At 38.2% G+C, this 60,948-nt stretch overlaps 3 protein-coding genes across 3 annotated transcripts in view; all 3 read right to left on the bottom strand.

Moving 5' to 3' along the window:
• Positions 1-4,984: 4,984 nt before the first annotated feature.
• dusp7 (dual specificity phosphatase 7) lies at positions 4,985-16,085 on the bottom strand. Its single transcript, XM_053652797.1, has 3 exons — positions 14,798-16,085; positions 11,335-11,763; positions 4,985-7,436 (listed from the first exon to the last, which is right to left on the bottom strand). Exons 1-3 carry the CDS (start codon positions 15,156-15,158, stop codon positions 7,126-7,128), a joined length of 1,101 nt encoding a protein of 366 aa, XP_053508772.1. The 5' UTR covers positions 15,159-16,085; the 3' UTR covers positions 4,985-7,125.
• Positions 16,086-22,502: 6,417 nt separating this feature from the next.
• poc1a (POC1 centriolar protein A) lies at positions 22,503-44,311 on the bottom strand. The gene is made up of 11 exons (XM_053652796.1): positions 43,711-44,311; positions 43,506-43,590; positions 42,930-43,101; positions 42,340-42,519; positions 41,408-41,515; positions 40,428-40,543; positions 39,805-39,938; positions 36,067-36,135; positions 35,814-35,891; positions 27,538-27,750; positions 22,503-22,995 (listed from the first exon to the last, which is right to left on the bottom strand). Exons 1-11 carry the CDS (start codon positions 43,723-43,725, stop codon positions 22,879-22,881), a joined length of 1,287 nt encoding a protein of 428 aa, XP_053508771.1. The 5' UTR covers positions 43,726-44,311; the 3' UTR covers positions 22,503-22,878.
• A 13,487-nt stretch (positions 44,312-57,798) lies between these two features.
• The window catches only part of alas1 (aminolevulinate, delta-, synthase 1), a 10,426-nt gene continuing 7,276 nt past the window's right edge, over positions 57,799-60,948 (bottom strand). The window contains exons 7-11 of the mRNA XM_053653298.1: positions 60,721-60,900; positions 60,453-60,617; positions 58,601-58,869; positions 58,298-58,460; positions 57,799-58,099 (exon numbers count right to left, since the gene is read on the bottom strand). Coding sequence (XP_053509273.1) covers positions 57,939-58,099; positions 58,298-58,460; positions 58,601-58,869; positions 60,453-60,617; positions 60,721-60,900 — 938 coding nt within the window. The 3' untranslated portion in view covers positions 57,799-57,938. The remainder of the gene's footprint in view (positions 58,100-58,297; positions 58,461-58,600; positions 58,870-60,452; positions 60,618-60,720; positions 60,901-60,948) is intronic.

The following is a 60,948-nucleotide window of genomic DNA, read 5'->3' as shown; positions in this document are numbered from 1 at the left end:
TGTGTGTATGTGTGAGCATGTGTGTGAGAGAGTGTGTGAGTGTGTGTGTGTGTGTGTGTGTGTATGTGTGTGTGTGAGAGAGTGTGTGAGTGTGAGGGTGTGTGAGAGAGAGTGTGTGAGTGTGTGTGTGTGAGGGTGTGTGTGTGTGTGTGTGTGTGTGAGTGTGACAGTGTGTCTGTGTGTCTGTGTGTCTGTGAGTGTGTGAGTGTGTGTGAGTGTGTGTGTGTGTGTGTGTGTGTGTGTGTGTAGGTCAGAGAAGGACAGATTTGCAATCACCTATTAAAGTTTAACTAACCACCCGATACACAGAAGAGCTGAGAGTTCACCACACACACACACACACACACACACACACACACACACACACACACACACACATACACCCACACACAGAGAGAGAGAGAGTGAGAAGCTAAGGTGGACATCTACACACTGCCAGTCAGAGTTTGTTGACACTTTTATAATAATAATAATAATAATAATAATAATAATAATTAATGTATAACGGAGAGATTAACAGTATGAAATAAAACACATGGGATTATGCAGTGAGACAGAAAGATTTTTAAATAAATCCAAAATGGTTTATGTTTTAAATTCCTGAAGCTTTCAACTCTCACCATATTCCCAAATAACACCTCACTGGTTCTCCTGACAAACTCCATCTACAATCTCCTCTAACAAAAACCTACTTACAATATATATAAAATATATAAACATTTATCCTTTATTTAAATGATCTGCTTCAGTTGCTTAAATTAACTGGGATTTTATGATTATTTCCTTCTTTTAGACAAGAGGATGGAATTATACTGTGATATCTCAGAGTTCAGAGGTCATTCTCATCCATTTTAATCTAATCTCTTTTACATCAGATTTACTGCAGATTATATTAAATCATTTCAAAGTTATGAATTTCTGAACATATAATTGTTAACGATTTGAGTTATTTAATTCTGATTTCATGTTTTACTCATAATTACGTTAAAGGTTTTTCACTTATTTCAATGTTTGAGTGATTTTGTTAGTGTCTCTGTTTTATTAAGATTAAATCCAGATTTCAGGTTTATTTGACGTTTTTGGCTGAATTTAGATTTCTGTCAGCTGTAGGGAGGAAGTGGCACTCGATTGTGTCATTGCACTTCCTGTCATGACAGAATTGAGAATCGAAATTGCACTGAATCATTACTTAAGAAGAGACCATCATTTCATTTCTTAAGCATGCAGACACTGTGCTGTGATTGGCTGAGGGCTGCAAGATGAGAATGCACTTGTGTGTGTGTGTGTGTGTGTGTGTGTGTTACCTTGTTGGTGTTATCGTGTTTCAGGGCGTTGGTTCACTTAGCCACGTCATGAGCTGAGAGAAACTTTAGAGAAGAACAACAAACGCCCTGAAATAATCTCATAATATTCCACTGTGATTATCTTAAAGTCACAGTACACCTAAACACACACACACGTTTAATTTTTTTCTACATAAAGTGTATCATGAAATAACAAAATGGGTCTTTATTAAAAATTAAATACACAAAACTGTATTAAAATCCAAATCATTTCCAGCGCACATGCTCCACCCTCAGACTTAAGGCCACGCCCCCTTCCCTGAGTCAGACACCAAACATGTCTCGGCTGATCGACTTTACTTCATGGCCAAGTTTTTACTAAAATTAGTTTACATTTTTCTTTCTCAATACCTCTCTATAAAACGCATTTGTGGGTGGGGCTACGCATGAGCCCAGTTCATCATTTGACTAAATAAACTCCACAGCACTGGACCAATCACATCTGATATGCAAATTATTACATGGTGTTAAATTATTCCTCATGTCCACCTCTGAATAATGTGAGCTAGTTCACACACAGTTAGCTAACATTTATCTAATGTTACAGATATGAAGCTATTACGGATGGGTGTGCTTCCTAATTTGCATAATCATGCATATTCATAGATCCTGATTTAGGAGTGTGAATGGGTAGAGAAGCTTTGAGGTCATTTTTAGGAAAGTAAACATTTAATACTTCTTTTTGTCTCTGTCTCTTTCACACACACACACACACATACACAATTTTTCTGCGTTATCACGTCTGTGTTCCACACATCTGAAAATAACCACAAGTGTCACATAGAAAAGAAAAAAAGAGTACAGTGTGTGAACGTGAGTCAGAGACACAGACAGTCCAAGTCCCCTGTCCCATCATCCTCCTGCACACACACACACACACACACACATCAGAAATTAAAGGAACAATTCACACACATTTTAACACACACAGCACTCTGGTGTGTATTATAGTTAAATGATGTGTGTGTGTGTGTGTGTGTGTGTGTGTGTGTGTGTTCATTAATTTATATTATGCCAAATGATTCAAGCCACTAAAATGTGAATAAATCACAAATTTGGATCTCTTCGTTATGTACTCGATATGTAATCGTTTCAAATAAATTTTCACACCATGTCACATTGATACACAGAATAAAATGAATCTTTGGCTTAATGATGAATTCTGACCTCCAGACCCTGTCTAATTAAATTAATTACAAATAAATATGTCTGACTTCTTAACGTTAAGGCATTTAAACTCTACAGCGCAGTGGATTAATCCGCAAAATAAAAGGAGAATATTTTGGTGTAATTCTGTCCCGATATCTAACTCTGTATCTACACGCTGTTATTGCCACTCACTTTCAATCAAACATCACTTTGTTGTTATTTGTGTAATTAACAGATGCATTAATGAGAGAGATGAAAATAAATGTAATTAAACATTTATGCACTGCTCAGGACATTCGGCCTAACGAAGCTCCCGTGTGAATTTACAAACCTGCCTCTGACTGTGCGAGTGTGTGTTCAGCGTCGATTTTTTCTCCACAAGAAAGCACAAAACGTGGATGAGAAAAAGGAAACAGATCCGAGTGAGTAGTCGGATGTGGTGTGATCACACGCTTCAGAAACCATCTGTATCTCAAAACCAACCACAAAGCCTCAGGAAACCCGAGCAGGAGGAGGAGATGAAGCTCAAAGCATCGGGTTAGGAGCAGACTTACTCCTCAACAAACACCAAACAAAAAATAACTCGGGTTAACGTTATTATCTTTATATTATATAATATACTCAGTATCTCAGGATGTTATTATCATCATGTTTATACAACATGTTAGGATGTGAGAGAAGGAAGGGAAATTACACACTTCCTGTGTATTCCTACAAAGAACTTATAGCTAGCATGCTAGTTATCTTTAGGTCAGTTATTAATTAAAAGCACTAGCGAGTTCAATAAAAAGCTAGCCATCGATAAACCAGTACGTAACGCTGGTAAAGCACTGCATCAAGCTCCTTTTGAAAAAAGAGCAAACACTCTCACAAGTTAACGATTGGTGGATCGAGTGTAACTTAAGCCCCGCCCATTTTTTCCCTCCCTCTACTTGAATTTGTTTGCTTCCGTGTTAGTACATCCATGTTAGTTTCCTTCCATGTTAGTACATGATGAGGATGCTAACTCAGCTCACAGAAGGTTATTGCTAGCTATTTAATTACTGAAAACTTGGCAAAAGAATAAATCTGGATATCGTTATAGTTTCTTCATTCGTTTTTTTTTTGCTGTTGGTTTTGTTCCATTCAAAAAAACAGAGAAAGAAAGTGGACGAAATTAACCAAAAAAATAATTCAATATTTATTTGCCGTATAAACATGTCTCGTGTTGGTTTCCATACAACTGTACAACACATACGGACAATTTCATATCCTTCATAAATCAGAACGAAAAAAAAAAATTCAAATTGCCCCATTACCAAGCCCACTTTATACACATTATATAGATTGCATCTTTAAAAAAAAATGTATACAGCACATATAAAACAGCTAATCATCAGGTATAGTGAAGCTGTAACACGACGCAGACGCATTGTCAAAAAATCCCTGAAAAAGTCCTCAGTGAGGTAAAATACACACCTTTGTTATTTACTCGTTTTTCTGTTCCTCTCTCGAAACTCAAAACCGACTCGTCCTCGTTCCGTAGCTACAATAAATTTTTTACGCAGAAATTGAAAGCTTCTGCGACGCTTCTGGCAAAAATACAGATGAAAAATATTTACTGTTACAGAGACACGAACATTCCTCCACAAAGAAGCAGCTTGAAATCAAGGATTTAGATTTAAATAATTAAACAATAAACACAAAGTTCGTACAGGAATCAGTTTCAATCCTTACGGTGGCGTAAGACTCGAGTCGGGGCGAGGCGGGGGCTAGGAAAATATCATAAACCGGTGCAATTCTCACGTTTTATTTTAAAATAAAAATTACTTGATTTAAACACATTTGCTTATTATTTAAATTAAAAGTTTTAGTGCTAGCTTTTGGTATTAGCATGTCTACTATAATGCTGGCTAATGAGTTAGCCACAAAATAACATTGCATTAAACAGGCTAAAACATTACATACATTTATACAATGCTAGTTGGTTTGTTAGCATTTGTACTGTAATGTTAATTAACGTGTAACATTAAACAGGCTAAAGCATTACGTATACAGTATTAGTTTGTGTGCTAGCATGTTTATTATATGCTAGTTTCTATATAAGTTAAGTAGCAGTACAGTAAACAGGCTAAAACATTAGCATGTGTATTAGAAAAGTATTTAGTGTCTTAGCATGTTTACACACAATGCTAAAGCTTTTTTTTTTATTAATACTAGGGAAAAAGGCAACAGTCATTTTTATGATCCTTTGGCACATTTTGCATTGTTGTGTTAAATTTTGAGAACAGAAAGGAAGCAGGAGCTGAGTGTGTGCTAATACTGACTCGATTAACTTTATTTCAGACCTCAGACGGTTGCTGTAATTTTATTTAGTGTTGTTTAGCTGTTTTTATTTCTAGTCTTGGCTATTTTTTTCTCCCTTGTTGGTTAATCTTTTTTTATTTAGAATCATTCTCTCATTATTATTGATCATTACAATAGAATGTCTGCTAGGCCATTACTGATTAGGATTACTGATTTTTTTTTTTTTTGTATGAGGAATCACACCGGTTTTAAATAAAATAATTAAAAAAAAAATCCCACTTCAGCCTGTCTCGAGTCTCAAACCTCATTTTTCCTTATTGTTATTGGCCACCAACTTCCTAACAGATAAAAAGTCGTTTCAAGCATGAGAAATAGTCCTCCTCGTTAATTATTCATGAGGAGACAGTTGCATATCTGCATAAAATATAGATTTATATATTCATATTTATATATAGATATATTAGATATATTGAAATACATTGAAAAAAGGCCACAGGAATATCAATATTGAGATTTGTGGGGTTTAGAAACAGAACCAGATGCAATCGAATACTAAACAAAAAATAATAATAAATCAGTTATTAGCAATGATGACGTGATGAATTTATATTGTGTGATGTCTGGTCATGTGCTGATATTTCGGTGAGTTTTCATATTGCAATATTGTGATATGTTCCTGTTAGCAAAAATCAAGTCAACTCATAACAATCTAATTTGGTAATTCATGCTAGAAATTTTGGTCATGTTTTGTGCTACAGTAGCTTAGTGTAATTGAATAACTTTTGATGAGTGCAAATAACTTTTGCTCAAAACTGTAGCTAAAAGATGCTAACTTATTCATGTTCGTATTCCTCAGACTGAGCAACAATCTTGTCCAATGCTGTGGTTTTTAAACTCTCAGTGAACAGAATTATGGGGTTCCCTTTTCAGAAAAGACAGAAGTCTGAACGTGGATGTATTTTGGTGCATCCACAATAACAAAACATGTTTAAATATTGTGATATATCTCATAACCGATTATCAGCACATGCCAAGGTTAACTTCGGGAAGTAAAGTTCCCTCAGTTCTGAAGCAGGATTGAGAAATTCACTGTACGTTTTAGTGTGAAATTGTGAAATACTTGTACAAAAGAGGAATTAAAAACCCGAGGTGTTTTTTTTTTCCAACTGTATAAAATACTGCAAAGTTGGTTTGGATAATATTGCAGAAGTAACAAATACAACCTCGACTGACCCGTTAGAGACCATTAGCTGTCATTATTACTACATATTGATTCCTTTAAAAATGAACACTTTTATTTTAATAAGTTTATGACGATTTCTAAAGTGAGATACAAATAAGTACTGAACAGTCAGAATAAGAAAGAATTAAAAAAAGGTTATATAAGGCCGGTTAAAGCGATCCTATGAACTCGTACATGTCCCTTTGACTCCGATCGAATGTTTCTTCCTGCAGAAACGCTCTCGCTACACACTTTCTGTCGTCCCATTAACGCAGGAGCGACAAGAGTAGTTAAAAAAACGATCCTAAACACTCGTTTACCAGCAACGTCACACACTCAAATACGTCAGGTTCTGATACTGTATATTAACGAGAGCCAAGGCCTGAGCGTGAGTCAATAAAGAAATTAACACGTTCATTAGGAAGAAAGTGAGGAAGTTCGTTAAGAGCCATTTGTTAACAACCTTAACAACCTCGAAATGTCTCTTTTTATTTGTGTACCAGTTTCAAGTGCCATAAGAGTAAAATGCTTCCTCTGTGCAAAGCGCATTAGGTCAAAACATAGGAACAAAACAAGGAATTTCCCATGAACAAACAGACACGTCGTTATTGTTGGTCAGATACAATCAGGAATTTTTAGAAACTGTAGCTGTTGGTCGAGATGTATGGCATTTTAATCTTGTTTTGTGTTTGTCTTTGTTTTTTTGTTGTTTTTTTTTAATCCCAAACCCTACATTTAGTAGAGCGAATTTTCTTTCTCAAGATCCTGTTTTTTTTGTTGTTTTTTTAAAAATTAAATTAAAAAATAAGAAATTCCAGATTGGCACCCATCATTCCAGGACAGGAAGTTTGTTGTTGTAAAAACTTGATGACAAATCAGTTTCTGTTGTTTTTGTCTGGTTTCATTTGGTCTCTTGTTTCCTCTTTATTTTAATAAAAAAAAAAAAAAAAAAGAGAACAGTCCATTTCAGAAAGGCGAGAAAAGCTGCCGTGACGGCCCAAACTGTGTTTCCGTGGTTCTGCTTTCACAATCAATTTTCCGGGCAATTTTTACGATTCAACGCTGCCCGAATTGCGTTTTTCTAAAGTTTCTCCTGGAGGCAAAAATGTTTATTTTGGCGTGTTTTCACGTTGACTCGAGCGTATCGAGCTGGAACACGTTGTGATTGGTGGGCGTAGTGAAGAACAGCTGATCCTTGGGCGATCGGTTGTCGCAGGTCGGGCTGTTTAAACCCAGCGTCCGCTCGAAGTCCAGCAGCTGCCCCATGAAGTTAAAGTTGGGCGAGATGTTGGATTTTTTGCGCTTCACGAAATCATAAGCATCATTTAGACTCAGGTTGAGTTTTTGCATGAGATACGCCACCGTCACCGTGACTGAGCGACTAATTCCCGCCAGGCAGTGCACCAAGATACCACACTTCTTAGAGCGTGCTTCATCTGGAACAGGAACAAAAGCGACACAAAAGAGTTAAAGAAGTCTTTTTTTAAACTCTAATAAAATAACAAAATCTTTTGTTTCCATTAAACTGGTGGTTACACCCCTAGAAAAAATACATCACAACACAATCAAACCTCAAGTAAGCTGTGAAGCAGGAAACCACATTTTTAGAAAGCGCTGGAAAAGAAAATCAAACACCAATAAAAGGCTGAATATGATTAATAATTAAACATAAATCAGGAACAAGGACGATGACCATCAAATATATAAAAAATAATGAATTGTAAAATTGACTGTATTATAGCTGTTATATTCTCAGTAATAACAAAGTACACAGTAAAAAAGGACGGATTTATAATAAGGAAGTGACCCAGGATACAGAAATTCTTAGAATGATTTTACACTATAATAAAGAACATAGTTATATAAAGGTTTTTTAAAAATTACATGTATAATTTTTTTTTAAATAATTATATCTTACAATTTTACATTTAACTGAACATTATATTCTTAAAACATCTTAAAAGCATTTTTTTGATGCTTCGTCTAAAAGGCTTACATGTATAATTTTTAAACGTTTTACATTTTACACATGAATCACGTCAGAAGCGACTTTATAAATGAACGACTGAGAGGGTAATTATAACCTGCAGAACTGAACAGAATTTATGATACACTTATTATAATCTTCTCCTGGTTTATAAAGGAACAGGAAATGTCTTAATATGATAACGAGTTACAGCGTTAACACTGTAGGAGTCTGAGTGTACACACAAATACACACACACACACACACACACACACACACACACACATACACACATTCTTACACACAGGAACAAATTAAACAACCTTCAAACACAAAACCATTCTATTTATTACAAGCTATAATGTCTACATGTTAAATTATTAGGTGGTTTTAAGGCGCTTTTTGTTTTTAGAGGATCGGGATTAGGAGATAGGGAGTAGGGTTTGGGAAGTAGGGGATAGGGATAGGGAATAGGGGATAGGAAATGGGGAGTAGGGAAAAAGCAATATGGCTTCATTTCAGACTCTGGGCTTAAACCAGTTAGAGAAAATTAATGTAAACACACACACACACACACACACACAGAGATTGAGGTTACAAATATCATTTTTCAAAAATAATAGTGGTCATGGAGTGTGTGTGTGTGTGTATAACGGGATGTTCTGGTGTGTTAGTGTGTGGTTCCTCTCTTTATTCAGAACCACAGGGTGATATTAACCTACGACCTCACTTCCTGTTTTTGTTTACTGTGTTTCAGACTGACCACAATACCTGTGGCATTTACAATTCAGAAGGTTATGTAAAAAAAAATATCAGTCTCGAAGCTATTTCCTGTCTGAGTTGCTGACCTGGTTCACCACTTCCTGTTCCCTGCAAACTGCATTGCATTATGGGTACTTGGTATTTGAGTTGCTCAACAGATTTGTTTCAGAATTATTCATGAGCCACTAGATCTTCAGGAGACACAGAATTGACCACAGTTCCCACCCCCAGTGCCACTGTAACCAATCAGACCACAGTTCCCGCCCCCAGTGCCACTGTAACCAATCAGACCACAGTTCCTGCCCCAGTGCCACTGTAACCAATCAGACCACAGTTCCCACCCCCAGTACCACTGTAACCAATCAGATCACAGTTTCCACCCCCATTGCCACTGTAACCAATCAGACCACAGTTCCTGCCTCCAGTCCAATCAGACCACACCCTATGCTAATCACCATAATTATGCTAACAATTACTTTAATACTTTTAACAGTATGGGTTCATTTAGTTGAATATTCTAGCTAATGAAGGTCTCTGTTAGCCTGTTAGCGAGGTTTAAATGTCAGCATGTCGGCGGTGTGTAGCGATAATAACTGTGTGTGAATGTAAAGGCCAGACTGTCTCTTACTGAATAAAGCTCCTGAAAGTGTAATTGTAGATGAAAGTGTGGCTCTGAGCGGAAGGAAATGAGTGAAGTGGCATTTCCTGAAAAACACAGCGCACAAAAAAAGCGCAGAGTCACAGATGTGCGGTTCATCGCCATGGAGACGCTACATGTACACTTCTTAATTGGACGAAGGGCATGAAGTAGCTAAATTATTTTCCTCTAATCAACTATCCACATTTACACACTCAGTGTCTCAGTGCTAATCTGCTACAAAGAAAAATCCCAAGTGTGTACCATTTACTGGAAAAAACCCAAAACAATACAATCAAATAAAAACTTAGGCAACAATTTCCACCAAAAATCATTAACGTCGATTAGAAGGAGAAAAAAATCCCCCAACCTCCTACCCCCTCAAAAACATGAACACAAACAAACAAACAAACAAACAAAAATCCTCAGACATGTAGCAAAAATAATTTCTATAAAAATCATGTTTATTGTTTAAGATGTTTAACTAGTTTAATTTAAAGAAAAAAAACGCAAAGGAAAAAAAATTACCATTAAAAATTCAATTAAAAAATAATAAAAAATGAATGAACAAGCAAACAAAAAAACAAAACAAATGTGGAGCATTTACTGAAAAACTCACTTAAAAAGATAATAATTAAAACAAAGATTTTTAAATTGTATAACTTGAAGAAAATATTTTTTAGAAAATAAATGTTTAAAATAAAATAAAAAACACAAAAAATTAATAATCCAGAAGACAACATTTTCCATACCTATAATTTCCTTAAAGTTTTTTACTTTTACCAAACTACAGATTTCTCGAAATCCTCGCTTTTACTCTTGGTTCAGATCTTTAATTAAAATCCGAGGCGGTGGATAAACACACGCAGGTTTTTATGCTCAGATAATCTTATAATCTGTATAATCTTTAGTTTGATCTTTTTTTTAATCTCTGGTAAAGCCTCGTGTATCTTTTTTTTCCTGTTTGATGCGAGCGATCAGGTGATCGACGCCGATGTTAATCAATAACTCCACTTCCTGTGGCTGGAAATTTTCAACTGCAGTTTAATGAGGTCACAATTTTCGACACGGCTTTTCGTCCCAAAGAACTCAAACTAAACACGTGTTTATGTTTAAAAGTACACGTATTAGCTCTTTAGCTAGAATTTATTTATTTCCTGCCTTTGTCTATTAATTTAAATCGCAAAATGTAATAACAATAAAATTAATCTACAGACCCGCTGTGTTATATGAAGAAATATTTACATAATTGTACAAAATAATGATAAAATCCTCCAAAATTTACCCCTGAAAACATTCTCATCAGACAAATGTAGAATAAAAATGATCCAATTTCCAAACATGCTTTAAAAATATATTATGAAAATATTATCATCAATATTTCTATTAATAAACACTATCGCAAATCTGAAGTTTAAAAAAAACATTAGCGATATCCAAATGTTAAAAACAACTAATCAGAATATTTCCTACAATTCTAATTAAACTGAACCATTAAAATGACTTCAAAAGTACAACCAAAACCACTTTAATGCAGGAATTATAATAATAAATATAATCATCTCCCTATAACAAAAACATTCCTAAACACACCAAAACTTCACCATGAGAAAATCACACATTTTTAACCACTAAACAATTTTGTATTTAAAAAGTACTTTCATCTCACTATAAAGTAAACAGAATCCTGTGATGAAATGTGATTTAATGTTAAAAACATTCTTAGTGACAACGTAAATATTCCACACCAACAACTTTCTATTATTAGAACAAATAAATAAATAAATACATTTCCTCACCACAAAAACACAGCAGTGATTCATTACTAGTCATACTGCACACTTAAAAAATTAATAACAGTTTCTTATTTATCTCAAGAAAGGGAAAATCACCAAATTTTTCTCATTCTTTAGTGAGAAGATAAATAAAGAATTAGGAGAAACATTAGGTGAAGGTAAAACATTCTTACCGATGAAGGAGATGGCCTCGGGGAAGAACTGCGACAGGTTCTGGCTCCAGTGATCCGAGATGGGAATCTGTTTGTACTTGAATTCTCCATCGTGCTCGAACATGTTGGGCAGGTTGGGTGTCACGTTCAGAATGTACTTGATGTTGTATTTGCCGAGGATGTCCAGGTTGGTGGAGTCTTTAGCGCAGCCTAAGTACAGATAGGGCAAGATTTGGACTGGGAACGCAGGCTGGTTGCTAGGTAACGGGCTGCCGTCCGACTCTGTGGCGCTGCTCGGCTCACGGTCCGATTCTCCATCCGAGCCGTCGGAGCTGATCTTTAATCCGCTCAGACCCAGAACCGAGACGGGAGGAGAGCTGCTCGGGCACGATGAGTCCAGGTTGGTCTCGCAGTGCTCTGGGTACTCCGTCTGAAACTTATTAAACCCTCCTGAAACAAACAAACAAACAGCGATATTAAAAACGTTTTCAACAAACAAACAAGAAACAACTTCAAATATTTTACATTTGATCAATTGTACGTTAGTTTGATTTCAAGGAACAGGTGTGTAGCAAAAATGCTCAAAAATCACCCCCCACCATACAAAACAAACAAACAAACAAACAAACAAACAAACAACAAAAAAACAACTAACCAAAACAAACCCCCACTGAAACAACAACAATTTCATATTTTGTACAAGTAATTCATAATAAAGCTTTCTCTAAAGTCTCTATTTGAGAATCTATTTTGGTGTTAATTAAAAATACAAGAACTAAAATAAGTCGGTTTATGCAAAAACTATTAAAATATTTCATTATTAAACTATAAAAACCTCACAATATTCTAATATACAGCTGATGTAAATGACACGTACAGTAAAAAACATGAATGACATGAGTTTGGTAAAAAATAAACACATAATGCTGATTTATATCACGAAACAGAAATAAAGAAAAAGTGGAAAATAAACGAAGACTCGATTTTCCAACCAATGTGCTAAAATAATATAAATATAAATATAAATGGCATCATAGCATTTGCTACGATGTTATATTACATATACTCACATGCGGCGCATATTTATATTTCATACCTGGAATTAAATAAAAATAAGCTATAAATGTATAAATGATAAAGAAAGGGAAAGTTTTGGTGAGAAGTTAAACATCATGGAGACGTAAAGTTTAACACTCGATGTTAATGTTTATTGTATAAAATCCTCATGAAACAGTCACGAGGCTAATTCCGTAAACGAAACTACTGGCTAGAACTGTGTAGCTGACGCTACAGATGCTAATGCTAACAGCTTATAGCTAATAGAGCACAGTTCTCATATTATGATGTAGCGTAAAAAAACAAACCGGTGAGACGACTCTGCATCACATTTACACTTTCCCCTGAAACTCATTCAAACCTCAAACAGGAAGAAATACAAACAGGCTCCAAAACCAACTCTCTGCTAACACGCTAACATGCGAACATGCTAACACGCTAACACACAACATGTTTACATTCGTCTACAACATGTTAAATGATCTTGAAACAAAGTAAAATAACAAAATAGTTTAATTAAGAAGAAGGAAGATATTTAACAGGTTTATGTTTTATACAGATTAAACATGGCTGTAATTATCACTCGCTCGCTCACAGAACACTCGCTAAACACTCGCTAAACGCTCGCTAAACACACATTAAATGCTCACTAAACACTCGCTAAACGCTTATTAACAGTTTATATTAATTTATTTAATCAGTTAACAACATCAACACTACACAAACTACACACTCACACTACACACGTTATAACAGTTAATAACATGTTAAATGCAGTTTATTGAGATTTATATAGAATTTATTACATTAAAATATTGTCATGCTTTTGTGAATAAACACACAGATCACGTCTTACAGGTCCATACACGTGTGTGTAATATCGTTTAAAAGTGTGTGGAAATCCCTGAGCTTCACTTTCTCTTCCTCCTTCATTCATGAAATACGATCCCTCTCTCTCTCCCCTCCCCCCCCTCTCTCTCCCTTCGTCATTCTCTCTCTCTCGATCTGTCTCTCCCTCTGTCTCTCTCTCCCTGTCGTTCTCTCGCTCTCTCTCTCTCTCTCTCTCTCTCTCTCTTAACTGAACGAGGACAACATGGCGGCTCGGGTTTGAGGAAATTCATTGAAAAAAAAAAACAGTGCTGTGTTTCTGACTCCATTAAAAAAAAAATTCCTCGCGTCTCAGACATGTAATAAAATTCCAGGTCAGAAATCTCTTCAGCAAACACGACCCGAACATTCACAAAAACTGTCTGAAAATACACGAGCTGTTAAAACAGAGAGGTTTAAAAGTTAAGGGTGATGAAGGTCGAGTGAGGAGAGAGAAGTCAGGATCAGAGTCATCCAGCTGGTGTAAAATATGTATATAATGTACACAATAAAAGTCCTGTTTTACACGTCTGTTATTCCCGATCCCGAGCTTTAGGGCAGGTTTAGGAAACAAAAAGTCAGAGTATCACAGATAGGAAACATAAATCAGTGACAGTCCATTTAAGCTTTTACATTTGTAATGTTTTCAAACTGTAAGATAGAAAAGAGCCTGTATTATTATTATTATTATTATTATTATTATTATTATTATGGGACAGGCTGAAGTCCCAGATACACACAGGAAGTGATTTAAACATTAGGAAATGTTAATAAAAAAAATCTGAAGGTAATCATGTAAAGTACAGTAAGTAAATATAATTAATAAAGCGAAAGTAAAGCAGCGAGAGTCGAGGTGATGAAGACTGAAGCAAACATACAGATTAAAACTCGGTCTGAACGGAGTGAAGCTTTTACTCAGTAAACTCCAGTGTTGGATTAACACCTACAGTGTTTACTCGTGTCCAGCACGACACAAATGAACACTGAAACACTGAATACACAGCACTCGAGGTGTTACATTTTGAAATCCGGCTTCTGGAACATCTCAGCTCGGTCCTGGAGACGTGCTGGATAGAGTCCATCTCCTCTTTGTGATCTTTTATTTTAGTTTTTTAATTCTGTAAAGTTCTCTGAATTGTCCTTGTGTGTGTGTGTGTGTGTGTGTGTGTGTGTGTGTGTGTGTGTGTGTGAAACGTGTTTTTCATAAATAAACTCACCGTAACACACTACTGTACCCTGCGTGTCCTGTTCAGGGTTTAATTTGCTTTACTTAAAGTGGAATTTTAACAGAGTCAGTAAACACGGCTGGTTTTCTCTAGAGAATGTGAAGATGTCTGTTTTGGATCACGGCCTTGAGAATAAAACTGTCTCTGTCTCATCACCTCTATGCGTTACACGCACACACCTGACTCTTCAGGTACGAGACCTGATGTGTGTGTGTGAGTTGAGTGAGAGAGAGAGAGAGAGAGAGAGAGAGAGATTAAATGAAGGTCGGTCATTCTGGGTCTTATGCTCTGTGTGTGTGTGTGTGTGTGTGTGTGTGTGTGTGTGTTGCTCTTACCCTCCAGGTAGTAGGCCTTACAGCCGTCTTCCCGGAGTCTGTGCATGAGGAGCCCGATCACCGAGCCCGCACTCCCCACACCAGCCGCCCCGCTCTCCCCGCTCTCATCATACAGCAGCACGGTGTCGCTCTTGCAGCGGCGGATGAAGCGCTCCTTGTCCGCGTCGTTGGGGATGACGGAGCGGATGGGCAGATTGCCTTTGCGCAGGCGGCGGAGCATGAGGCCCGGGATGGCGAGGTGGATGGCGGACTCGATGTGAGAGGACTCGTAAAGCTCGTGAGAGCGGCAGTCGAGCAGGAGTAGAGAGTTGAGTCCGGACTCCAGCTCGTCCTGCAGCCATGCCGCACTTTTCCCCCACATCAGGGCTGCTGCTGGGGCATCGGGGTGGTGGTGGTGGTGGTGATGTAGGTGATGTTGGAGGGAACCGAATTCTAATCACGGGGGGTAAAGAAACCAACATGCGCCCTGAGAAGCTCCGGGCACGCGCTCTTCAAAACCAAACAAAATTTCCCAAACAGATCAAAGCATCCGAGTAGTTCAATCACCACAAAGTAGCGCTCTCTCTCTCTCTCTCTCTCTCTCTCTCTCTCACACACACACACACACACACACACTCTCTCTCTCTATCTATCACACACTCGCTCACTCACCAACACACACACCGAGCGCGCGAGATCACGAAAATCCTAATCACACTACACTTTTCCTCCAGCTCGACGCGCGTTCACGTTAATCTCCACGAGAGAAGAAAGCACATCCGGTCAGTGCGCGAGCTCGCCGTGTTTTCACACGTTTTAGTGAAGAAGCTCGCCGTGTTCCTTTTCCTCTCCGCTTCTCAGTTCTTTCTTTTCTTTTCCTTTTTTTTCCTTTTTTTTTTCTTCACAGCCCCGCACTTTGACAGGCTGTAATAAGCAGCAGGAGGAGGAGGAAGAGGAGGAGGAGGAAGAGGAGGAGCGCTTCGGCTTAAAGATGCAGTGCACTCACTTTCCTCACCATTCACTAACACTCTAACACACACACTAAAACACACTCGAACACACACTAACACTCCAACACACTTTCTAACACACACACACACACACACACACACACACACACTGCAGAGAGAGATATTTCTGAATGCGTGAAGAGAAGATCTTTCAGCCTTCTACAGCCGTCATCGAGGAACACGAACACACACACACACACACACACACACACACACACACAGAGAGAGAGAGAGTTTATCCGGTTTATTTTTTGCTTTAATACACACACTGAAGCTGAACATCTGATTTTAATTCTTTACGTTTCCTTTCACGTGTCTCATATTTTCCAGTGTGTGTGTGTGTGAAGCTGGTGTGAAGCTGATCTCAGCTCATTTCCCAAAGAACAAAAATTTAACAGAAATATAAAATAACATTTTATTTTTTAAAAAAAGAAATCTTTCTTAGTGATGGAGAGAATTTCTTATTCGCTTATCTCTAACGTCTGTTTTTAATAGAATAAAATATTCGCTAAATTCACAAACACATTTCAGCCAAAACTCTTTCAGTGACATTTAATTTCATTTTACACTAATTAAATAATTGTTTTTTGTTTGACAGAAATGCAAATTAATTTTAAAAATGTAACATTAGAACATTAATTTTATAATTGTTATAATAATATTATGCAACTAATAAAATTAACTCATATTTATAATCTCATATTATATATATATATATATATATATATATATATATATATATATATATATATATATATATATATAGTAAAGATACGTCACAATATGAGGAGGCAACTGGACGCTGATTTTTTTAAACTAATTTTTGTTTTTATTTTTTTAAATCAGTTAAAAACTTGGCTGCGTGTTTTGCTGCTAAATATTGTGATAATATACAGTAACTGGAAATGATCTCTCACACTGTCGGGTCAAAATATTTTAGATAAAATAATACATTTATATAAAATGATCAGTTCCTTCAGAGAAAACACTTTCCGAAAATAAAAATAAAATGATGTTAATTTGTATATACTTTACTTTCAGTTTCAGTTTTGATCAGAGAGGTGTTTACACCTGCACAGGGCTTTAATATTCAGCTTTAAAAGTCAGGGTTGTATCTGTGCTTCAGTCTCGGAGTGTGTGTGAGTGTATGTGAGTGTGTGTGAGTGAGTGAGCGTGAGTGAGTGTGTGTGTGTGTGTGTATGAGTTTGTGTGAGAGAGTGTGCATGTGTGTGTGAGTGTATGTGAGTGAGTGAGTGTGTATGTGTGTGTGAGAGTGAGTGTGTGTGTGTGTATGAGTGTGTGTGAGAGAGAGTGTGCGTGTGTGTGTGAGTGTATGTGAGTGAGTGAGCGTGTATGTGAGTGTGTGAGAGTGAGTGTGTGTGTGTGTATGTGTATGAGTGTGTGTGAGAGAGTGTGCGTGTGTGTGTGAGTGCATGTGCGAGAGTGTGTGTGTGTATGTGAGAGTGTGTGTGAGCGTGTGAGAAAGTGTGTGAGAGTAGTGTGTGTGTGAGAGTGTGTGCGTGCGTGTGTGTTTTCTTCACCAGTGTCTGGACTGTGAAAGTTGCAGCTATAAATGTGAATAAAGAAGAAGGAAGTTGTGATTTCACTGCAGCTGTCCATGCTGTACACAAAGGCCTTTTATTCGTCCGGATGAATTACAGATCCTCCAAACTGTCAGCCATTGTGTCTCCGTCTCTTATCTTCATATAAAGGCCCTTCATCTTCAACAACACATCGGTTCCACGCTCCGAAACTCGGAGAACCACATAAAATGCATTCAAGACCAACTCATATTTCTTCCATTTTTAAACCTCTGTGGAATTTTATAATTAATAAACAACACAAATATAAATCAGCACTGATGTTCCACATAGAACACGCGCTACAGTCGTCGCACTGCAGTCGTCACGCGACGTTCCACATAGAACACGTGCTACAGTCGTCACACGACGTTCCACATAGAACACGCGCTACAGTCATCACGCGACATTCCACATAGGACATGCGCTACAGTCGTCACGCGACGTTCCACATAGAACACGCGCTACAGTCATCACGCGACATTCCACATAGGACATGCGCTACAGTCGTCACGCGACGTTCCACATAGAACACGCGCTACAGTCGTTGCGCTACAGTCGTCACGCGACGTTCCACATAGAACATGCACTACAGTCGTTGCGCTACAGTCGTCACGCGACGTTCCACATAGAACATGCACTACAGTCGTCACGCGACGTTCCACATAGAACACGCGCTACAGTCATCACGTGACGTTCCATTTAAGGGGAAATTCAAAGGTCGCGGTTCAACAGTGACGAGAAACTGACAAGAACATACACACGTAACAATAATTAAAGAAAAAAGTCAACTGGTCTTAGAAAAGGTCATTTGTTTTTTGCAGGTTCCCCTTTAAAGGTTCTATTTAAAAAAGAGTAACAGAGGGTTTCCTATAGACCAAGCTAGAACCATAGAACTGGGTTCTTTGTTCCAGAGAGTTCCAGAAAGAACCCTTTCAGAAAAGGTTCCAAGTCCAGTAGAGTCCCTTTAAAGAAAAGTTCCACTCAGTACCTTATTTGCATACAAGGATCTAAAAAAGTTAAAACCATCAGATATTTATACAGGCCTAAAAGGCAGTTCTAAAGGAAGTGACGTAACATGTGGGTTCTAGCTGTCATGAGTTCCAGAGATTGTGAGGAAACAACAGGAACCCATCAGTGTGCACTTCTAAGGTATTTTTAAGAAGAGCAGGAGAGAAACGTCCTGTCTTTCAGAGGCTTCTTCACACAGCGTTCTACAGAGAACCATCAAACATCTAAAGAACCCTTGAGGAACTCAGTTTTCTGTTTATGTGATGATCTAATGTGTAATGTGAACAAATCTGAATGAACATGCCACGCCCCTGGACCACACCCATAACTCCACCCTTGGGGTTTATATATTTATATATGGGGGGGTGTGTGTGTGTGTGTGTGTGTTTATGTTATGTATGCACACACTGTGTGTCCCCATATCTGTAAGGTTTGTGTGTGTGTGTGTGTATGTGTATGATGTCATCATCACATGGTAGATGGAAGATGTTTAAATTTAATTTCCTGTTGGACTGAAGTGTCACGAAAAGTCAATATCTTTATCACACACCTAAACTCTCTAGAGTGTGTGTGTACACACCCCTCACAAGGTAAATGTGCTCATATTACACACACACACACACACACACACACAGAGTAAAGCAAATGATTGTAACTCAAACAACCCAGAGATGAATCCTGTGACCCGTTTAGATGTTTAGTGAAATTACTAAAAATTATTTCTCAGATCAGATTTCTGTGACTTTTTATCTGCATCATCTATTCCGATTGTTTATTATAATTACGTATACTGATTTTTATATTGATTATTTAGATAAGTATTTAGTCCGATGATTTATACTGATTCACTTGGATTAACAATACCGATTATTTATTGCAATTATTTACACTGATTTATTCTGATAATTTCTGTGTAAATCTGAACTGTCGGATTGTAAAAACGACCTGAAGTGAACAATGTGTAATTAAAATACCACCGCATGGACGTTAGCTTAGCAATACGTGGAATAACATTAGCTAGTTAAACACGGCACTGTTTTGTTCCTGTTCGTATTTGTGTCACATCTCACGATAGAGTCAGCAGACAATCAAAGCTATTCTCGCATCAGATTCCAGCATGATTAGCATGTCAAGTGACGTGGCATCTGGGAAACATGACTCAAATGATGTGTTTAGGGATTAAAGTCTTTATGAACTGAAAATGGCAACGCCCGCAATCCGTTCATCCTCATCGACACTGTGTCAGTCTCTAACCTGAATCCATTATACAAACTAAACCCAGCAGTATGTAACGCTGCATGACAACGCAGTGAGGAAATCAGAACCAGTGTTATAATAGTCATAATTAGACCTCAGTGTAAAGAGGGAAAGTGATGTTTTACATGAGTCTGAGAGATTTCTCAGAACATCTCCACTTTTAAACTTTTCTCAAACACTCGTTACTGTAGCAGGAATTAATCACATAGTTAATATTTTCGCTTTAATAAAGATTTGTCCTTGCTTGAACTTCCCCTTTAACAGGTCAGAGGAACCGGCTCGACCGGAACACAAGCCTTTAATCAGATTTAATTACAGCTCGACTCGTCATGCGAGTCACATTCTCAAAGAAGCAAAAGATAAAAAAACCAAAACAAAAGAGGAAACTGGCTTCCCACTCGTTACGTCATTTACACATTTGTAAAGAAAAGCTGACGCCCGTTTAGGTCATGAAGGAAGATGCTTATTAAATGTTAGCGAGCCTCATAATGGAGCTTAAAATTTACTCTACGGGCGGTGGCCATCTTTTCTTTTTAAACATACCTTACCTTTTTAGGTCATCCCCCCCCACCCCACCCAAATTTTCAGATATATTTAAGAACACACACACACGTGTATGTATGTGTATACAGCCTGTTTATGTATAGCAGGTGCTGTTGTAACGAGATAATCAATGTTAGTCACTTCACCTGTCAGTGGTTTTAATGTTATGGCTGATCGGCCATAATATTAAAACCACTGACAGGTGAAGTGAATAACGTTGATTATCTCGTTACAGCAGCACCTGTCGAGGGATATATTTATTAGGCAGTAAGTGAACAGTCAGTTCTGGAAGTTGACGTGTTGGAAACAGGAAAAATGGGCAAGTGTAAGGATCTGAGTGACTTTAACATGGGCCAGATTGTGATGTCTAGATGTCTGGATCAGAGCTTCTCCAGAACAGCAGGTGTTGTGGGGTGTTCCTGGTGTGTAGTGGTTAGTATCTACCAAAAGTGCTCCAAGGAAGGACGACTAGAGAACTGGAGACAGGGTCATGGGCACCCAAGGCTCAGTGATGCACATGGGGAGAGAATGCTAGCCCGTCTTGTCCGATCCCACAGAAGATCTACTGCAGCACAAACTGCTGAAAAAGTTCATGCTGGTTCTGATAGAAAGGAGTCAGAACACACAGAGCATCACAGCTTGCGATTTGTGTTTCTTTAATATTACTATGCTTTAAACATGCCAACGCCATTTAAGAAACTATATTAACTGGTGCTTGGCTTTCGCACATGCTGCTTCTCCTTCATCTCGTAGGATATGATGCACACACACAGGTGAATTTTATTTCCCTCCAGAATGTTTCGTTTTAGCGGCAAGACAACGGATTTGTGAGGAACGCTAAAAAAAAAAAAGGTGGAACGCTAGTTGCGCCACCCATTGATCAACGTTACTATGGCAACCAGTAGTAGGAAGACCTACTGGCGACTTGCAGCGATAAAACCGCTGTGTGTGAACGTACCTTAATGCAGGACAGGGAGCAGGACAGGGAGCAGGACAGGGGTATGAGTGAAGTTCATCAGCAGTAAACACTTCCCCTTTAAATCTGCAGCATCATTAAAGGGACATTTTTCTTTCTTTTTTTCTTCCGGGAGTGAAACTGGAAGAGGGAAGTGAGTGAAAACAGAAAAAGCCATGAATGGTTCCCACAATGAAACACACACACACACACACACACACACAAAACCCAGAGAGACAGAGAGAGAAAAGAATAAAATGGAGAGAAATGATGCAAAAACACACAAAAAGGGTTAAATAAAGGTCAATTGAATTCCTTCTTCAAATAAGGGTCATAATTTAGCGACAAGCAGCTCTGACAGTTTAGGGAGTGTGTGTGTGTGTGTGTAATATATATATATATATATATATATATATATATATATATATATATATATATATATATATATATAATTTCTGTGTTATATTTACTTGTTTTGACTGACACACACAAATCAATAAAGGACTCTGCCACGTGCAGAGAGAAAGTGAAGCTGTTAAATTTTTAGCTCTTTTATAAAATAAATAATAAACAGTCTGATTGGACTCTGCGTCACAGAGAGCTGGAGTGAGAGCGAGTCTGAATTTAACGACACGACGCTGAGCAGAAACAAAGACACAGAACAAATTCAGGAGGGAAAAATGAAAAATGTATCCAGATGTTATCGCTATAAGAGGCCAAAGAGAGGAGGAAAAAAAAAACCCTCAGTTCTTCTCGGCCTCGTGGGCCACATGTGCAGCTCGCACTAGCTCTGTTTTATTAAACCAAGACACAAAAACAGATTAAATGTGAGACGTTTCTTCATTTATCAGCAGTTTTGATTCAGTACTAAACCCTGAAGTGTGTCTGATCCTCTGTACGATGATCAAATTAACAACTTTAATAGCTTTTTTAAAAATAATTTTTGTTTATTCGTTGCCATCTCGCTAGCAGAAGACGTTATCAGAATGTTTAATAACCTATTTAACGTCTTTAATAAGTTTTGGCTAATACGTTCACGCAACCTTCTAAAAATGTGTTCAGGGTTAGCTTCACAACGTTATTAGAACGTTACTCACATTCTACTGCCTTAAGAAACACACACACAGTAACACTCGGAAAATGTTTGTCGTTGTTCCTAATAATATTCTTACAACTAAAAACGTTGCGGTAACACTGTAGGAACGTTTAAATACCTGCTATGCTAAACGATTACAGACACTGTGATGTTACTAACGTTACAGCAGAAAATTTGTAAAATTTTCTAGCATTTAGGGTGCGCTAATTATTGTGTACTGGTTGTTAAATTTAGAACAAATTAGCTCAACATTAGCTACATTCTTAGCTACGTTACTAGCTAACAGTTTATTAATGACAAAAACCTGCGCAGGAAAATTATCATTCACTATCATTACTGCAGTTTATATACATTTCCTGAAATAAGAGTTTCCAGACTTATAAAATTTTAATGTAAAAAAACACACACACAGCACAGAGTTCACACACAAAACTGTAAAACAGATAAAAATATAAATGCTGTGATAAAACACAACTGGTATAGAAGTCACTGCTGCCACCATACACCATACACACGTAAACATCTCACTGCTAGCGGCTAATGATCTGAAGAAGGTTCTGTATTGAAGAATGTTTTTTTCCTCACTGTATTAAAAAAGTAGTTGCAGGTTCAGTAAAGGTGAGAAAGAGGAAAACGAGGTAACTGAGCTGTTAGAGATCAGACTGATTTCTGCTTTGGAGCTGCAGACTGATTCTGTGCTGGTTCTCCACACATTCCTTCAGTTTGTCCTCCGTCAGAGTCAGTCTCTGTTCCAATATGGCCACCGTCTACAGACACAGAAAGAGAGACACACGCAGGGGGACAGGTAGAGAAAGAGAAGAGAGATGAGTGTTAGCTGACTGTTGTTTCTGGGTTTTCTTCACAGCTCTCACAATGTTTCAGTCATCAGCTGCTGTTGTTTTCCGCGGCCGACTCGTTCTGTGTCTTTCGGATTTCTTTCTTTTTCAGGACATTCCAGATTGTTGTATTGGTTATACCCAGTGTTTATTTAATGCCTCTGATTGATTCTCCCTCTATTCTCAGATTCAAAATAGCTTGCTTTTCTGCCATAGACATCTCTCTGATCTTAATGTTGGTTTATCCTTTTTAACAACAAATGCAGTCTTCACAGGTGAAACTGAAGGATAAATCCAAAAGCAGATGTTCAGAGCTATTTACTATTTGAATGATCAATCTAACAGGACACACCTGTCAATCACATGTTCCAGTATTTCTGATCACTTGAAAGAAAAAAAAAAGATTGGGTTCAAACAAAAGGTTCTAAGTTGATCAACACATCTGGATGTAAACATGAGGAAATGAAAGCTGAAATTCTGATCTATCCATCATCTCATTCTTCTTTTGATCTTAAATCCAAATGTCTTCGACGTATAGTGAAAACAATAAAATTGGCCTTGCTGTTCTATAATACTTTCGAGGGGACTGTATAAGAATGATTATAACTTGTAAATGAGGATTGAATAAAGACTAAAATGAGGTGTTTTTACTCGTGTTTGGGGAGAACGTGAATAAAGAGATGTGATAAAATAGAAACAGTGTTTTTAGTTAATAAACAACACGGCGAGTGTTTTCCAAATCACAGACTCGCATCGTTAACAGTTAACAACATCAGAAACTTGTAAAAGCTTTGTCATGATAGGGAAAGTTTAACAGGCAGAGCACCGTACTGAGCTTCATTTACACGGCTGAACTCAGATGGCTGAACTGACCTGTGGAATGGAGAAGTTCATGCTGCTGCGGTTGCCAGATGTTTTGTATGTAAAGAGACTCAAGTGATGATTCTTAACACGAGAACTGAGATATTTTACATTTAGTGGTGGAATCACGACCCACCATCACCAAAGATATTCCACAGTGTGTCCGGAAGGTCAGGAAGCAACGGAAGTAAAACTACATCTACTTTATTTTGTATTTATTATTTACAGCATGCGTTCTACAGGCTCACATTTTACGCATTTTCTCAGCCTCTGTATGAAGTTTTTACGGATTTTGCTCAACATATTTGCTCAAACACTCTCTTTCTGTTTATTACTGAGTTCTTATACAAAATGTTGTTCTTCACTGCTTACTAGAATAATGTGGGTTTAATCCAAAAGCTCAAAATAACAACTCAAAAACAAGTCAGTTAATAATAATAATAATAATAATAATAATAATAAAAATGTCAGCATGTGTTCTGTCGAAGGAATGTTCAGGAATAAAAAGACAGACACAATATTATTGTAGACATTTAAACAATGTTCATGAAGCAAATCTGTCCTGAGGGATCTGTGGAATTTATTTTACACTTTAAACCCAACACAAGGCTACAAAAACCTTTGAGGAAAAACCCATCGTCTTTCTCACATGATTCGTTTTTATTTAGCTGACATTGTGTAAGAGCTCAAGATCTGAATAATGTTTAAATGAGACTCAGTTTAGTTCAACTCTGAGGTCTGAATACAAACGTGTGCAATTTCTGTAGTTAACGCAGCCTGCTAGTGTCTGATAGAGTTGTAGAGCGGAGTTAAAAAAAAAAAAAAAAACAACTAAGAAGACTAGAAATACAAAACTAATTCCTGCAAATTATAAACCAGCCTGAATAACCTCAGCAGCAGATTGTTGTCGTTTTTTTTTTTAAACCAGGGTATGTATAAAATCGATTAACAGCACTTTATTTCTATTTCTGACTGCGAGATATTTTTGACCTTGAAGCCGTATGAAAGGCTCAATAACCTCGTCTCCTGTTTCACACCAAAGGGAATTAATCAGGTTTTACATTTCCTTCATGCAGCAGTGTGATTTTCTGATCAATAAACCACAGAGAGAGAGAGAGAGAGAGAGAGAGAGAGAGATCAGACGGATGCAGGAGGACAGAACGACACATCGGATTTAAAATATAAAAGTAATTGTGGTCTACATTTCTTTATCATTTATGTAGATTTTATAGGGGAGATAATCCTGAAGATTTCTGCTCTCAGACTTTAACAAAAATAACCCTGTATTTGAGAACTTAGCTTAAAATTATCTTTAAACAAAAAAAAAGAAAAAAAGTTGTGACTACTTAAACGTGAAAACTAATTCCACTGGTGAATATTTTAGATATCTTTTTTATAATTATAGAAAGCTGTAGCTATTAGTGTTTATAATCTTTATGAACTCTATTTTGTGTGTGTGTGTGTGTGCCTCCTCATATTCTTGTAAATTACTCATCACTCCCCTCCAGCTGCGGGGGTTTTTGTTGTTATTGTTCATTTATACGTTGCTCTGTACATCAGTAAAAGCACCTCGACCTTGTCCAAAAAGGAAGCCGGTTAAAAAAAAAAACCTAAGTGTAAAATAAAGGTCATAACCTTGAAAAAGGAAGTGTAGAGTTTATAATAAGCCGTGTTATGGGAGGTTTTAGGGAACAGACACTGGAATCAGAAACACCGTGTTTAAAAAAAAAACTCGAGATAATTTTAAACTTTCTGTTTCTAATGAAAGAAGAAAAAGGATCTGATGATGTAGAGGCACTAACAAGGAAACGCTAACAGACAGCATTTAGTGTACGTTGGTGGACTCTCCGTGGGTGTACTCCGAGTGGGGTTACTGTACTCCGAGTGGGGTTATTTCACTCAGAGTGGGGTTACTGTACTCCGAGTGGGGTTACAGTACGGGGTTACTGTACACCGAGTGGGGTTATTTCACTCAGAGTGGGATTACTGTATACAGAGTGGGGTTACTGTACTCCGAGTGGGGTTACAGTACGGAGTTACTGTACACTGAGTGGGGTTACTGTACACCGAGTGGGGTTACAGTACGGGATTATTGTACTCCGAGTGAGGTTACTGTACTCCGAGTGGGGTTACTTTCCTCAGAGTGGGGTTACAGTACGGGGTTACTGTACACCGATTGGGGTTACTGTACGGGGTTACTGTACACCAAGTGGGGATATTGTACTCCGAGTGGGGTTACAGTACGGGGTTACAGTACTCCAAGTGGGGATACAGTACGGGGTTACCGTACACCGAGTGGGGTTACTGTACACCGAGTGGGGTTACAGTACAGGGTTACTGTACACCGAGTGGGGTTACTGTACTCCGAGTGGGGTTACAGTACGGGGTTACTGTACACCGAGTGGGGTTACAGTACAGGGTTACTATACACCGAGTGGGGTTACTGTACTCTGAGTGGGGTTACAGTACAGGGTTACTGTACATCGAGTGGAGTTACAGTATGGGGTTACTGTACACCAAGTGGGGTTACTGTACTCCGAGTGGGGTTACTGTACACCGAGTGGGGTTACTGTACTCAGAATGGGGTTACAGTACGGGGTTACTGTACTCCAAGTGGGGTTACAGTACGGGGTTATTGTACTCCGAGTGGGGTTACTGTACTCCAAGTGGGGTTACTTTCCTCAGAGTGGGGTTACAGTATAGGGTTACTGTACACCAAGTGGGGTTACTGTACTCCGAGTGGGGTTACAGTACGGGGTTACTGTACTCCAAGTGGGGTTACAGTACGGGGTTACCGTACTCCGAGTGGGGTTACTTTACACCGAGTGGGGTTACTGTACTCCGAGTGGGGTTAATGTACTCAGAATGGGGTTACAGTACGGGGTTAGCGTACTCCGAGTGGGGTTACAGTACGGGGTTAGTGTACTCCGAGTGGGGTTACATTACTCCGAGTGGGGTTACTGTACACCGAGTGGGGTTACAGTACGGGGTTACCGTACTCCGAGTGGGGTTACAGTACGGGGTTAGCATACTCCGAGTGGGGTTACAGTACGGGGTTAGCGTACTCCGAGTGGGGTTACATTACTCCGAGTGGGGTTACTGTACACCGAGTGGGGTTACAGTACGGGGTTAGCGTACTCCGAGTGGGGTTGCATTACTCTGAGTGGGGTTACAGTACGGGTTATTGTACTCCGAGTGGGGTTAGAGTACTCCGAGCTCCACTTGGCTCAGGAACCACATTAATAATTATGTCATGTTCCTCAGAGTCGCAGCTTCACTTCGAGTTTAGAGTTTAATCTCCCCGCTGAGGTTCTCCGTTCCACCCAGCATTAATAATTCAGTAGCACTCAGTGAAGTGTACACTTCTGTGAAGGTCACTACAGGCCTCTCACATTAGTACAATAAGGTTTTAGACAATAAGACCAGTTCATCCTGTAAACCCACTGCATTCAGTCCTGCAAACACCACTTCACTTCTAAATGTCCGGAATAAACGTCAAAACATAAACACAAATAAAATGATATCGAACTGAATTTAGCATGATTGTGTGTTTACATTTGAACATGATAACTGAAGTGTAAACATTTTTACACTGTGTGTGTGTATATGTACCTGTGTGAGGACGTCGAGCTGACCCACTATGTGCTGCAGTGTTGTGGTAAGCGTAGGAGAGATGGGCGTGTCTGACACAGACTGATCAGAGTGATCTGATTGGTCCGGATCAGGGTGGGTGGAGACATGGCGAGCTTCTGGTCTGTGAGACGAGTGAATGCTTAGACTGGAGCTGCAGTGAGACACGTCTGGTCTGTGAGAGACGTCCGGAGCCTGAGGAACAGACACGCACACACAAACACTGAGACGCACTGTTAACGTCTGTGAGAGTGAGCGAAGACAAAACGTAAACACAATAATAACATCGCTTCTATAAGATATGATTTGTGTCACTGTACAAAACAGTCACAAAGTCACATGATCCACAGCTTTCGCCTTTATTTCGGCGAGAGAGTGAGGTTTGGGGATCAGGTGTGTTTCAGAGGGGAAACTGTCTCCAGGTGAAAGATGGTGACGTGTGTGAGCCTCATCTGACAGAAAAATAAACACAGACAGACACAGAGAGACAGACAGAAAAATAAACACAGATAGACACAGAGAGACAGACAGAAAAATAAACACAGACACAGAGACAGACAGAAAAAATAAACACAGATAGACACAGAGAGACAGACAGAAAAATAAACACAGAGACACAGAGAGACAGACAGAAAAATAAACACAGATAGACAGAGAGAGACAGACAGAAAAATAAACACAGACACAGAGACAGACAGAAAAATAAACACAGACAGACACAGAGAGACAGACAGAAAAATAAACACAGACAGACACAGAGAGACAGACAGAAAAATAAACACAGATAGACAGAGAGAGACAGACAGAAAAATAAACACAGACAGACACAGAGAGACAGACAGAAAAATAAACACAGATAGACAGAGAGAGACAGACAGAAAAATAAACACAGACAGACACAGAGAGACAGATAGAAAAATAAACACAGATAGACAGAGAGAGACAGACAGAAAAATAAACACAGATAGACAGACAGATATGGATGAGCACACAGATATACAAATAAATATGACCGGTAGAGAAAGAGTAAACTGACCAACAGACAAGACAGATAGGAAGACAGAAAGATTGACCAACAGATGGCAGAATGGCAGACAGTTATGAGACAGATAGAAAGCTTCATAAATAAAGAGAAAGACAGATAAAACACAGAGAGACAGACATAATGAAAAGCAGAGAGAGAATAACAAAAACTGTCGCCATCTCTCAGTTTTACTCTGTATCCATCTGTCTGTCTCTCATTCCATCTGTCTGTCTCTCATTCCATCTGTCTGTCTGACTCTACATTCTCAGGTCTGGCCGATGTCTGAAGAGGTAATGCCCGTGTGTGTGTGTGTGTTGTAAATCCATCTGCTGCTCATTAGTCATGATGTTATAGTGGTGTGTGTGTGTGTGTGTGTGTATGTGTTATAAATGTATGTAATAAACATAAGGCCTTGTGCTGCTTCTCAGGACTTGAATTTGAGTTGAGGAACTGAACACACCTATACTCATTAATTTATTTTTTTTTTAAAGTTGTGTGAGCTAAATGTGTTAACAGAGATAACACACACACACGCATGCATACGCATGCACACACGGTTTGGTCTGTAGTACTGACCCAGAGAGCCAGCAGTGTGGAAAATAAACAGAAGGACAGCTGTCCTGCCATAAAGTTCCTCCTGCAAACATCTGGCCTACAGGTGCAGCTCAAGATGCTTCTGCTCCAGGCAGGTAAATATTTACCTCCTCTACTGCACCCTAAACTCCCTAACCACCCCCTCATCCCCTGCGGCTTTCTACATAAACATGATGATAAAGCAGCACAACAAAGCTGCTTTTAAATGAAGCGCTGTAAACACACAACCTGGAAACATCAAATGTGACTATAAATGGACAAAAAGTACTCTGTATTGTTCTTTAATGATGTGTTTTGGTAAGTTGCAGTGGTGTAAAAGGAATAAAACACTTTGGGGACGTGCTGTTAAGAGCTGGGTGTGGTAACTAACTCGCGCAGGACACACACAAATGGCTCTCTGGAATTGTGAGGTGTGTTTCAACATCCCAAATATAATGGGATAGTAAACAGAGCAAAATAACGACACGGTGTTTAATCAGTCCGCAGCTCAGACGTGTGTATTGTTCACGTGTTAACACTCGCCATCACACCTCGTTCCACTCCATAAACACTGCCTCCTCCTGTTTACCTTTCAATCAGCGCCGGAGAAATTAACGCTAGCTCAAGTCATCCTGATAAATCCTCATAAACTAAAGACAATCGCTGTAAAATTCCACAAATCTTTATTCTCATCTTCTGTTTATTTAAATGCATGAAAACATTTTTTAAAACTTCTCGGATAAACGACTTAAAAAAAAATAAAAAGAGTATACGAATGTGCTGAGGACGAGTGTTTGAAAACGGCAGGATTATCTGTTTTTGAGTGGAGGATTTATATGTAGCTCAGCGCTGACACACACACACACACAGACACTTTAACACCCTTCTGATGAATCACCTGCACTGGAAAAACCAACAGTGGAAAATTTCCTGAGGCTCCAATGAAACTGTGACAGAGAACTCAATACTCACTTCCTACACACACACACACACACAGAAAGCCTAAAGCACAGGAAATGGGTTTGTATTGCGAGTGTAGTTGACAATATGACTGTATTATTAAAGGTGTCATTACATGTATAATAAAATGAACACGTGAGTATTTTGTTTTGTTTTTATAACATGAATATATTTACATAAATGCATATTTATGAAATTATTTTTAAAAACCAAGCTTATTGGGGGGAAAAGTTTTCCTATGTGCTATTTTAGAAATGTTTTAATTCACTGTGTAAAGCATGTTTACACTGCTGCGCTGAACACCGTGCGTGTGTGTGTGTATGTGTGTGTTGAGATGTACTGTAGGTGCATTATAATTCGAGAGTGACTAGTGATTTGGCTCCGCCTCCTGTCTGTCTGCACACGTGAGAGAGACAGATGTGCATCATGAAAAAACCCATGTCATTCTCCATCACTCAGCTCATTTAAATCTAAATGCACTATTTTACTTCTTTATATCTATATAATATTGTATGTAAATATATAAATACGTTTATAGTTAATTTAACCAGAGTTTTAAAAAATAAATAAAATATAACATGTTCACATGAAGCAAAAAAAAAGGGAAAAAAAGAGACAAAAAACACAGAAGAAATGTAAACTCCTCTGTCCTGAAGATGTCTGAAAACTTAAAGTTATAGCTTCACCTCTGACTGTTACACAGCAGTGACACTGGAGACTCCTTCCATAAACGTTACATAAAGTCCCTGTGAATGAGCCGTTACTATAGAAACCAAAACGTATTAGAAGGTATTAGAATTATTATAAACCTGCTCTGCTATTATAGAAAACTAATCACCAACTTCTAACCAATCACAATCCAGAACTCAGCAGCGGTGTGTGATGTGTGTGGTGTAATGAGTAACGTTAAAATATTTCCATTGTTTAATGAAATGATTTGTATCTTTGCTTATGGTTTATTTTCAGAAACACTATCAGCTAATTGTTAAACGTAACCGTCGGAACGCATTTTAACAGCTTATCTGGAATAATGGGATAGCCTTAACTGAAAAGGCCACGCCCACGTACTAAAAAAAAAAAGCAGAACAATACTGTAAATGTGTTTAACTACACCGAGTTAATTATAATTACACAAACACATCATTAGAGTGACGCTAAACATGATCCGAGTCCACTTTAATACCAAAGTGCATCGCGTGAGTGACGTTAGCATTTAATCATCTCTCTCGGAGCGTCTCGGCCACGCCCACTTCACTGAAAAGAGACATGTAAACACGCTAACCAGATAAACCAGTTACATCAGGAGAGTAACACACACACACACACACACACACACACACACACACACACACACAATATTTAGCTGTGACTTAGTATTTAGTTTCTAGCAAAAAATACTGAATAACATTTAAATGAAAAATAATTCTAACAGAATATAAAGATATAAAGAGCTGTAGGACAAATTCTGTAAGGATGTAGATTAAGTATGATATGATTTTTAAAAAACATAAATTTACTTTTTTTTTTTTTTACTATTTTATGATGTTATATTTAAATACGGTTGTGTTACTGATGTGGTCGTGTACAACACTGAGAAGTGAAAATACACCAACGGCAAAAAAATTTAAACCGCATAAAATTTTAAAGTACATTTTATTTACTTATTAATACAATTATTTTGAATTAATTTACTAATAAAATTATTGCAAAATAAATCTCAGATGCTATTAAATATCAAATAATAATAATAATAATAATAATAATAATAATAATAATAAATATTGATGTGCAATATTGAAGTCTAGGGTGGATTTTACCTTATACATTGTGATTTTAAATTATTGAAGCATAAAATACCATCTTTCAACTTTTAAACAAAATAATTATAGTGTTAAATAAAAAAATCTGACAAAAAGAGCGAGAGAAACTTAACTGCAAGTTCTCATTTAATACTGCACGAATCACACAATTATACAAACATCTGGTGATAAATGTTTAAGCAGAGAATAAAACTAAATAACAGGAAAGTGTTCATATAAAATTAAATATGAATAAACATTAATACTTATTATATTTTAATACTAAGAATGTTATTTATATCAAATTGTATTTGTTTTCTATTTAAAACAAATCAGTGTACAATTGAATATGAATAACTCTGAATACGTTATATTAGTGTAATATTTATTTTATATTTAATATCATCTAGGAATAATATGCAAATCTTAATTAGAAGAATTACATTTAATTACTGGGAATTAAATAACAATATTAATATGTATTATATGAAAGTAATAATGATATTTTATCTGAAATATAACTATTAGTTATAAAAGTAAAATATAAGCTCAGTAATGTGTCTCACGTTAGAAAAGTCATTCTACACACACACAGCTAACACTCCAGTCTTCTTATACTTAATATACCCACCTGTAATAGTAGTAGTAATAATAATAATAATAATAATAATAATAATAATATCATCATCACTCCCTGTGTGTCTGAAATAAAACCTTCTTCAGCTGCCTCTGGGAGAACCCTTAAAGGTTCTGTGTAGAACCCTACACCAGACACATCCTCATCACTCTACAGCCGTAAGTAGGGGTTAGTCGCTAAATTTCATCTTATACTTTATTATTATTTTATTTCATTTGTTGCTTTTTAATTTTTAGTAATATTCTTCCTCCACATTAAACTTAATTACAAATATTATATTATTAATATGTCCAAGTGTTTTATTCCTCTTTCACCACAGCAATTTACCAACGACTACAATTTTGACTCATTAAAGAAAATGTCATACTTTTTATGCATTTATAGTTACAGCCATACATGTTCCAATAAACTCCTTAAAGAAAACTTCACCATATCTATAATTTTATAAAGTCCTTGTGAACGAGCCGTTACTATAGAAACAATAATGTATTAGAGCGAATGCATTAATATAAACCTGCGCTACTGTCCAAGCTGCTGTTATAGAGAACTATTCACCACCTTCTGACCAATCACAGTCCAGAACTCACCAGCAGCATGTGCAATTCATTCATGTGTTTTTAATCCACTGTACAAAATAAAAATGATGAGAAACAAAACTCATCATGTTGAAGTGAATCTCTGCTGTGAATCTCACACACACACACACACACACACACACACACAGCAGTGTAACTCGGCGTGTTGTTCCCTCTGAAGGTGAATATGAATCACAGCAGTTAATAAATCCCTCTCTCTGGAGAAAAGGACCAAAGGACACACGGGTTATTTATTACACCCGCCCTGACACCGGAGATTTCTTCTCCTTCTTCAACTGCAGATGGCTTCTCTTTCATCAGATAAAGCTCAGAAAGAGCCACATGATCTTCTCAACCAACCATGTACATGCTAAAATTTATTTAACAAATATTTCTGGAGATAAAGTTATGAAACGTCCCTAAACAGGAAGAGAACCGGGGGACTTTTAATCTCCATGCACTAATTCATTCAACTTCTTATGTATCATTAGAGACAAACAATTGTTATTATTATAGCACCTGTGATAATGATAATGAATCTTTACTGATTACATATACATTAGAACACAGTGAAATTCTTTTCTTCACATACCCCAGCCTGTCAGGAAGCTGGGGTCAGACTGCAGGGTCAGCCCTGATACGGAGCAGAGAGGGTTAAGGGCCATGCTCAAGGGCCCAACAGTGACAGTTGCAGTGCTGTGGCAGTGCTGGGGCTTGAACCCCCGACTTTCCGATCAGTAACCCAGAGCCTTAACCGCTAAGCCGCTACTGTGTGAGGAGTTAATATGCAGTGTGGTGTGTGCAATGCTAAACTGGTAGCCATAATCTAGGCCATGGTAGCATGGTAATCTAGCATGGTAATCTAGCATGGTAGCATTAAGGATGAATAATGGGGGTGAAGAGTGGAAGAAGCGGACTTCACCCTGAATACGTCTCTGCTGTGGACATTTTATTATTATTTTAAAATGACTACTGGATTAAAACCAGTACTGGGTCATGTGATTAGACACTGTGGAGGAAGAAAAGGGGTGAAAAAGGTATGAGGCGAGGGAGGGGAAGAAGGTAAAACATCAGGAATGTGTGGAACGCCACGTCTATGTGAGATAACGAGCTACACACTCAGGCTTTATTCAGCTCACACTACACTTCTGTCTTTATTCCTCCTCTACTCCTCATTTACTCCTCCCCTATTCCTCCTTTATTCCTTCACCACTCCTTCGCTACTCATCATTTACTCCTCCTTTATTCCGCCTCTACTCTTCCATTATTCCTCAACTCCTCCTTTATTCCTCCACTACTCCTCATTTACTCCTCCTCCTCTACTCCTCCTCTACTCTTCCATTATTCCTCAACTTCTCCTTTATTCCTCAACTATTCCTCATTTACTCCTTCACCACTCCTTCGCTACTCATCATTTACTCCTCCTTTATTCCGCCTCTACTCTTCCATTATTCCTCAACTCCTCCTTTATTCCTCCACTACTCCTCATTTACTCCTCCTCCTCTACTCTTCCATTATTCCTCAACTTCTCCTTTATTCCTCAACTATTCCTCATTTACTCCTCCATTATTCCTTCTCAACTCCTCCATTATTCCTCAACTCCTCCTTTACTCCTCCACTACTCCTCATTTACTCCTCCTCCTCTACTCCTCCATTATTCCTCCTCAACTCCTCCTTTATTCCTCCACTACTCCTCCCCTATTCCTTCTTTAATCCTCTACTACTCCTCATTTACTCCTCCTTTATTCCGCCTCTACTCTTCCATTATTCCTCAACTCCTCCTTTATTCCTCCACTACTCCTCATTTACTCCTCCTCCTCTACTCTTCCATTATTCCTCAACTTCTCCTTTATTCCTCAACTATTCCTCATTTACTCCTCCATTATTCCTTCTCAACTCCTCCATTATTCCTCAACTCCTCCTTTACTCCTCCACTACTCCTCATTTACTCCTCCTCCTCTACTCCTCCATTATTCCTCCTCAACTCCTCCTTTATTCCTCCACTACTCCTCCCCTATTCCTTCTTTAATCCTCTACTACTCCTCATTTACTCCTCCTTTATTCCTCCTCTACTCTTCCATTATTCCTCCTCAACTACTCCTTTATTCCTCCCCTATTCCTTCTTTAATCCTCTACTACTCCTCATTTACTTCTCCTTTATTCATCCTCTACTCTTTCATTATTCCTCCTCAATTCCTACTCCTCTCACTCTGCCTCCTGGTATTCAGGGGAAAAAGGATTTGATTTTGTTCTTCTCTGAAATATAGTGATGCATCAGTCATCATTGAAAAAAAAAAATATATTATATATACATACACACACACACACACACATACATACATACATACATACATACATATATATATATATATATAAATTGGTTTTCAGGTCATGGGAAAATTTTTACTTAAACTTTTGGTGCAGATTGTCGTGCTTTCAACCTTAAACTGCAAACAAATGCATCTTTTTTCTCTCCCATTTTTTTCATCACAAACTGTAAACAAATCATCTCAGTTTAGTGCAGACCACACAAACATTTTCTTTTCTTTTTTTAAATCACAAACTACAAACACGTGATTTGTTCTCTGTTGAAGTTACCTGTAAAATTGTCAGTAAAAAGATTTTTTAACCATATGCAGGTAACTGAATTAGACGTGAGCTGGATGATGAGGATTTGTACCTGTACAAACCTGAGCGTTAGTCGTCTTCTGCTTCTTCAGCACGTCGCCGTAACCTGCAGCGTCGAAATTCGTCTTCCAAACCATCACCTGTACACGTGATCATTGTAGCGTTCAGCCTTTCATCTCACACACCACTTAACACTGCTCTGTTATAAATTAATACATTTAATAAAACTCTTAAAGCTCACTTAAAGGCATTGACACATTATCTCAAAACATTCCCTCATGGATTAAAAGTAAAAAAAACCACCACACACGTCACCTGTTCATCTGAGCCTCCAGAGGCGAAGTGATCTCCAGTTGTTGAAAACGCTACACAGGATGCCGACCCCTAAAAACACACAGAAATAATTCCAGATGTTTCAGAATGAACACTTGCACTATAGATAGTAAAATCTTTATTTATTAATGTTTTTATTCTGAAACATTTTTTACTAAAATATCACAAAACCACAAATGTTCAGAAATGGCAGTCACATGAATAACTTTTTTTGCATTGTTTGTGGAGCTCTTGTAGCAGTTACCATGGTTACATTTAGCTAGGCAAAGCTAGGAGACCTCACAAGCGGCAAATTAAATTAATAATTTTTAAAACTGCCTAGCAGCAGCAGTGAATATCTAGTCATTTTTCAAGTTTAAGAAACACAGTATGATATCAGCATCAATTGTGAGTGAAGGTTAAGCTATTATCACAAAAATTGTCATTTTTATAATCTATATTTATTTATATTATCTATATATGTAAGTGTAAATGGTTAAATACCTAGTTAGATAATACCTACTTCCAACACTATTCAATTTTGCATTCCAAACCTGTTAATTGTCAAAAATGTTAATTATGTTAAACACCACCATGATTTTAAATCCGTTTATTATTAGTCTTATTAGATTACGCAGCGCATCCGCCATCCGTAAGTCATTTCACGTTCCTGTCTCGATTCGCTTATCTGACATTTTATTTATCTACGTTTATATTTAGAAACCTGCTCTTTTTTCTAACTTGTACCAACGTACCCTGATGTCAAATGAGCTACAAGAACAAAATGTATTTTAAAATGGATTAAAAAAACAGGCATTTTACAAAATGCACCAAAGAGATTGAGTCATTTGACATCAAGAATGAATCACAGCCATGAATGATTCATGATTCATACTGCAACTGAATTGGACTGTATTGAACTCCCCTACTGAATCACTGAATCATACTGTACCCTACTGAATCATACTGCACACTAAAATCATTCTACATTGAATCCTACTTTATTAACTTTATACTAAACTGGTGAGTCGTGTTTAATTGAATTCTATCATATTGAATCATCTTTTATACTAAAGAATTGTTAAATAATATTGTTTAAGACGTTGACTCAAGTGACACTAAATCAACGAATCAATTTGAATCGGATTATGACCGAGTTTAATGAAATATCGAGTTGAATCACACAGTATATAATTATGTACAATTTGATTCATCGTTCATAACAAAGGAGTCACACAATGGACCTGTCCTGTTTCTACTGCACTGTGACTAAGATAATTTGGATCAGGATTCTAGTGTCTGTGCTGATAGAAAAAAAAGTATTAAAGTCTCTGTGTCTGTGTGTAATGTAAGTGTGTGTGTATGTGTGTCTAAGATGACTCATACTGTACATGACTAAGACGCCCCTCCTTTAAAATCATTCTACCTAGATAGGTAACTATGTGTGTGAATGTGTGCGCGTGTGTGTGAGAGACAGCGAGCGGCAGGGTGTGTGTACTTGTACAAACTACACACCCCAGAGCCATAAAGCCGACATGTCATTCGAAAATAAGTGCCTTGTACACACCGCTCCCTCTGGATTCCATACAACATATATTTATCTGGATTATTCGCCTTTTCCGGTTCTCTGTTTCATCAACTCTGGGTCACGTGATCCACTTTTCTGTGAATGAGTGTGTATGTGGACACTGTTAAATTTGTTTAAACTGGATTTTATTAGGGGGCCAAGCATCGGAGGTGTGTATAAACCCTACAGTAATTGTATTTGTAATTGTACACCATAATGAATTTGTGATTTGCCCAAGAGGAAGTCGGCCATTTTGAGTTTTAACAAAAACTTTTTTTGCTTCTTCTTTTAAAAATCATAACAAAAAACAGATTGCAGCACCACAAGACAAACCCAAAATAAACTAGCATCTCTGCTTTTTGATATGTGAGACATGTCCATAAACTGCAAATGAATTTGACGGTGAAGTCACCAAACAGAAGTGAGGCCATTTCTTTCATACATACACACATACATACACACACACACACACACACACACACACACACACACACACACACATATATATATATATATATATATATACACACATATACACATATATATATTATATATATATATATACACATACACACATACATACATACACACACACACACAAGTATATAAAATATATTATATATACACACAAATACATATATACACAGACACAGATATACATATTTATATATATATGTGTGTATGTATATATATATATACACAAATATATATACACAAATATATATATATATATATATATATATATATATATATATATATATATATAAAATTTAGCAACGTGACCTGATTTGAAAAAACATGGTTCAAGTTCATTTGTAACTCGGACGGGCTACTGAGTACATCTCCTTGGGAATAAGCGCTGATGGGCCCAATGGTTTCTGATCATCCTATTTCACTGAGGGGGTGGAGCCAAAGAAGTGCTTGGCCCCCTTAATCGCTGCTTGCAGCTATATTCCTTTCTATGATTAGCTTTTGAAAGGTTCAAAAGGGAGAAAAAAAATCTGAGTTAGTATCTATTGATCTGCAGAGGGCGCACTGACTGCAGAAATGCATTGAACACTTTTTATTGAAGTAATAACGTGTTTTAAGGGAACACAGTAATTACCTTTTGTACCAACGTGTTTACCGTTAAAGAAAATGATAGTTTTGAGTTCACACACCCTTCAAACGCTAAACTAAACCTGATAAAGTGACTGATTTGTTCTAGTTGCTGAGTCAAAGCCATGATGAACAGACTGTGGAATAAATATGCAAATAAATACTTTTTTTTTTTTTTTTTTTAAAGGCAGACACATTGGAGAGACAGACTGTTCCACTGCAACACTGACTAATAATCACTCAGAGTCACAGACCGTCTCACACACACACTCAGCCAGCCAAAAGTCACAGCTTCTATCATGGCGAGATCTTCACGCCTTTCATCAGGACAATCTGAAGTGAATCCCACAGACAGTGAGAACATGACGAGAGACGACTTTGTTAATTAATAAACCTCGCACAGTGCCGAGGAGCGCAGTCACTGAGGAGAATAACGGCAAGCGAGAGAGCGAGGGAGAGAGGGAGGGAGGGAGGCGTCCTCACTGAAAAATCTTTAATAACTAACTTTACAGTGTTTTACAGCATCGGCAGATAATCAGAGATCACACAATGGTCTCACTTTATATCATAAACATGGCTTGGCAATAATATCATATAATTCTGTGTATGTGGTGCTGTTATAGGAAAATAATCAACAGCGGGGTGGTGTGATGAAGCAGAGTTCCTGTTATCGAGTCTGAAGTTGATCATTTTCCTATAACTCTCTCTTCAAGTTAATGAGACGTAAAAAAATAAAACGCAGCATGTCGTCTTTTGCAGCCGAGAAACCGCACAGAAGCGTAAACTCTGTCTCCTAAAGATGTGTGAAAACTTAAAAAGTTACAGCTTTACATCTAACTGTTACAAAGCGCTGACACTGGAGACTCCTTCAGTCCACATTAAGGATGTCGATGATTACACAATGAACGAGCTGTTACTATAGAAACGGTAAAGTATTAGAACGAGCTGTGATTTGCAGCTGCACTACTGTCAGAGCTGCTGTTATAGAGAATTAATCAACACCTTCGTGTGCGTGTGTGTGTGTGTGTGTGTGTGTGTGTGCGTGTGTGTGTGTGTGTGCGCGCACGCGTGTGTACCTGGTGTCCATGCAGTGTGTATGACAGTCGGCCCTCCAGCAGGTCGAGTATTTTCAGTGTGGAGTCAGTGGAGGCGGTGATCAGGTGATTACCGGCCGGGTGGAAGGACAGACAATTCACCGCTCCACTGTGGACTGAAATGAACACACACACACCTAGTGTTATGAATAAAAGGTGTCTCTCTTACACACACACACTATAATTTCTCCTACAGCATATCTGAGGACACACTATAAACACTGGTTGTCCTAGAATGACATCATCAGGACTGAATGTGTAAAAATGAGAGTGGAGCACCCCCTGAAGGACAATGACTGCCACTGCCAGAGTCAAAACAGCACAATAACATCTATTATATTAAACATATAAAGGTCTGATTAAATGGATTACTGACTGCTTTGTGTCTTTGTCTGTTATATGTTTATCAGCATCTGGGTCTCAGGGTCAGACAATAAACATTACATTAGTAGTATTAGCAGCATTAGTATTATTAGTAGTAGTTGGACTGTTGTATTGATCATTTTTTTCATATTAGTTTGAAAAACATGAATTTATTATAATATAATTTATTCCCCGACTGTGAAACTTGAGCACAGGGATATAACGAGTGTCTCAGTGATCACCTTGGTAATGCTGGAGGAGTTTATGAGTGCGAATGTCCCACACTTTAACCGTGCTGTCTGTACAGGCCGCAGCGATGCAAGTCCCACTGGGGTGAAATTCAGCGTAATTCACGTACCTGTAACAAAACAACAAAACAACTAATCTAACAAAACTAAAACATTTTTTAAAGCACTGCAAGGAAAAGTTTATGTAAGATTTAAGGAAGGAGTGTCGGTGTCAGTTTAAAAAACCCTCCCAGGACACTGTGCTGAACGTTCTTTACTCAAGAACAAACATCACCAACATTTAGCCACTCCTGCTGTTTGTGTCCTCTAGTCTGCTCTGGGGCTGCTGAATTAAATTTCTAACGTCGAATCTAGAAATAATAGTTGTAATGCTTGTAATAATCCAGACGCAGTCAGTAATGTGAGAGTTTGAGCCCTTTGAAAGAGTGTACTTGCTTTATTACGCTGTTATATTATCATTATATCAGCGGAAAAAACTGGTCTTAAAATGACAATAATATCGTTTATCGCAATTATTCCTGGGACAATATATCGTCCAGTAAAAGTTACTGTGACAGGCCTAGCAGAAGCCAATAATTCATGCATCATTCGTGGATACTGCTATAAGGTAAGCGATAACAGGAACTAATTTGTTTCAGAGATATTCCACAACATTAAAAGTAACTATAAACGGTTAAGAAGTATGACGTGTCGTTCGTTAATAAAGAAAAAATTGCCATTGTTGGTAAGTTGCTGTGGTGAGAGGAATAAAACACTTGGGGAAGTGCTGTTAGAGGAAAAGAATCGTGGGGTGTCGTGATGAAGTGGAGTTACTGTTACTCCCCTGAAGTTGATTAATTTCCTGTAACAACGCCACACACAGCGTTCTGAAACCTGAGACACCTCAGCCAAGTATAAAAACTGCTGGGGTTTTTTGTGGCTTTTTCCTTCAGGTTTATTTTTCTTAAATCCAGATAAACACTGGGTCCACACACCCGCTGTGCTCGCAGAAGGAGTGAACGCACTCTCGGCTGTTCTTGTCCCAGATCTTGACCGTTTTGTCATCGCTGGCAGAGACGATTAATCTCCCGTCTGGAGAAAATCTGCAGAGAGACAGAGAGAGACAGAGATCTCTGATGGGGAAAAGTACATTCGAGCAAATCTACACAACAACTAAAGAACAGAATGATATCCCGAGGATACAGTCATTAATCTAAAATAATCTGAGAAATCTTAAATAATTATAACACACAGGTGAGATTATTAAACATTATCTACACAGGTTCTGATCTGGCAAAAACATTTTGTGGGAAATCACTTTGATTATTTATGAAAGCGATCAGATCTGAAATGAAATAATACCGATTAAATTAAACTAATTGAAATACAAGTACATATTTTTATACAATAATGAGAAACGCTACAGATAAATGTAGATATAAATATAAATATCCATCAATAAATATTTGTTTATATAAATGTTGCTATTAGAGACAAATATTTATAAATCATTTTTATATACAAGTTTAAATATTATATAAATTGTAACTATAAATGTTTATAAGTTATTTAAATGAATATATTACAGCTAAATATTTATTATTTATAATGTAAATTTAAATATTAAATTAATATTACAGAAATGTTATAACAGTTATATAAATGTTGAGATTATAGAGACATATTAGAGATAAATTTGCCTTTACTAAGATATCATTATTTGTCACAAAAACTCGTGTTAGGTTTTTCAGACTGTGAGATGATGTCATATTTCAGTACGGCACAGGAACCCAGGACTCTGAACACACACTGGGCAGAGTCTGAGCAGGGTGGAGTGATAACATCATTTTCAGGCTTAAGTTTTAGTTAACATGGACTGTATCTAAATAACGACGAACTTGTGTGTGTATGTGGTGATGTTACACACTTTGCACAGCGAACCCAGTTGATGTGTCGGTTGAAGGAGAAGAGGAATTTCTGCCGATGGACCGTCCACACCTTCAGTGTTTTATCGTCTGATGCAGTGACTAACGTCTGTCCATCGCTGCAGAAGTTCACGCTCCGCACCGTCCCAGTGTGAGCTTTAAACACACTCGACTCACCTCTCCTGACACACAGACACACACAATAAAACCACTGGAACACTTTTTTTTTTCAATTCAGACTAGAAGCAGGGCCAGGTGATGTGACGATATAATATCGATATTGTGATAGATTACATCGATATCATGATATCTTTTTATTACTTTTTGATTTATTTATTACAAACTGACTGGAAGAGGCAGATGCTAAAATTTTGGTCTTTAAAAATGTAAAAAAAACCCAAAAAAACCAAGATGGAAGAGTCGACTCTCTGTGCTCAGATGAAACAAAAGTTCACGAACACCACATCACTGCAATCAGATATTAGTTCTGATTCTGACCATGTGTTACATCATTCTACTGCCCTGTGTGTGTGCGTGTGTGGTGAGGGGGATGAACAGATCATCAGTGTGATATTAGCACACACACACTCACACGGTGGGGAGCCAGAGGCGTACGGTCCGATCCCGGGACGCCGAGGCAAGGAGCTGTCCTGACGGAGAGAAGTGGACACACATCACGCTGTCTTTATGTCCAACAAACCGGTACGACCTCATGTGAGGCTTCACGTTCCAGATCATCACACACGAGTCCAACGAGCCTGTAGCTGTCTCACACACACACACACACACACACACACACACACACACACACCTTGCTCATTTATGCTCTTTGTTTGAAACATAATACTAAAACTCAAACACCTGTATAAACCCTATATGTCTAAGTTCTAATAACTTCCTAAATTAAACTGTGATCCTGACACACACACACTTTGCGACGGTAAAGAGATAAAAAAAAAAATAAACGCAAATTTAAAATGTAAAAATGAATAAAGATATTTAATTGTTTTAATAATTTGTCCAAATGTTTACTGGTAAAAACCTGAATACAGTAGCGTCATTTATTTAGAGAAATAAAGAAAAACTAGAGAGAAGAGTAACCCAAACATATTAGTTTCACAATAATAATAATAATAATAATAATAATAATAATAATCTGATTGTGTACCGATCTGTTTCATGTTGGAGTTAAAGTCCAGGCTGGTTATAGTGTCTCTGTGGCCTTTAAAGTTCCTCTCAAGTGTGGGATCCTCCTGAATAAGCAAAGTAAAATAACAACAAAAAATATATACATTTTAATAAAGTCATTAATGCACTTACTGCTGTAAACTTTAAGCTTGTATTGTGTTTTATATATAAGTTCTGTAACTCACCAGTGTGCAGCTCATTTTCACAGAAAGCTCTTTAAAGTTATAAATAAATAAAATAATAAATAATATGAAAGTAAAGCAGGAAGAGAGACCTGTATGAACAAGTCGTTATTAATGACGCCTCAGCACCTGCTCATTACTGTCACCTGCGCTAGTCACGGTTAGCAAGCCGGCTAATCTTTTGCTAGCTACTATCCAAACAGACAAACTTGTTCTAACTCCTTTATTTAAGAAGTAAATACATGATACTGATTTTCTCAGACGACAGTTAAAGCTATGCTATGCTATGCTATGCTATGCTATGCTAACTCCGTTGTTAAGATGCTACGTGCTAACAACAACTAACCGTTTCATGTTACGCGCGCTATATGCCGCTTACCAAACCCCGCCTACTATGCAACACTTTTACCGGAAAAGTCCTTCTTCTTCGTTGATGACTTCTTGGCAGCGTGCACCGCCACCTACAGCATAATCGTGTAATCACAAGTCAAAAAAGTATTATTACATAATGTTATAAATCTAATTTTCTTCATATTAACATCTACAAGTTGGATAATGTAATAAGAAAAAATGTGAAGCTATTAGCGAGCAAATGTGCTGTAATTATCAAAACCAATATATATATATATGGCTTTCCATGTTGGGACTGTTTTTTTATGATGAATATCTCAGTGATATAGAGTCTTAGTGCAGTGCTTGCACATGTTTGGTATTTTACAATAATCATGCACAGATTGCATTAAATATAAAATTGAAAGGAAAGAAGCAACAACAAAACTTAGCCACAATTTTTTTGTCTACCAAACAAAAGTATGAATTCAGATGATTAATTATTTTGCCCAGTGTTCACTTGACAACAATGAAAATAACACTCAGACAGGGCCATCTGTTTAATTTGTTTTATTTGTATATAAAACGGTAGCATTTAAATAACATTTAGAGTAATTTCCCCCCAAAAAGCAGGGAGGAAAGCTGGAAATTGTTGGTTCAGACACTAGGTGACGGTAAAGAACTACAAATAAAATAAATAAATAATAAAGTGGATAGAGTTGAAATGTTTTGCTTCATGAACACAAAGATGAGTCTTTACATTTCTTCAACCTGGTAAGTTGGTCACATTTTACTGGTAAGTTGATGTAATAGATATGTTAAATTCACACATTTCTCATAGAATCTTTTAATTTAGTTATATTTTATGATTATAAATACATCAAACAAGTAAAATGGCTCAGTTAGGTGGTGTAGAGAAGAATTATTTCAGTTAGGTAATACTGAGAAAATAGGAAATAAAAATGTAATCATGAGCTATATGTCCATTTTTCTTTTCGATCTATAGATTTACACTGAATACACATGCTGCAGTCTGATTTAATTGCACTGTGTAAGTAATAAACAATGAAAATAATCAACAAAGCACATTAATCTATCTATTAGTCATTATTAGACAAAGTTTACTAACAATCTATCTCCAAGTCATTATAATAATGAAACAGATTTTATTACTGTCTAATAAATAAATAAATAAATAAATAAATAGAATCACAAAAAAGCTGCATATTGTTCTCCTTGAATCTTCTTAAATGCTTTACACTCGGGCACGGTCATGTGATTTCCCTCTTCAGGGTCATATTCAGCGACAGAGAAGAAAAGCTTCTGATAGTTCAAAGTAGAAACCGAGGAGTCTGTGGAGGAAAATGAACTCTTTCTTCTCTAATAATACAGTAGAGTACCATGGGCGCATCCCAAACTACACACCAAGCTTACTATAGTGACCACAGAGCATTGTGGGTATTCTGTATTTGGATGATTAGGGTGTAATTTCACACACACACACACACACACACACACACACACAGATCCGTTTCCTGTTTCAGACAGAATTTTACTTCCTGTTTCCTAAAGCAAACTCTATAAGGAAATAAAGGAAAGTGCTGAACGAGAACGAGGCCCTAAATGTGCTTCTAGAAGATTCACCTACGTCACTTGAACCTTCACACACACTCACCTCACCTCTGGCCTCGAACCTCCAAAAAAAAAGTGTGTTTATTCGTTGTTAATATTTAACGCAGAGGCAGTGGATCAGAGGTTTTTATCTGAACCTTTACCTTTATCCCTTATTTCATCAGGGCAACACAATGGACATCACTACAGACACAAACCCTGTTCCATCAGCCCAGCTGCAGTTTTACAGCAACACTGGAACTAAACTATTAGGGAAATTATCCTGCAGCTGCACAGCAAAACTTCTCGTTCTAATACATCATCGTTTCTATAGTAACAGTTCGTTCACACTGACCTGTACAATGGATGCTCCACTGATAATAAACTGATTAAATAATATGTGTACTTGTTATGTGAGAAGCTGTTTATGTAAGATTTATGGAAGGAGTCTCCACTGTCAGCGCTTTGTAACAGTCAGAGATAAAGCTGTAACAGAGGACTTTTCGCTTTTCTCACTGTTAACGGTTTCTTGTATTTTCATCTTATTAACCTGAAGAGAGAGAATAAAGAGAACAAAGAGAGAGAATAAAGAGAGAGAATAAAGAGAGAGAGAATAGAGATAGAGAATATAAAGAAAGAATAGAGAGAGAGAATAAAGAGAGAGAGAATAGAGAGAGAATAAAGAGAGAGAATAGAGAGAGAGAATAAACAGAGGGCTGGTGAAGGAAGACTGTTTATAGCTGCTATAACGTAAGTGAGAACAGGAAATTCATACATGTAACATCTATATCTTGAATTTATATATTTCTGTAAAGCTGATTTGGGACAATGTCAATTGTCACTCAAATGTAACTTTAAATGGATAAAATTATGATGTGTCATTTTTTAATAAATACATAAATAAATTGTAATTGCTGTGGCATAAGAGGAATAAAACACGTGCTGTTATAGGAAAATAATCAACTTCAGGGTGCTAATAGTAACTCCATTTCATCACACTGGGTATTTTACTGTAACTGCACCACACACTTACTTAATGAGCACTTTTTGGCCAATCAGAACCCAGAATTCAGCAGCACTGTGGTTTAAAAAGATTTAAGCAAACTCTTAGAAAAAACCTGGAGACATTATGACACAATAATTTTCAATTCAATTCAGTTATATTCATATATTAATAATGGATATTAATAATAAAGTGTTTAGTTTGTGCGAGTTTAACCCAACACACTCTCCAAACAACACAATTGGCGGAAATGTTATCAGCTCCCATCTTTCCTTTGTTTCACATTTCCAGAATACATACGTGGAATACATACGGAAACACTGGAATACATACGGCACTATAATACAGAAATAAACTGTGAGCGTTAAAGGCTATGTCCAAAAACGCTAGTGTGTGTGTGTGTTAGAAGAATTCCTACAAGAGTTAATGCCATCAAATATGCTAACGTGTTAAAATCTTTGAAAAAGCGTGAGATTTCTGTCAGCAGACAAAGAAAAAACCTTTACTGTGCAGACGTCACAGCCAGCTAGCTAATCAGCTAGCGAATGAAATTATCACTGTACGTATGTAAATACACACACTCCGTTAACTCCTGACTGAGCTCTAGCACTATATTAACACATTTTAGCTAACTTTTTTGGAAAGTTAATGATGTTGTTCAAACACATGACACTCGCGATTCAAGTGCTTAAAGTTATTGAAACGCTGTTGCTAGGCAACTGGAAAATATGACTGCCAAGCACAATCTAGCTGTGACTTAGCGAAGGTTAGCGATTTTGCCAGCTAGAGTGCGAATGTTAAGTCTTTTATCCATTTGGTGCAAAGAGACACAGTGAGAGTGGAAACGAGACAGAAACATCTGCAATCTCAACATTTACCTCAGATGTGTCAGTAAATTAGTAATAAAAGCCACCACATGACTAAAACTACACTTAGCATCAACTGCTAATCACACTCATCTGATAGCCGCCATTTTGAAAAATGCTGAGTTTTAGCTAAGTTTACACTTTATTTTCTTACACACTCGTCTGAATGTTAATAAAATCGTGCTTCGGTTATGTAAAGGCAAACACACAACACGCAAACTGTTTGAACACTGTTGCCAGGCAACTGGACAATATGGTTGCCAAGCACAAACCAGCTAGGACTGAGGAAAGCAATTTAGCTAGCTAGCATGTGAATACTGAGTGTTTTGTAGAGAGAGAGTGAGAGTGGAAACGAGACAGAAACATCTAGAACATTTACAGTTGTGTTGGTTAATTAGTAAGAATAGTCTCAAATTCAAAGTCTTAAAATTACAGTGCAGTTATACTTAGCATCAAATGCTAACACAGCTAACATTGATTCCATGGAGCAGTTTGTGTGGACTTTTCTAATAAACATGACCGAATTTATATGTGGCATTAGCAACCATTTCTCATTGTTGAAACAGTCTTATACAGTGCATTATGGGTAATATAAACACACACACACACACACACACACACACACACACACACACACGTAAGAGCAACAAAAGGTAAAAACCCATATGAGGAAGATAGATAAACTTTTATTGATAATTTTGCTGATTATTTCCTTTATAACCATGAACCAAAAGTAATTAAATGTGTGTGGAGGTGATGATTGACAGCAGTGCACTCCTTTACTGTAAATGAAAGAAGAACAGGATGTAGAAAGAGTGAAACCTCCTGATTTAACTTCCCTGTACTGTGTAAAATATTCAACCAAAAACAACTTCCCGTGGTTCTCACTGACGCTGACTGTAACACACTGAGTCATTCAGATGTTTGAATGCCAAAAAAATGTAATTTATATAAACACAGCTATGCTAACTCTGTAATTAACCTCCTCCTATTACTCACAGGGAATTTCCAGAAGAGATGGAAATACAGAAGTCGTATCAGACGTTGTTATAAAGTTCCATCGAAAGAGTGTGAAATGCTAAACATTCTTTTATGATACAACAGTTTATGATCATATTTATAAAGATACTTTTTTTTTTGCTCATTTTTATATTTGTAAAACATTAAGTTTTTGGTGGGTTTTTTTTTTTTACATTTGTAAAGTTCTTACTTTCAATTTTTTTATATTTGTGAAGCGTGACCTTTTGTTGATGTTAAATGTAATGCGTGATTTTTTGGGTAACATTTATATTTGTAAAGCATTATGTTTTTGCAAATTTTTTTACATTTGTAAAGTTCTTACTTTCTAATTTTTACATTTGTAAAACGTGACCTCTTTGTCGATGTTAAATGTAAAGCGTGACCTTTTTGTCGATGTTAAATGTAAAGCGTGATGTTTTTCTTCACGTTAAATGTAAAGCGTGACCTTTTTGTTGACGTTAAGCGTAAAGTGTGATGTTTTTGTGGATGTTGTTTGGTCGGCCTCATGTTTTTCCTTCACTCTCCTCAGATTCCCATGAGTCCTGGTCTCTGTCCTGATTTAATTTTAATTGCATTTCTCCTGCATTATTCAGTCAGTCATTAGAGCTGAGGGCCAGTTTGGACTTGATTTATTTCAGGGTGGCAAACACAGGAGGCCAGTAAGCCAGAAGTAAACACGTTTCACACGTAAAGTAGACCTTCAGCTTTAACTTTGGCCTGGTTTTGCTTTTTTCATGTCGTACAAAAAAAATAATCCTGAATCGTCTACATAATGTGGGTGAAGCGATTTCAACACACTGCTGAATAAAGAGTCTTTATTTCTCTGAACAATGACTGACCCAGTTCTCCTTCTCTCCTGTTTCTACATGTTTTATTCAGGGAATGAAATTTAAGGGTATAAAATTACAGACAGACATAAAGGAGACAATATATGTGTTGTTATTGTCTTACACCTCGCCTGGACTTTAAATAATCAGTCATCTGTGTTATAAACATTATCTTAATACATTTTTGGGATTTGTTTGTCTTTAACAGTCAGATTAGGGATGAAGCTGATTCCTATCTAACACCTGCGTATTTGAACAATGCGTTTCTTGCGCATTTTCTTGCTTTTAATATCTGGAATGATGAAATTTGTATGTCAGATCTTTCAGAAACAGCCTTTCAGAGCTGAAGCTTATTAAAACAACTGTTTTTTCCCCCTCAGCTTGTTTTTTCATCCTTCACCTCATTCCTGCCGTGCCATGGCGTAACGTGACGTGAAGCGAAGTGACCTCGTCTGGATAAGTGCACACTTCAAGGCTGAATGATTTGATAAAAAAAAAAACCAACAGGTTAACTTACAAAACTTGTCTCAAAATGCATGAGGGAAATGTGGGTTAGTCAAACTTTAAAGAAGTTTCCTTGGGTTTAAACATAATAGGCAGATGTTTCCGAATATTGAATTCATTCTGGAGGACGTTTCCAGGGAGAAGTGATAACTCTACATCAGAACACATTTAAATAAACCCCATAATCAGAGGATCAAAATGCTTTGCTCATGTACAAGCATGCTTTCAAAATGCTTTGCTCATGAAATTATTCATCTCAATAAATACTCTGATTAAAGTTAAAGCTTTAAATTTGTTACTCAAGTTAAAGTAGAAAAGTATACAACTTTTACCCAATTTACTTACAGTATGAAAGTAAAAGAAAAAGAAAAACTCATATTGCACACTCATTTTAGTTCCTGACATAAAATTAGAGTTGCTTTCACAGAGGAACCAAAAAACATCATCAGCCAAAGTGAACTTTATTGCTAGCTAGCATGATAATAATTCAGTGGGTTGTGACCTTCCTAGAACGGTCCTTTCTGAGGCTTCTATGCTAGACTCCTCCTCAGCATTGAACACTAGAATGAGATGGCCTAGTAAGTACGCATGGCTACGTCATGAAGGTTTCCGCCCCCAGGGTCATAAGCTCAGTGCCGACTCATGTCCCGACATTTTTTTTGTTAATTTCGGAATGTGTGCCAAGAATTTCACATTGATTATAAAATACTACTACTGACCTATAAAGCAATGAATGGTCTCATGCCACAGTACCTGAGTGAACTTTTGGTCTTTTATGATCTGCCACGCCTACTTCAATCAAAAGGTGCAGGCTATTTGTTGGTACCTGGAATAGTGAAGGCTCTGAAGAGCTTTCTCTTACAAAGCCCCACAGTTATGGAACAGTCTTCCAATTAGTGTTCTGGACTCAGACACCATCTCAGTGTTTAAGTCCATGCTGAAAACATGTTTGTTTACTCAAGCTTGTTGTGAATAGTTTTGTTCTTAGATAAAGGAGCAGATCTAGAGGCTCACAGGTATAGAGTGTTGTGGTGAACTGGAATGTTTGGATGCTGTTGCCCCCCCCCACTTTCACACCTTCACCCAGGTGTGTTGATCATGGAGTGTCTGGTCACCTTATGTCCCAGGGAGCCCTCATGTCTGTGTTCCCTTCTGGTTCTGCCTTTTAGTTATGATGTCATTGCTAGTCTTGCCGGAGTCCCTGCTTTCACTCACACAAACTACATTATCCTTAACCATTACGGGACCATAATCTCTATCTCTCTCTCTCTCTCTCTCTCTCTCTCTCTCTCTCTCTCTCTGTAGAGCTACACATGATACTCCTGAGATGCCAGTGATCCTGATCCCTTCTGCTCTCTGGACCTGCCTGATCCATCCTGATGCTCTACTTCTGGTTGGAGTTCTCATCAGTTGGAAGTGACATGCTGCTGCTGAGGATGTCCCCACATGGTGCAGCCTAAAGATCATTGAGATTACTGAGGATGGTACCACTTAAAAACCATAAAGATGGCTTTGGACCTCAGTTCATATGAACAGTTTTGCTATGATAGCTTTAGCACTACAATTACGACAAACAGTTCTGCACTCGAGTCTCCATCAGTGAACAGTGGAGAAGTTCAACAAAACAGACTTCATGTAGAAACTGTAACGAATTTCCTGTTTACATAACTGCACTATTTCACCATGTAGTATCAGCGCATTTATAGAAGGGGTGTATTTATTTATAATCGCACTATCTGGTGTCACCCAGCTGAGGATGGGTTCCCTTTTGAGTCCGGTTCCTCTCAAGGTTTCTTCCTCATATCGTCTCAGGGAGTTTTTCCTCAGCACCGTCGCCTCTGTCTGCTCAATAGGGTTAAATTTATACATTTAAAATCTATATCCTGTGTTTATATATTTCTGTAAAGCTGCTCTGGGACAATGTCCACTGTTAAAAGCTCTACACAAATAAAACTGAACTGAATTGATTATGGGTGATTGGAGGACGTGAAGGGTACACTGAGGCATCTAGCAAAATCTGCCAAATGAAGGCCACGAGACGAAGGCTGCCTTCAAGGATCCTTCAGATTGAGACGGCCTTCGACCACGCTTGATGACATGGCAGCCGAGATATGCATTAGGATACAGATTTGAGAAACACCCTCTGTCCACGCAAATGAATGCTAATAACTATCTGCTATGAAAAATACAAAGTGTACGAAGCAGCAGATTCATTAGAAACTTAGATCTGAAGCTGTTTTGATGCCAAACATTTGCTTTATGACTTTACCAAAATCCGATTATAGATGAATGTAGTGAAAAAAGTATTTTAAAAAAAGTATTAGGCAAAAGAAATCCTCAATCAAAGTACATATATATATATATATATAAGTGAGTACACCCCTCACATTTTTGTAAATATTTGATTATATCTTTTCATGTGACAATACTGAAGAAATGACACTTTGCTACAATGTAAAGTAGTGAGTGTACAGCTTGTGTAACAGTGTAAATTTGCTGTCCTCTCAAAATAACTCAACACACAGCCATTAATGTCTAAACCGCTGGCAACAAAAGTGAGTACACCCCTCAGTGAAAATGTCCAAATTGGGCCCAATTAGCCATTTTCCCTCCCCGGTGTCATATGACTTATTAGTGTTACAAGGTCTCAGGTGTGAATGGCTAGCAGGTGTGTTAAATTTGGTGTTATCGCTTTCACACTCCCTCATACTGGCCACTGGAAGTTCAACATGGCACCTCATGGCAAAGAACTCTCTGAGGATCTGAAAAAAAGAATTGTTGCTCTACATAAAGATGGCCTAGGCTATAAGAAGATTGCCAAGACCCTGACACTGAGCTGCAGCACGGTGGCCAAGACCATACAGCGGTTTAACAGGACAGGTTCCACTCAGAACAGGCCTCGCCATGGTCGACCAAAGAAGTTGAGTGCACATGCTCAGCGTCATATCCAAAGGTTGTCTTTGGGAAATAGACGTATGAGTGCTGCCAGCATTGCTGCAGAGGTTGAAGGGGTGGGGGGTCAGCCTGTCAGTGCTCAGACCATACGCCGCACACTGCATCAAATTGGTCTGCATGGCTGTCGTCCCAGAAGGAAGCCTCTTCTAAAGATGATGCACAAGAAAGCCCGCAAACAGTTTGCTGAAGACACGTAGACTAAGGACATGGATTACTGGAACCATATCCTGTGGTCTGATGAGACCAAGATAAACTTATTTGGTTCAGATGGTGTGAAGCGTGTGTGGCAGCAACCAGGTGAGAAGTACAAAGACAAATGTGTCTTGCCTACAGTCAAGCATGGTGGTGGGAGTGTCATGGTCTGGGGCTGCATGAGTGCTGCCGGCACTGGGGAGCTACAGTTCACTGAGGGAACCATGAATGCCAACATGTACTGTGACATACTGAAGCAGAGCATGATCAGTATGCAGTATTCCAGCATGATAACGACCCCAAACACACCTCCAAGACGACCACTGCCTTGCTAAAGAAGCTGAGGGTGAAGGTGATGGACTGGCCAAGCATGTCTCCAGACCTAAACCCTATTGAGCATCTGTGGGGCATCCTCAAACGGAAGAAAGAGGAGCACAAGGTCTCTAACATCCACCAGCTCTTTGATGTCGTCATGGAGGAGTGGAAGAGGACTCCAGTGGCAACCTGTGAAGCTCTGGTGAACTCCGTGCCCAAGAGGATTAAGGCAGTGCTGGAAAATAATGGTGGCCACACAAAATATTGACACTTTGGGCCCAATTTAGACATTTTCACTTAGGGGTGTACTCACTTTTGTTGCCAGCGGTTTAGACATTAATGGCTGTGTGTTGAGTTATTTTGAAAGGACAGCAAATTTACACTGTTACACAAGCTGTACACTCACTACTTTACATTGTAGCAAAGTGTCATTTCTTCAGTGTTGTCACATTAAAAGATATAATAAAATATTTACAAAAATGTGAGGGGTGTACTCACTTTTGTGAGATACTGTATATATATATATTTTATTCTTATTTTCTGATTTTCAGAAAAGATTATGAAGTGATTCTCAGAAAAAGAACAATGAGAAGTTTTGCTTCTCATCACTAGACAGCAGAAAGGAAATGACGATGTGAATCTCCAGTGTTGCCATTCAGGAAAAACCTCGTCAAGGAGAAACACTAACACACCTGTGTAAATATTTACATGCCCTTTCTTTTAAAACCAGGAATTTTCACTTCGTCTCCACAAAGCAGCGTAGCGTAAATCTGTGAGGCGTCACATGACATCCTGGTCTACTCCTCCTCCTTCAAAGCTCATGTCTGCCAGGTCCTTCAGTGCCTCCTGAAGCACCTCCTGGACATGAAGGGGGAGAAGTGCCAGTCTGAACCAGCTCAGACTGCTTTCACCACAGCTCCCATTCTCAAGCACTCTGCTCCTTTGAGGCCCTTCATCGTGGAGGTGGGTGCCTCTGAGAAGAGAGTTGGGACCATCCTTCCCAGCATGAAGAACAGCATTTTGGGGAAAAGCCCAAGCTCCATCCTGTTGCCCTTTTCTCCAGAAATGATGATATTGGGAACCGGAAGCTGTCAGTCATCAAACTAGCTCTAGAGGAGTGGTGGCACTGGCTCGAGGTGGGCAAGCATCCATTTTCCATCTACCATAACCGACCATAAAAACATAGAATACTTCAGAACCCCCAAACACCTTGAACCCCTGGCAAACCTGCTGTTCTCTCTTCACTAGATCCCAGTTTAAGTCACAAATACATTCTACTACACGTTTAAACATCACAGATTAAAATGTTGTCCATTTAAAAAAGGTGTTTATATATAACTATTATGTATGTGTGTGTGTGTGTGTGTGCTGTTTCTCCATGGTGTAATCAATATGTATTTGTGTCTAGTAGATGAGAAGATGGGTGGGAACATTCTTTGTATCAAACATTCATGCACATCTGCACGTATACACACACACACACACACACACACACACACACACACACACACACACACATTACAATGAAAACAAATGAAAAACATCTCTCATGCGTATGTATTTGTATATAATGTTATTCTTTTTTCCTCGGTATAGTAACTTTAATGTATGAAGAGTGATTAAAGTGAGTTTAATAAGCGAATTAAAGCTGATTGTTTGGTATTTATACAAAGCGATATGGATTTCATTAAAGTTATATTGTTTTGTGTAAAAAAAAATGCACAGAAAAGTAATTTATTGAATTTGTAGCTGAGGCAAAAAAGAGAAAGAAGTATTTGAGTCCTGATTTACTTTGAGGGTCTAAATGTAAATGTAGGAATGACCAGAATGTGTGTTTTGTTATTTGTAGTTTATGTAAAAGTAAAGATATTACGTTTTTAGTAAACTAAAGTGAAATGCTTTTTATTTTATAACCATGAAGAAGAAATCCAGGAGGAACTGTAGTGTTATTATTATGAATTATTAGTGTTTCGGTGTAGTTACATGGTTGCTGTTTCACGTCGCTCGCTCAGCTGAAGGATTTCTGAATGTTCTGTCCTAATGAACCACGTAAACTCAGGGTGTAGCATTCAGTTATTTCCCTTAAAGCTTATTATTCAGTAACAGCAGCGAAATTAATCAAACGTGTAGATCTGGACACAGAGACATGCTGACAGACACATTACAAATTTCTTTACAAACTTCAGAGTGGATTATTATGCTTTATAGTCATTTCCCGCAACGAAATAAAAGTTGTTTCCTGGTTTTTTCTCTCTCTCTCTCTCTCTCTCTCTCTCTCACACACACACACACATACACACACGACTTGGCTGACAACCCAAAAGGAAAGAAGAGATTTCATCACACAGCCCTTTTGTGTGCAGATCCAGTCACGCAAACCACAGCGGTGTCCAAGTGTGTTTCATTACTGCATGAACTCAGACTGTGTGTGTGTGTGAGAGAGTGTACGTGTGTGAGAGAGAGAGAGAGAGAGAGAGAGTGTATGTGTGTGTGTGAGAGAGTGTGTGTTTGTGTGAGAGAGAGCGTGTGCATGTTATCAAAAGTTCTCTACAAGCCCTTAGTTAATGCTTTAACAAACCAAAGTAAGGCTCTTAAGAGTGATGCTAGAACATTTTTCAGTCCCTCAAAGAACTTTATAGGGTTCTAACCCTAACCCTATCTGTTAAGGGATGATAATTGGAAGAACCAATACGCTGCTATGAAGAACTTATAATGAAACATAAAGATCTTCTTTAATCTCCAAAGAACCATATTTAGCTCGTCAAGAACACAATGAAGAATGGGTATTGACAAGAAGAAGGTTCTTTGCAGAACCTATGGTGTTGTAAAGAACCATCGAAAACTTTTATTTTTAAGAGTGTATTGCAAGATCCGCGCTGAGCTGCCTGAGGACGTCGCTCCACAAGCTCAGGTAAGAACTATGCAGCCTTGTAGTCAGAACTACGGAGACTCGGGCTCTCACAGCTGTAAGGGTCTGCGGCGCTGTTAGTCACCGTGCTAACCCTGTTAACCAACCGGAGAATCCAGACCACGCATTCAAACCTTCTGACACCAACACCACACCCGTCTGAGACTCAATAATCAGGAACGTCAGAAACAAAAGGATTAAAACCTCATGTTTTCCCAGGAGTACAGTGCATGATGTCATGGAAAATATTCCCCAGATCCCCAGAAGGGAAAACCCTAAAATGGAGATCATTGTCCACACGGGTTCAGAAGACATCCGCAAACAGCAGCTATCTGAAGTTCTAAAGCAGGATTTCCTTTCCCTCCTGGACTATTTTATCTCCACCTCAGTGAACGTGTACACTATACATCAGGCTACATGTCCACAATCGGGTCGGGGTGGGGAAGGGGCGTGGTTGCTTTAGTGGGCCACTTGGATTAAACGCTTGGCTAGCCTTCACATGCGCTGCTCAAGGTATGCACTTCAAGGACAACATTCTTCAGCTTGTTCTGTGAGCGAAGATCTAATATCTATTTAAAGTGAACTGGTTTCATCTAAACATCTCCAGGACCAAGGTTCTTCTGGAGGATTTGGAAAGCTTGCAGTGCGTTCGAAGAGTGAACAATTTGTTCTTTTATTAATCATCTATCATCCTTCTAGATTCAACAAAGACTTCCTTGATGATCTTGGAGAACTGCTTTCTAGGATATTAACTGCCTTTGTCTTGATGTTTTAAGTCACTGGTGATTTTAATATCTGTATGGATGTAATCTCTGATCCACTGTCGATTTTATAGAGTTGTTAAACTAATTCGGCTTCATGCAGCATGTAACCGGCCCTATGCACAAACATCGACACACACTGGACCTGGTGATCTCACACAGCTTAACCATTAGCCACCCACAGATACGAGATGTTGCCATATCTGACTACCATGGTGTCTTTTTGACGTGTACTAGAACTTCGAGTGATGAGAGAACTGTCACTAGGTGCTCTCTCATTGATGATACCGTGGTGAACTTTATGGAGGTCATGTCATCTTTCCCTCGCGGATCTAGTAAGGTTCCAATTCAACAATAACCGTCGGCTAGATTGAGAGTGAAAATGCCCAGCATTGGGTGGGGGGTCTGTCACAGCATATATTTTCAGCCTTATTTCTCTTTCAGCCAAAAACCAAAAATGGCCCAAAATTTCTGTGCATCCCTGGTTTTAAGCAAAATATTAGGGACTCCTCATTGTTCTAGATCTGAGTACCATGTTTGAGGCTGTCAATCATGAGATTCTATTTGACTGACTACAGAACCGGGTCGGTCCATCGGGTCCTGTCTTAGGTCATCGGGTCCTGTCATCGGGTCCTGTTTAGATCCTACTTAAGCAGTAGTGAATACTACGCTACACTGGGTACTTACACGTACGTGAAATATATACTCCAGCAAGATCGCTCAGACATTAACATTTACACCACTGAGGCGTGTTCGAGGCAGAGGGTTTTAATGGATGAAAAAGAATCAGGAAGAGAGATCGGATCTCAGGTAAGTGTTTATTTTGGCATACATAATCAGACGTTTGTATAGAATGTGAGTGTAAATAAAATATCTCTGATTATTTATGCAGTGATTAGGGAACGCCGCTGCAGCGTGAGATGTGTGTGTGTGTGTGTTTTATCCGCAGGCTGAGACGGGATGACTCAGGCCACTGAAGTACGATTTCTCTCTCTCGCTCATCAGCTCAAAGTGAAGCGGCTGCTGGCAGAAGTTACACTCGGCCGAGGAGTGAGGCTTCAGCTGCAGACCCACTTCCTGCCACGCCTTCAGCAGCTTATCTGAACACACGCATACAGAGTTGAGAATCAGTGTACCAAGTAAAGACAGTAGGGCCTGAGAGTACGTAAACTGAGGTAGGTTTGACTCGTATCTGCAAGCCGTAGTTTAGCTAGCATGATGTGCCCTAACCTAAACTAACAGGCTATGTAACGAGTTAGCTAGCATCACAGCGCAATATCCGGTTTAATTTGACTTACCGACAAAATATTTCATCATCTGTGGCGTGTGATGTGGCGTAGGAGCGATGCGGAGGAGTTCGTCGCCACGGGCAACTGTGGGATAATTGATGGCCTGGACGTAGACGCTGTATCGGTTCATCATGATGTCACACACGGCCGTGTTCTTCTCCGCGTTCGAAACCTGTTTATAAACAATAATAACGTTTCAGTCTTACTGAATAAATCTGTATACATTTTATTTTTATTATTATTATTATTATTATTATTATTATTATTATTATGATGAAGATGATGAATATTTATATATAAAGTGTGTGTTACCCGGATGGGAATGATGTGGCTGGGGCAGTGCACCACCGGCAGCCCCACGTCCATCAGCATCTGCCGCAGCAGTTTGACGTTGCGCTGGTGTTTACGCCGTAACACGCGTCCTTCCTCGCCCTTCAGGATGCGGATGGACTCTCGAGCTCCGGCGAGCAACATGGGAGGCAGAGACGTGGTGAAGATAAACCCTGCGGCGTACGAACGCATCGCGTCCACCAGCGAATTCGTACTGGCGATGTAGCCTCCTACACAACCGAACGCCTTTCCTATACCGAGAAAATATAACAAATAAAAAAATTAATAAAATACATAAAACACACATCACAGGAGGAAATCTCACTCAAACTGCTTCATTCTGCTTTTAGTTCTCATAAAACATCACAAAGCTATTTAAAAAAAAGAATTACAAATTTCATAACTTTAACTTAAGTGCAGGTTAGTTTCAAACTAATCTATAAATTAAAAATCAATAATTACATGAAAAAGTGCAGCGATATTTAACAGATACAGTTCCATCCTTTTCATTTAAAGGATTTTAACTTTATTATTGCAGGTTTTAAATAAAATGAAACAGGAAATAGGAAGAGACTCGTTATGGGGAGGAAAAAATATAAAATATCCACATAATGGCTGATAAAAGTGATTAAATTGCGTTTTAAAATGATTAGTAGACATGTATTTATCCAGAATGGATTAATTTACAGACTTTATCTTTTTCTTCAGATTATTTCACAATTCCCCTTTTTTCTTTATTTATAAATCCATTTCACAGAAGAACTGTAACAGACTGTTAGCTGAATTCTGAAACTTTCTAAAGTTCTTTTATTTCCACCACAGAGAGGAGGTTGAGGGTCAGTGTGTGTGTGTGTGTGTGTGTGTGTGTGTGTGTGTGAGTATGAGTGTGTGTGTGTGAGAGAGAGAGAGAGAGGACATGGTGATTTGCACGTTGCTGTGTGAGACTGTAGATAAAAGAGTGAACAGTTTTTTTTACCCTGAGCTTTTATTCAAGTGTCACGACTGGAGCCAAGATGTCTGGTGTGTGTGTGTGTGTGTGTGTGTGTGTGTGTGTGTGTGTGTGTGTGTGTGTGTGTCTAAGCCAGCAGTTATCTCAAACCAACTGAGAAGAGAGCTGGAGACTAGTGTCTTTGGGGAAAAGAGATAGAGACAGACAGAGAGAGGAAGAGAGAGAGAGAGAGAGATAGAGAGAGGAAGAGAGAGAGAAAGAGTGGGGAAGAGAGCGAGAGAGAGAGCAGATGAGTGCAGTTTCTTGGTAACAGGTAGCAGCTTGAGTTGATCAAGAGTCCCAGGAGAGGGACATGACAAAACCAGACAGAGCCATGCTGTCGCGCTCTAGCTCTCTCTCTCGCTCACTCTCTCTCTCCCTCTCTCTCTCTCACACACACACACACACACACACACACACCTGCTCTTTACATACGGATAATGAAGCCACAGCTGACGGCAACAGGGCTGTAAGTGTTTATCAGGGTCTGAATCTGACGAGTGAAAGTGGGCATGGCTCCAGAATAAAAACCTGTCTGAGTGAAGCATCTCTAATTTACATAAGTATAATTCGAATATTTCTAAATATAAATAATGTAAAAGTAAGGTTGTACACAATTATAAATATAAAAAAATATTTATAAAAACATATAAATAAAAAAAAAATACATACATATACGTAACCACACACACTGTATCTTTTAAATCCAATCATTATTTTATTTACATATAAACATAAATAAATCCTAATCACTAAATCTTTATTAAGCTCCTGATTGGTTTGCTACTGCTATAGCTCCGCCCCATATGATCAGGTTTGAGTTTGTATCATGTGTCAGGAACTCACCGAGTGTTCCGGAGATGATGTCCATCTTGTGCATGACTCCGTCACGGTCCCCGATCCCGCCCCCTCTCGCACCGTACAAACCCACGGCGTGAACTTCATCCACGAACGTGATCGCACCAAACTCGTGTGCAACGTCACACATCTCCTCGAGAGGACACACGGCACCTACGGAGGAAATAGAGAGAGAAAAATACAGATTCATCTCCGTTCCTGATGCTAACCACTGCTCAGCTAGCGCTGCGTCACCCAGTCGTTCCTCCTCTCTCACCGTCCATCGAGTGCACCGTCTCGAACGCCACGATCTTCGGAGTGGAGCGATCCGATTTCTCCAGAAGTTCACGCAGGTGTTTCACGTCGTTGTGACGGAAGATGAACTTCTTAGCGCCGCTGTTGCGTATACCCTGGATCATCGACGCGTGGTTTCCAGCATCCGAGTAAATCTCACATCCTGAGGGGGGAAAATAAAGCACGCTGATCATAAAGCTGCTCATTCCAT

The sequence above is a fragment of the Ictalurus furcatus genome, chromosome 21, assembly GCF_023375685.1.
Source record: "Ictalurus furcatus strain D&B chromosome 21, Billie_1.0, whole genome shotgun sequence".
Lineage (NCBI taxonomy): Eukaryota > Metazoa > Chordata > Actinopteri > Siluriformes > Ictaluridae > Ictalurus > Ictalurus furcatus.
The sequence above is the reverse complement of the archived record's forward strand: the minus strand, read 5'-3'. Positions and strand labels throughout refer to the sequence as shown.

What these genes read in the sequence shown, in the direction of transcription:
- dusp7 (XM_053652797.1), bottom strand. Translation starts at nt 15,158, where the DNA reads ATGTGGGGGAAAAGTGCGGCATGGCTGCAGGACGAGCTGGAGTCCGGA. An exon ending in TAAGGCCTACTACCTGGAGG is followed by an intron (nt 11,764 to 14,797) that starts GTAAGAGCAACA and finishes TGTTTGTTTCAG; the next exon opens with GAGGGTTTAATAAGTTTCAG. An exon ending in CGAGGCCATCTCCTTCATCG is followed by an intron (nt 7,437 to 11,334) that starts GTAAGAATGTTT and finishes TTCCTGTTCCAG; the next exon opens with ATGAAGCACGCTCTAAGAAG.
- poc1a (XM_053652796.1), bottom strand. An exon ending in CTCCAACATGAAACAGATCG is followed by an intron (nt 43,102 to 43,505) that starts GTACACAATCAG and finishes TGTGTGAGACAG; the next exon opens with CTACAGGCTCGTTGGACTCG. An exon ending in AGCTCGACGTCCTCACACAG is followed by an intron (nt 22,996 to 27,537) that starts GTACATATACAC and finishes CTGTGTCTGTAG; the next exon opens with ACGGTGGCCATATTGGAACA.